The sequence below is a fragment of the Diceros bicornis genome, chromosome 24 (genome assembly GCF_020826845.1).
Source record: "Diceros bicornis minor isolate mBicDic1 chromosome 24, mDicBic1.mat.cur, whole genome shotgun sequence".
Lineage (NCBI taxonomy): Eukaryota > Metazoa > Chordata > Mammalia > Perissodactyla > Rhinocerotidae > Diceros > Diceros bicornis.
The window spans coordinates 23435349-23507117 of record NC_080763.1 but is presented as its reverse complement, the minus strand read 5'-3'; the positions used below and the strand labels follow the sequence as shown (position 1 = coordinate 23507117).

General features: G+C 47.0%; 2 protein-coding genes across 2 annotated transcripts; one reads left to right on the top strand and one right to left on the bottom strand.

Moving 5' to 3' along the window:
* Positions 1–1308: 1308 nt before the first annotated feature.
* LOC131420957 (ergosterol biosynthetic protein 28 homolog) lies at positions 1309–10722 on the top strand. Its single transcript, XM_058567415.1, is given in 6 exon segments — positions 1309–1358; positions 3722–3885; positions 6585–6655; positions 6657–6676; positions 9742–9860; positions 9990–10722. Coding segments are annotated over 6 exon segments (465 nt in total). The 5' UTR covers positions 1309–1347; the 3' UTR covers positions 10070–10722.
* A 3651-nt stretch (positions 10723–14373) lies between these two features.
* Positions 14374–64263, bottom strand: LOC131420953 (heme transporter FLVCR2-like). The gene is made up of 9 exons (XM_058567413.1): positions 63285–64263; positions 30339–30480; positions 27781–27915; positions 21489–21556; positions 20137–20240; positions 17014–17124; positions 15732–15837; positions 15473–15584; positions 14374–14874 (listed from the first exon to the last, which is right to left on the bottom strand). The coding sequence occupies exons 1-9, from the start codon at positions 63879–63881 to the stop codon at positions 14519–14521; spliced, it is 1731 nt and encodes a 576-aa protein (XP_058423396.1). The 5' UTR covers positions 63882–64263; the 3' UTR covers positions 14374–14518.
* Between the last annotated feature and the right edge of the window lie 7506 nt (positions 64264–71769).

The following is a 71769-nucleotide window of genomic DNA, read 5'->3' as shown; positions in this document are numbered from 1 at the left end:
TAGAGTTTGTTACAGTCACTGAGAAACTCAGTCCCCAAAACAACCAACTCAATTTAGACAAAGATTAATGCACAATACAGTTCTATACATAATACAGACCAGAATACCAGCTAGTTTGCCAAGAGTAGCTCAGAACCAGACTGCCAGGAGCTACTCAGAATCAGGGCCAGGAGCTGCTCAAAACCAGGAGTAGCTTGGAACCACTGCTAGGAGCTACTCAGGAGCCACTTCACGAGTGAGGCTTTTATCCTGCCTCTAATTCCCTTGGTTGGTTCAGGTCCAAGGTTTGGGACTCAGCCCACCAGGATTCTCCAGAATACAAGCCAAATTAATATTCTCAGGGAATCAAACCAGAGAGGCAACGTAAAGGACAGGTGCTTTCTTAAAGTTACTCACCCAGAGCCCAGAGACATCTTGATTAAGAAGCTGTTTCTTCTCCCAAATGAAAATAAATGACTTGAGGCCTGGAGCGCCACAGCAGGAAATGGGAATACCATCAGCTGAGCCTCTAACAGAAGTGTCTAGGTGGCCACTTAGGGTGACAAAAAGACCCCACACCATGCTGGGGGTTCCAGAGCCTCAGGTGGGCAGTCACAGGACCTTGTCCCTTCGTGGTCACCAAAATGTTTTACTGCACAAAATTGGGGTTCTCTGGCCCAATGTGCATTTAAAAAACCCAATTATTATAGAATCAGCTTTTGGGAAAAGAAAACATCTTTATTGCCACATTGCTATCTGCTATTCGCAAGAAGACAGGGGCACATGAGCTCAGATCTGTCTCCCTGATCCAGGGCTTGGTGCAAAATTTATGGGATGAAAGGAAGGGCGGTCTCAAGTGTGGAGATAGAGAATTGGAGGTAAAGAGAAGTCAGGTAATTGATGATCTGCGCAAGTGTAGTCAAACTTCACGGCTCTTCCTAGGACGCATGTTCACAAAATGGACACGGTTACCATGATCTGAGGGCAGAGTTTTTAGCTCTTTGACGTCAAAAAGGTCACTGATTGACCTTTGCACAGGCCCAGTTGATGGGCTGGTGGTCCCAACTGGCCCAAATTGGACAAGGGTGTCTCAGTTCCTGAAAAACCACTCTTAATTACTCTGTTGATAAGATGGGGTCAGTTGAACTGGTCCTAGAGGGCCCCTGGTTACACTGCTGAGTTGGGGGTTCTGGTCACCAGGTAAGGACAATGTGGGGGAGAAGAGGGATGTAGGGGTGTGTGTGGCATCTGATTGAGAAGTTCCGGAGAGTATGGGAAAATGGAGGTGGGATGGAAGGAAGATACCTGGAAGGCAACCTTTTGAGGGAAAAGGGGTTTGAGAGACCATGAGAAGGGAGAGCTAGGAAGATGAAGGCTTGGTAGGTTCGGGGAATGAGTGAATGGATGAACGAATGAGCAGCCATTGTGAGCATAGCACGGTGCAAGGAACCTTCACTTTTCTCATGTAATTATTTTTCATCTCCATTTTGCAGGTGAGGAAACCTAGGGTGTAAAGTGTAACTTACTTGCCCAGGGTCACACAGCTACTAAATGGTAGGATCAGGAGAGGAATCTCTCTCTCCTGACTCTAGTCTTAACACCACACCTTTGCTGGGCTGGGCCAGGGCAAAATTTGAGAATAGATGTCGGATATTCTAGGAGGCCCTCAAGCTTTAGGGAAATGGTGTTGAGGGATTGGAAGAGCAGTTCAGAAGAGTGCTCAGGTTCTGCCTTCATCAGCTATGTGTTGGGATTTCTAAGACCTTCTCTGAAATGGACATAAGTTCTGTCAAAGAGGGGGCCATCCATGGAGCTTTTCTGACCCTGGGAGGAAAGAGCCTGAGTCTCCTATTGAGGGAGGGCGAGAAATTAAGGAGGATGGAGGGATCCTGGCCCATGCTGCACCTGCCAGTAGAGCCCTGTTCTCTGTGGATTTAGACAAAGTCCACTTTTGTGATCTACCGTCCCTGAGGGTGTCATCTATTCACCCATCCTCCTCTAGAGCTCATTTTTGTTTGCTTTTTGATGCTTCTCACTGTCTAGAGCCATTGCTGACTTTAATATCTGTTTCAGCTGGTAGTGTAGGACCCTCCTGAGACTCTTGCCGCCACAGTGACAAAGGAGGCCTGATGGTTTATCACCACTTCAGGCCCAAGAAGTTAACCCAAAACAGATAAACTGTGGGCCAAAAGGACATAATGAAGTTGGGAAGAAGTAATTCCATTATTAGATTCTTTATCTGCATCGGTTTTATTGAAATCAAGCTGATTGAAATCAATGCTCACCAAGGCTTGATCTAAGCTTGTATTTTTTTAAAACAAAAAGTACATAATATAGTTGTATCTTCTACACAACTTGAAGACAGAAGTGGATATGGTCTGCTTGTCTTCATCAAAAATGGAAACTTCATCAAAGTATTCTCAGTGAGGGCCGGCCCCGTGGCTTAGCGGTTGGGTGCACGCGCTCTGCTGCTGGCGGCCCGGGTTCAGATCCCGGGTGCGCACCGACACACCGCTTCTCCGGCCATGCTGAGGCCGCGTCCCACGTACAGCAGCTAGAGGGATGTGCATCTATGACATGCGACTATCTACTGGGGCTTTGGGGGAAAAATAAATTAAAAAAAAAAAAGTATTCTCAGTGAGGCAGTATTGCAATACAGAGTCCAACAGACCATGTATCTCAGCTGTGGCATATATTAGCTGTGTAACCTCAAACAAATCAGTTAACCTCTCTGTGCGAACCCTCATCTGTAAAAAGTAAATATTAATAGTGCCTACCTACCTTGTTTAAGGATTAAATGAGATAATATGTTAGGTGATTGCACTGCATGGCACACACGAGTGCCCAATAACTGTAAGCTATTATCATTTCTCTTGCAACCCAACACCAACATTGCAGTTTCCTTCTCCATGTAATTTTCTTACTAGTTCTCAAGTCACAGCAGTTTATTTATTTTTAACTTTTAGATTGTTCTTCTAGTTTATGGAGCATGGTGTACCTGAGAACCAGAGTAGAGAAGAGCCGAGGATGTAAATATGGGCCTCACACCATAGGTTCCACTCAAATGCATAAGGCTTCTCTGTGCTTGGAAGGATCTGTCGTCAGTAGCCAGGAAGGTATCTGTTAGCAGATTTGAGCCACTTGCATTACAAAGGAATGGCGTGACAAACCAGGCTACAAATAAAGATAGAAGAGGACTGACTCCAGCCAAGAGAAAAAGTTCTGATTTAGGCTAGTATTTTGGAGAAATTGCTTAGACAAAAATAAGTCCTGTGCCACTTGTTACAGAGTATACTGTTGGTTCACTACTATTAGTGTGACTAAATATTAAGACCAGTTTCTGTAAGTCTTGCACGGAAGTCCATGTGTTATTTTATAGTAATATTTGTACAACTCCTTTGCTTCTGTTCCCTTTCTTCTCTCCATTTTTTCCACTGCTGCTGTCATTTCCACCCACTGCATTATTTAGCCTTTTCACCCTGGGTAAACTTCAGCACATTTTGGTTTAAGGTAAATATTCACATATTCAGTGTGCTAACCTTGTGAGGTAAGGGAAGTGTGTCAAGATCACTGGGGGTGGAAGATCCTAGGGGACTTGGAGAGGAATTTATGAAGTGATTGATCAAGTAAGGTCAGTACAGCCCTCATGAGTGGGGCACAGGTTAACTACGGAGGTGAGAGAGCTTATGGTTGCAGTAGACTAACCATCTGTTGTCTCATGTCCTCTGCCTTTGTTTCCAAGGCAAAAAGCCCTGTCTGGTGTGAGGGGAGCCATGAGCCGTTTCCTGAATGTGTTGCGAAGCTGGCTGGTTATGGTCTCCATCATAGCCATGGGGAACACGTTACAGAGCTTCCGAGACCACACCTTTCTCTATGAAAAGCTCTACACCGGCAAGCCAGACCTCGGTAAGAAACTGAAGAAATGCATCCTTTGTGCAAGTGGCCTAAATTGTGGTTCCCAGACCCAGCTGTACATCAGAATAACCTAGAAGACTTACCAACAAACAAAGCACAGATGCCCATTTCCCTCTCCCAACCTATCTATTGAAACTTTGACCCCCTGGGTGGGGCCCTGGGTGCTGTTTTTTAAAAACCTCCCATGTGATTCTGATGCTGCCTACTCTAGCCTTTGGCAGCCACTGGAATAAAGACTGTGGAGAGCACTTGGCCCCTTTCCCCCTGGCTTCTCTGAGTACCCTCCCTTTCATACATTTCACACTGCCCTAGGCAATTAGTCTCTACAGAAACCATTACACACACAAGTGAGGAAATAGAGGTCCTTGGTGACTCTGTGAGGCCCCGCTGGAAAGCCATGAGGAAGCTCTGCATGTTATCTAGCCCTCTTCAGAAATCAGGTCACGGCCCACGTGGTTATATTCCATGTTGCAGATGGAGAGTTCCTAACCCAAGGTCTTCCCAAACCGTGACCTGGGCCCTGAGAAGGTACCCAAATCCCTCCAAGTTGGTCTCCCAGAGTGAAGCTCCCGAAGGCCCACGGTGGCCTTTCCCAGCTTCCTGAGCCTCTGCTGAGGGCATCTTCACGTTTCAGCTCACACTCCCTTGCGTTGCTGCGGGGGGTCGTTTGAGCTGCAGCACCACCTCACAGCGCTGACGAGTCCATGTCACATTTACAGCTAACCCAGATTCAGGCTCTGACCTAGCTCATTTTCCGCAACATCTGTGTATAAAATGAAACTAAGTAGGCTACGGCTCATTTTGAACAAAGCTCAAATACAACAGGAGTCAAGAACCTGGAAAGCTGGGCAGGACAATTCCACTTTTTCACCCTCAAACGCTGCCCTCGGGTGGTGCAGGAACCCTGTATAGATTCACGGGATTTTAGGTTATCCGCTCTGGCCCTTTGAACTCAAGCTCAGACAGAAAAGCCCAGGGGTCATGTGACTAGCTGAAGGGCATGTAGCTGAGCAAAACAACTGTGTGTGTGTGTGTGTGTGTGTGTGTGTGTGTGTGTGTGTCTGTCTGTCTGTCTGTCTGTCTCCAGCCCAGAGTAGAGACTGCCTCCTCCCTCGTGATCTGGGGGCTGTCAGGGTTCTCTGCTGGTCATAGCTGTGCTCAGGAGCATCCCGTAGAATTTCACCTGATGCCTAATCTCCTTAGGGTTGGTGAAATAGTCTTTCATATCTCACTAAGTAGAGAAATTTCTTCAGTCTTTTCATCAGAAAAGCTATCAAATTGGTTTATAAAGAATGTAGCTCTCCAGGGCTAACTGCTAGATATTTGGTTGGCAGGTAGAATTTTTTCTCACCTTACTACCATCTAAAGGTCTTCAGGGTTGTGAAATTGGTATCTCTGTCTAGTTTTCCAAAAGCTGGAAAATCCTTAAAGCCCAAGTGAACATTAATAGACGTTTCCATTTTCAGTCTTGTCCCTTGAAATTTCTTTCCTTTGCTTGATAGACTAGCACAGGAAGTGTCTTTGCTTTCACTATTTTGACATTCCTGACCACTGGATGGCTTAGATCAACGGCTGTACATTACAATCACACAGGGAGAGAGTTTTAGAAAATACTTATGCCCAGGGCCCACCTCCAGAGTATGATTTAATTAGTCTGGTACACAGGTCTTGGTAATTTTATAAAAATTCTTCAGTCGATTCTAATAAATGCCCAGGCTCAAAAACCACTGTTAACAGTGGAATATGATCCATACTTTCAGAACAAGATATTTAATACAGCAGTGTCAGAACGAAGCCACCAAGAGCAGGGTGGCCTCAGAAAACACCAATGAAATGGTGCTTTGTTCCACTACCACGTGCACAGGAAATCAGTCTGGATTGGGCTCTGTTCAAATAATATAGATCCGGATTCAGGAGAAGACCCGGGGACTTAGGTCTCTTAACGACCAGATGTGGGCATCTAGATAGTTCCCAATATTTCTGAGATCGCCCCTCATCAGTTTTGGAAGTCTACTAATCTCCTAGGCATCTTGTATTGACAGACCACTCTGCAACATTCCTCCAAACCTGTCCTGATCCAGACTTGCTGGGCTTTCTCAACACCCGAGTGGCTTCCAGGGCAGAAGCTTAAACTACTACATCCAGGAGTTATTGCCTAAGTGGGCTCTTTGTTGGGTTTCTATTCTGGGGACTCCCCCAGCCAACTGTAGACATCTGAAGAGGAGCTGAGCAGTTCTCATTCTGGAATTCCTTCCATTCCTTCTAGTTTCCATGTGCAGCACCAGCACCTCTTTCCACTCTGCCCAGCCAGAGGGAGTTCAGGCTCAGCTCCCTGCCTCCCATGACCCACCAGTGATGTGGGAGGAGTTTGGAAAGAGCCCTACTCCTCCCCTTCTCAACAGTCTTACTTTTTTTTTTTTTTTTGTGAGGAGATCAGCCCTGTGCTAACATCTGCCAATCCTCCTCTTTTTTTTTTTTTTGCTGAGGAAGACTGGCCCTGGGCTAACATCTGTGCCCATCTTCCTCCACTTTATATGGGACACCACCACAGCATGGCTTGCCAAGCAGTGCGTCGGTGCGCGCCCGGGATCCGAAACTGTGAACCCTGGGCCACCGCAGCGGAGCGCGCACTTAACCGCTTGTGCCACAGGGCTGGCCCCTCAACAGTCTTACTTTTATCTGCTACATAGTGAATGGCCTCCAAGCTCGGACCTTTGGGATCTGGACGCTGCTCTTATCAGTGATTCGCTGCATCTGTGCACATCGACATCCACAACAAGACGTATGTAAGGGAAGGAAGAGCTTTAGCAACTTTCTGTTGGAAATCAGGTGCTAAGCATACTCACTGTGGTCCTCCCCTTGGAGACCTGTTAATTTTGACACATTAGCCTAGAATGTGGTTAATAAAAGGTTAATAGGTTCCATTCCTTCCAGGCCTAAAAACATAGTAGACCTAATGGTTCTTTAAAGTTTGACAATTCTTCGGAACTGACATAGCAAAGTAGTAGTGTGGTGATCCAGTGGCCTGCATCATATCCCTCTACTTCGTTACTGAGGAATCAGCCTTTCTTCTACTGAAGGAGTAGAGTGGCGTGCTCTTTTTAGAGCAGCCACCCACACATACCTTATTCTCACATTCCTCCTCAATAAGCAGGAATGACCAGAAATCACGATCCTGAAAAAACCAGCCCAGAAGTAACATGTTTTACGCTTAAGCAGACTCAGTCAGTGAAGGTGACAGAGAACCAGGGACCCCTGTATTCTGCCTCTCTAGGTACTCAAGGAGACCAGTGTGGAGCAACCGCAGGCAGTCTAGCTTCCTCTAGGGAATGCTGTAACTGGTGGGGCCACTGGAGGGGGCTCGAGCTCTCTTCCCAGCAACAGTCATCACCACAGTGAAGTGGAATGTTCTCTCAGGTCACTGAATGAGGCCACCAATGCCAACTTCACACTAAAACATATTTTTCTGTCTTACCCAAACTCTCAGCATCTGGGGAAGAGAGGAGGTAACGGTACTGACCCCTCTGATTATGCCGGATGCTTTCATCCACAGGACCTTGATTAAGTCTCCTCCTAGGAGTCCTGGGAGGTAGTGATTTTCCTTCCAGGTTTGCAGATCTACGTATTAGAGACCCAATTAATTAATTTATTTTTGTGAGGATGTTAGCCCTCAGCTAACATCCATGCTAATCCTCCTCTTTTTTGCTGAGGAAGACTGGCTCTGAGCTAACATCTATTGCCAATCCTCCTCCTTTTTTTCTCCCCAAAGCCCCAGTAGATAGTTGTATGTCATAGTTGCACATCCTTCTAGTTGCTGTATGTGGGACGCGGCCTCAGCATGGCCGGAGAAGCGGTGCGTGGGTGTGCGCCCGGGATCCGAACCCGGGCCGCCAGCAGCAGAGCACGCGCACTTAACCGCTAAGCCACGGGGCCGGCCGCAGAGACCCAATTAATTTAAACCGAGGAAGACTGACTCCAGTGGGATTTGAAGCAGTGCTATTAGCCCTGCGATCTCTCCAACTTTATTTTTAAAATACTTTTCTCTTTTGAACTTGAAAACTGTGGTTTATTTGTTCTAGACTGGCACGTATTTTAGGAAGCAGTGTGGTTTAGTGGAAACAGCCTGGAGCCTGAAAATGAAAACTAGAAAATGGGCTCTGGTCTCAGTTCTGTTGGTAACGAGCTTTGTAGCAACAAGTTCATTATAGACCTTCTCTGCATATCGGTCTCTGCATGTATGAAGTGAGACTAGTGTATCTGTCCTCCTCTCAGAGTGACAGGGAGGGAGTGAGGATTGACTACTCATTTGAAAGACTTTTACCATGATGAAGAAGGGCTGATAGGGATCAGCGGTACATCTTTGTGTGTGTGTGTGTGAGAAAGATTAGCCCTGAGCTAACATCCATGCTAATCCTCCTCTTTTTGCTGAGGAAGACCGGCTCTGAGCTAACATCTATTGCCAATACTCCTCCTTTTTTCCCCCCAAAGCCCCAGTAGATAGTTGTATGTCATAGTTGCACATCCTTCTAGTTGCTAAATGTGGGATGCAGCCTCAGCATGGCCGGAGAAGAGGTGCGTGGGTGCGCACCTGGGATCCGAACCCGGGCCGCCAGTAGCGGAGCGTGCACACTTAACTGCTAAGCCACGGGGCTGGCCCGGGGTATATCTTTTGTTTACTGTGCTTTTGCAGTGAGCAAAGACAGCTCAGACTTACTTTTACCCCTATTACCCATTCATTTTCCTTTCTCCCAACACAGGACAGCTGCAGAGGCTGACTTCTGTTTCTAGCTTTATTTAGCCTGGGCCTTTGGTTCATGCACTTCTGCTGTGCACACTCATTCGATTCTCTCCCTAACTGGAAACTCAAAATCAACTCCCATACATACATATTTACTAAATGTGTAAAAACATGCACAGCAAGGACAAAAATCAAATTTGACACACTGGTTCCTTCTAGAGTATAGAAGAAGAATGGGATCAAGATGGGATAAAGACACATAGGATGCTTTACCTAATACCTGTAATATTTTAGTTTTTAGAAAAAAGTATCTGAAGCAAAAACGTCAAAACACTCAGATTTGGTGGAGCAGGTATAGGTTGCATAGGGGTTAATTACAATATTCTCTTATCTATAATTTTTGTATGTTTCAAGTATTTCATAATTCGTAAAATTTCATAATTAAAAGAAAGATATCATCAGTCCAGGCGGTTGATCACCCTGTAACCTGTCTCTTCCCCACCTCTTTATCAAAGCCGAGGAACAAGTTCTCCTCCTGTGAGGTTGTCACTGTGTCCTCCACCTCACCATTGTCCTAGGCTGAGACACAGATTAACCAGCCCACATTGCGAGAGCATCTGAAAGGCCCAGAGAGGTCCTTGCTGCTCATCCCCCGTTCAGGCCCTGCATTCTGTGGCATCCATGACAGGAGCACTGACCAGCCCCTGGTCAAACATCTGCCGGGTGGGCTTCGACTACAGAGGCAAGCCAGTTTGAGTAAGAATATGTAAGCGTGACTGATCCCAAATCATCTACACTGCCTGGGACTGCCATCGTCCAGACTCAGCTTTGCTGTAGCTGGCTTCACCACCTTGCTAAGACTTGGAGATCATTCTGGAAGCCGGGACCATTCTCCTCTCAGTTTAGCCATTGAAACCTTCAGTTCTGCCCCAGTAGAGAATAAACTGATGTGATCAAGCGGCCAGGTCTTTCTCAGGACCAAGTCTCTTTTCCTTCCACCATAGTCGCTGCCTGGGTTTTTCTCTGTGTGTATCCAGTCTGACGGCTCCTTTTCCGAAGCACTGAGCACGCAGGCCCTTCAGTTCCCATTTCTGTCTGCTCCCTTGCAGGCTCTACCACCTCACGCTCTGGACCTTCCTCCTCGCCCTGGGGCACTTCCTCTCCGAGGTGTTTGTATATGGGACCGCGGCTCCCACAATTGGCATCCTGGCACCCCTGATGGTGGCAAGTAAGCCTCCAACCACCCTAGACCCCCCACAGGAACTGGCCCAGCCCTAGAGCCGGGGCCGGAGAGCAGACCCACAAGGGTTTAAGAAAGCGCTGTGTTCACGTCTGTTCTCTGTTCTCTGTATTCAAGGTTTCTCAATCCTGGGAATGCTAGTTGGGCTCCGGTACCTGGAAGTAGAACCAGTATCCAGACAGAAGAAGAGAAACTGAGGCCAGCCCTACCACCTCCAAGACTTCGTCTTCCACCTTCGCTGTCCTGTGCCTTCATCCTCTCTGCTCTTTAATTTCTTCTCTGCTCTATCATCAACTGCCTTACCCATGTCTAGCCTTTTACTTTTGGAGTTTCTTTACATTAAAAATTTTTTAACATATAACATGTATGTACAATGTAAAGAATCATTTTAAAGTGAATACGCTGTACCTCCATCCAGATCAAGAAATTGCCAGCACCTCCAAAGCCCACTGTGTGCCCTTCCCCCACCTCCACCTCTTCCAGGATCACTTTTCCAGCCTTCTGCCTTTTTCCTTTTATTTTCAATCCTTGATGTGACTTGTGTGGTGGGAACACGTGAACTGTGAAACTTAAAGCTGCTGTCTCACACAGAGCAGATGACTCCAAGGTCTGCTTTCAGAGGTCGTCCACCCACGTTGGGCTCTTCTCTGCTGCTGCACCCAAGACTCTGAACCATCCGAGGGACAGGCAATTCTTCTGAGAGGGGCTCCTCTGTGAGTGAGCGTGGCTCACATCCTTGTATCTACATGTGGATCAGGGTTGGAAGAGTCGGAGCTGTTTTAGACCTTCTGTTCAGCTGTGTTTGTGTAACAAATTTTGTGATAAATAGAAAAACTCTCTGTTCTGATCAGTCCTTGTACTTTGACCTCCCCTAAGCCAAGAGCACTCGTGCCCTCCTCTGAGCTCAAGTGTAGGAGAAGCACAGCTTTCCGCGGATCAAAGACACCAGAGTGAGTAGGACAGCTCAGGACCCAGGCGGACCTGGCTGCCTCCAGCCCCTTTTGTCACTTGCTCATTTCTCTTAAAGTCAACTCTTCCTCCTCTCCTTTCTCACCTTCAAGATTCTGACTTCACAACTGCATGGTCAGGACCCTTTCTTGTTTTGTTCCTAAGGAAGAAACAGATTCTTGAGAAAGCAGAGGTAGAAAAGAGAACAAGGAAGCACAGAAGACACAGCTGCCTGACCCTGAAAAGGAGAACACTGACCTCCCAGGACAATGCGCTGGAGAGGACAGGTGCCCTCCAGACACAACCCTGAGAGGCTACCACTGGCTGGGGCCTCCCACACAGCGTGTAGACTTGAGAGCCCATTTATGGTTTTAGCAAGTGTTTATCGAACACTTACTCCCTGCCAGACACATGGGAAAGAGACAGACAGCCCAGGCAATGTACCTGCTCCCATGGCCCTTACCTTGTCATCAGGGAAACCTGATCAACAAGTCAACAGGTGAGAGAACAACTTCAGACAGTGATACGGACTCTAGAAAACAAGGAGTTGTGATCAAGAAACGGAGGAGGGCATAAGTTAGATCATCAGGAAAGGCCTCCCTGAGGAGGTGAATTTTAAGATTAGACCAGAATGCCCAGACAGCAGATGTCCAGATATGAGGCAGGCGTTTAGGGCAGAGGGAGCAGCATCTGGAAGGTAGGAACAGTCTTGTTCAAGGAGTAAGATCAGTGTAACTATGGTATGGTGAAGTTAGGAAGTAGAAGGTAGGAGATAGGTCAGAAAGAGGCAGGAGACTTGTAAGGGATCATAGGAAGCTTGAAGTTGATACTTGAGTGCACCGGGAATTCTCTATCAGTTAAGGCTCTTTAGGTGAAAGGAACAAAATCTGCCTTAAAGTGGCTTAAACAATAAAAATAACATTCGCTCACAAAATTGAAAAGTTAAGAGGATATAGGCTTCAGTAATGGTTTGATCAGGACTCAGCTCCATTTCTCCACAGTTCTTTCAGCTCTGCCTTCCTGCATTGGCTTCATCCTCAGGCTGGCTTCCTTTATGGTGCCAAAAGTGGATGCAGCAATTCCAGCCCTCACATCCCCACAATAGCACATCTAGAAAACTAGCTCAGTGATAAGAACTATCTTTCCTTTACTCACCAGCTATTGTAAGGAGTAAGTAAGAAAAAGAGGCAGTAAGAAAAGCAATGATCTTACAGAGAGTGAACATTTGAGTGGAGATCCCCATGGAGCCCACCTAAGAACGAATGAATGAAGCATAAGATGATTTGAATCCTTGAGGCATGCATCGTGGAAATGTGATTCCAGAAAAATAAAGACAAGACCCCAAAGGATCTAAAAAGAGAACATACAGTATTTAGCAGACACTATGAATATTAGATTTCTTTAACAGCCCAGGCTTGGCTCCTTTCCCAGATGATTTAGAGGAGAATCATAATGTTGTCTCTCTCCAGCTAAGAATTACTAACAGATATGGTGCCAGAAGGCCACAGGCACAGTGCAACTCTCTAGGGAAGAAACCTACAGAAAACTGACGGCAGCGGCATATCCAAGTACCAGCCATAAGGTGAATGCGATTGGGAGGGAGAGTGGCAGTAAGTAGGACACTTCAGGAGAAAAATGGTAACAGAACTGCAGGAGCCGAGACTGCGGACTCCTGCCAGAGCAGGCTGGTACGAGCCTGGGGTGATTGTAGAACAAATACCTCTGCCACCCTGTGAAGCAGAGCCAGAAACGACCGTGAGCTCCATCAGCAGCCACACTTGGTGAACCGTCTTCATGTGTACACAGCACGGGAAGCGGTCAGGGTCGTGTGTTGGGCGTTGAGGTGCAGTCCCCCACGCAGGCTGACAGTAATCTTTCCCCCCTTGGCCTTAAAAAATAACCCAGGTGACCAGGATGGTAAATCACTTCTATGGAGGCCAAGGAGCTGCACCTCCAGCCCAGACCTGCCCCACCCCCAGGCCTTTCCCACACCTTAGTCCTCAGAAACGTGCGAGTCTCGTGGGGACTACTAAAAGCCATCTCTGCCCCACCAAATGACAAGGCAGACCACTTGAAGAATCTTTTATTGCCTTAAAACATCTGCTATTACAAATAGAAAATACAAATTGTTTTTAAAATAAAGCAATGGATTCAGTAAACATTTGGTTAACACATTTTAAGGAGCTGAAGAGTAAACACCTTTCTCCACATCAAAAAGTCAGGTACACTTTCTCTGCACCTCTCTTCCACCCCTACCTCACTCCCCCCACCAGAAGTGTCTGTACACACACAGCCCTGGCTCCCCTCGGGCAGTGGCCCTGGCACCCCAGCACCGCGGCCAGCACAGGCTGCCCCGACGTGCTGAGGCCAGGACAGTGGCCACAGGGGAACAGCACAGTGGTCATGACTGTAGCTCAATGCACAGGAGGAAATACCAACATGTCTTATTTTCAGAAGACACTACCAAGCCCATGAGTAGAGTCAGACAGCAGGCTAGGCAGAGGAGGAGTTCAGCTTGAGATGGTTTAAAGGGAATCCCTTTAAATTTAGAACATCTGATGAAGATTGTTGCTAGAAGGTGGTCGGTATGCAAATCCTGTCCCCACCAAAGGTGGGGTACACTTAATTCAGCCGACTCCATTCCCATTTCAAGGGCCTCATCCGTCTGCCCTTTCCTCTCATCGCTCAGAAGCAGCTTTGGGTTTCTCAGGCTGGAATGAATCAAGATTGCTTTTCAGTAAGGTTACAGGAAGTTGGCTGGGACTTCCCTCCCTTTGGAGCAAACAAGTACTTAGGCCACTGACAGCGTTTCTCAAGGCAGTGTCCAGATGAAGGCATCAGAGGTGACTGTGACACGCACACAAGTCCCTGGGAAAGGACTTCTTTTGTAGACAAGAACCTTCCCGTTCCCAAATCAAGTCTGTTAAATAAATGGTTTATCCATGTGCAGTCATTACAACATGGTACAGCCATGAAAAGTATGTTGTACAAGACTAATGACCTGATACAGTGTTCACAATAACTAAAAAAGCAGATAGAAGATCATTTTTGTTTTAAAAAATACGTATATATTTTTTACACATATTTTTAAAAATACATATATAGATATATATGTATTCATATATATGGATATATGTTATATGTGGATATAGACATGTAAATTAAAAAAAACAGCTTCTCACCTCTAGATGATGATATTACAGGGTGATTTTTAAATTTTGTACACTTCTCTGTCTTTTTCAGTATTTCTACAAAGAATATCTATTACCTCTGTAACAGGTTTTAGGTGTTTTGTTTATTTTTTAAGAAATATTCCACTTTTACTCCTTCTGAGATTTGAAATTTCTTTCATCCAGGCTCAGATTTGATACCTAACATTTTGGTTAAAATAGTTCCCACCTGGTTGGAGCGGATGGGAAACACTTTTCTGTTCTAGATCATACTCCTGGTTCTGTCTCCTTCTACCACCATCAGCTCCTACTTCCTGAACTGTCCTTTTAAAGCCCTACTGGCTCCAATGGCTCCAGTCCTCCATCTCCATCCTACTGCCTAAGGTGTTGTCACATGCCAGGAGAGCCACTGCCTTGGGGCCATCACCACCAGGACAGAATGGTCGAGCCTGGCTCCCACCCTTCCTCTCTAGCCACTGACCGCAGGCTGAAAGCAGCGGAGCCAGGGCCTCAGGACTTGTGTCAGGATCAGGGGTGGACACTACTCAGCAGACTATGACAACAGTGATGTGCTCTGGGGACCAGAGCAGGGAGGCCAGGAGAAGGGCAGGAAGTGGGAAAAGAGACCGGGAAAGAGCAGCAGAAAAGCAGTGCTGACACATCCACTGAGGAAACTCTCTGGGCACCATGTTTGTGAGTTGAGTTGGTTTCACAGCCACCACAAAACCAGTCCACTCTGGGAGCTCCCCCCACCCCCACCCCTGCTGCCACATCCTCAGCCAATGCCCAGAACCCAGAACTCTGCCCAGCAAGCTCCCCCATACTCACATTCTCAGGGGTTTCCTTATTTGCTTTCTGCCTCCGGAGATCTGCCTTAATGAATGCTGAGGTCGAGGGATCAAGAAGGAAAAGCAACAGAGACACAGAGTTATGAAGCCGACCAATGGTCAAGTTCATCCAAGAGAGGGAGGCCTCATTTTCCTTATGGTCACAGGTATCCCAGACCTACTTCAGATATCCCAGGGAGCTGGGGGTACCATCAGCCAACTTGATAAAGCCTGGGGATCACTGCTATCCCTGACAGGCAGAAGCCAATGATGACACTGGCCTTCATTTATAGATCACTTATATTTGCCACGGAGTTTGGACACATCGCTCTAATCCTCACAACAGTTCCCATTTTACAGATGAGGAAAGTGAGGCTCCCAGAAGTTGGTTCACTTGGCCAAGATCAAACAGCTATGGAGGTCAGTGTCACAGTCTGGGATTCAAACGAGAGTCTTTTGGCACCAAAGCCCATGCTCACTCCATCAAAACATGCTACTGCCTCCCGAACAGTTTTCATAATAAGCCGTCCCCCCAGCCCCATTGCATGTGTGCCCCCAATCTGTATGATCAGTCAAGACCCTGGGGTCCCTAACTGCCAAACGCCTAAGCCCATGGGCAGCCTGAGCGCCATCTTGTCCCGAGGCTCCAACTCACCAGTGAGGACTACTCCAAGGGTGAGGAACACACACAGAAAGATGTTCCCGGGCATGGGTCCATAGTTCTCGATAATCTGGCCCTGGGAGATGGTGAAGATGATCCCAAATACCTGGAAAGGCACAAAGAAGAGTGGAAATAAGCACTCAGCCAACTAGCCCAAGGGGGAGCTGAGCTGTCACAATGCAATGCCTGTGCCAGCCAGGCCGGGCAGGGAAGCAAGAGCCACTGCTTTGGGGCCACTAAATGAGAGCCTTACCTGGGGAGACACGTTGAGGAAGCCCGATGACATGGCTTCTGGTTCTGGGTATGTGAGCTCCACAGCAAACTCAAATCCCAGCGGGATATAGCCAGTCATAAAGAAGCTAAAGGCCAGATCACAGAAACGAGGTGATGGAGAACTTCCAGAACAAGAAGGATGGGGAGCCCACCTCCTCCCTTAGAACTTTCCTGTTTGTTTCTCCCCATCAAGACATGCCAGGCCCTTGAATGGATCGGGGCATCGCCTCAGTGGCCATACCAAGGAAAGACAGACCCCTACAGGCCAGGAAGAGGTTCATAGGGAGGCTTTCTGTCCAGGAGGCCCTTGGGGGCCCCTGCTTCCTCTCCGTCCAGCCACCAATTACACACAGAGTGAGCATTTACAGAGGGTGTGCGGTTTCCTGGAGTGTTCAGACCTCAGCTAAGAAATTCTGTGTCCTGAGTACACAGGCCCTGTGCTGGGAGGGGGAAGTTCCCGGATATTGAACAGCATCTCCATGGCTCTTGGGGACCTGAAAGGAAGAGCTCTGAGTCCTCCTTATTTCCCTCCCTCCAGAGAGTCGCCAGCTGAGAAGGACTGAGTGTCTGTCTGTCTGTCTCTGTCTCTGTCTCTGAATCTCTCTCTCTCTCACACACACAAGCGTGCGCGTGCGCGCACACACACACACTCATGTAGTGCCTACAGGAAAATAATTGGGAGGTGTGGCTGAGCAGAGATTCCCATGGGAAGGGTACTGTTTCCTATGCTTTCTCAAACAACAGGTCTAGAAAATTACAATTCTAATTTCTTACATCTGCACCACACTTCTTGCTGCTTTCACATCTCTCTCTCTCAATCCTTCTAACAACTCGACGAGGCAGGCCACTCATCTTCATTTACAGATAAGAAAACTGACGCTCAGAGCAGTTAAGTGATGGGCCTGTGGTCTAACAGATAGTCAGCAGCAGGGCTGAGACCAGGACCCAGACTTTCTGACTCTCGGCCCTGTGTACTTTCTGTGACCCTGTGTTGTCCCAGGCAGAGCTAAACAACATTTCCTAGCCTCCCAGAGGTGTGTGAAGGACATCCTCCATCCCAACAGTATGGATGGGCCAGGGAGCCCCAGGTGGCCTTTTCAAGTGCTGCAAGGAAACAAGAGCTCTGGGCACTATGTCCACATGCATCTCCAGAGCTCAGTGAGAAGGCAGCAGAGGGATCAATATGGCTTCCTAGGATGGCGGCAGCTCTAGAAGCCATGGGATGGTGTTTCCCAGTTAAACAGGTTAGAGGTGAAACTTACCCCATTATGCCAGCGGTGATGAACACTACCCACAGGTGTCCCAGGTTCAAGGTGAATGTGTACACCACCATGCCCACCAGGGTCATGATATAGACCACCAGTGTTGTCTCCCTACAAGCAGAGGCAGAGAAGTTGAGTCACACACTTCTGACTTTAACAGGATTATCCATCCATCCATTCATTCATTCATTCAATCACTCTACAAGTATCTGTGGGGCACTTGCTATGTGTCAAACCCTCTGCTGTGTGCTAGGACATCTGATCTCTTGGAACTTTCTGTCCATGAGGTTGATGGACACTGAACCAATGATCACACAAATAACTACTGAATTACACTGCGGTCACTGCTACAAAGGGTAAGACCAGGAAGTACAAGCCGTCTTGCTGCACGTGCATTCTCCTCCTGCAGAAGCCTCTCAAAAACATCGAGCTGCACCTTGAGTCGTCACGTTCTACCCACAAGCAATAAGGTCCAGCCCTTTCCTTTCCTCATCCTGCACCAAAAAACCAAACAAGACAACATCAGCTCTGGTCAGGCGGCAGTGGCATGCAGAACTCCCCCAGAAGCCATCCAATTCTGCTTGTCTGCTTTGCCCCAAGCCCCACGACAACGCTGGGCAGTGTGCCTTTTCGGTTCTCTCTGTCATCTCTAAGTTCTTCCTGTTGCCACATGCACAGGTCCAGCCCAGCTTTTCCTGCAGAATCTGAGCCACTCTGCTCCAGACAGTGGAACTAAGAGAACATTCTCCCGCCCTGAACTAAGTGCTTAACTCCAAAGCCAAAGTGAGAACCCTCCGCCCTCTCCCTGTGACACTTCCCTTTGTCTGTCCCCTCAGAAGGACCATCAGCAACGTGCTGGTTTCTGTTTCGGGCTCACCCTGCTTGTCCCCTCCACACACGTCTCCTCCCGTGCGGCCCAGGCAGGACTCTGCTGCAACCCCGACTCCTGCAGCTGGACCTGCATTCCTCTCCCTGCCCTACTCACTGCAGGGCCCGGGCTCCACACAGCCCTCCGCCCTCCTGCCCAAACATCAGGACTCAGAGGATGAAAGCTTACAGGCTTCACTCCTCTCCTGAGGCCAGAAACACGGTGGGGGCGCCAGGAGACGTAGACTACGGTTATGTCCAACTGATACTGCACTTATTGGGTGCCAGGCATTCTGTCAAGCATTTTACAGGCATTTATGATTTCCCTCAACCCTCACAAAAGCCCTGCAAGAAATGCATGGCTATCCCTAATTTTACAAATGAGGAAACTGAGGCTCAGACCAGTTATTTGTCCAAAGTCACCCGCTTAGTAAATGCAGAGTTGGGATTTGAACCCAGAGCTGGGATTTGAATCCAGCACTCTTTCTACCACCGCACACAGGAATACTAATATACCGTGTGGTTGCATCTTTGGAAAAGCTTAAGGCCAGAGCCTCTGAAGGAGGCCCCTCCCACCTGGTGCTCAGAGCAGCTCCTGAGGGTACATGAGCTTCCTCCTCCCCATCCTGCTCCCCTTCCAAGTCCCTCCCCCGCAGAATGCAGCTACATGGACACCAGGCTCTCTCTGACCCACAAGCTCATATTTTGCCATATTTGTTTAACCATAGCTTCATCTCAAACCACTGACCCATCTAGAAAAACTGTCTGTAGTCCCAGCCTCAGATCAAGGGAACTCACCACCCAATTTCCAGCCTCCAAACCAAAGGGCTGGGAGCCTTTGGCGGCGGGAACTGCCACCGAAATGACCAGATCACAGAGCCCTCTCCTCCTTTCTCTGCCTGGGTAGCAGTGCATACAGAAGAATGTCTCCTGTTGACTGCAGGACTGAGACATCAAGTGACACAAGGAACTGGTGACGACAGGTTCTGAAGTGTCCTCCCCAGCCCTTTCCTTCTATTTTCTAGTTCATCTGAGTCATCTGGCTGCCCACGTCTCAGCCCAGCCGACATTCCAATCCCTCCCTTCTCCTGCCACAGGGCAAGCCCTGGAAAAAGGGACACTGCTGTCCACTGGTGTGGGGGTGGCCAGTCCTCACTGCTCTCGTGTCTGGCTGAAGCAAGCAATTGACAGGTGGCAGAGACGAGACGGCAGCCAAGCTCCACCAGCAGTAATTAAGCCGAGCCAGGCTCCTCGTCGTGCTCAGCCAGGCGGCCACAGCCCCAGGGATGGCCTCAATGGCCTTGGACTAGGGCGGCCAGAGTGAGACCTGGTCTGCCCAGAGCCTCACAGAAGCGGGTTTGTGTGGAGAGAACAGCTCTGCTACTGTCTGTCGCCTCCAGACCCTGGGAACTTTGGAGGCCTTGACAGTGTGGCCCAGAGTACCCGCCATGCCCCAGCGCAGGACAACCCTGGCAGCTGCCCTGTGGGCCAGCATTAATTGAGCATGCACTGCATGCAGAGCACTGGAAAGATGCAATAAAAAGGGAAGGACGCTGGGCCTCTGTTCCCCAGAGCCTTTTCTCCAAGGCTCACTACAGAATTGAGCCATCTGGGTTGCTTTTTACAAATGCAGATTCTCCTACTGAACTGGCATCCTGAGGGTGGGGCCCAGGAATCTGTGTTTATAACAAGCATCCTGGATTAGCCTGGCGTACGCCAAAATCTTAGTGCCTCTTAGAAACTCACTGGATAGTCAGGCCCAAAGCACATCCCAATATTTACCAATGAGGTGTAAGCAATTGCAAGACAATACTGCAGCCCAGAGGAAGCACAGAGCACCTTGTTAACCCACAGGGTCCAAGAGGGAGTCATGGGAACGGGGCAGTGGAATCACCTCTTCATGTCCGCTCTTTGGACCTTCCACAAACTTCCCAACTGCTGACATTCTTCCACGTTCATTTTCATTTCTCCCTCATCCGAACCTTCCACTGCTACTTGGGGGTGAGATTGGGGAAGGTGCTGCACTAGGCATCATGTCCTCCATCTCTAGTCCTCCGAAGATCCCCACGGGGCGGGTATTGCTTACCTCATTTTATAAATGGGGAAACTGAGGCTCAGAGAAGATAAATTTCAACTGCCTAGTTGACCACTCAGACCCCCAGCTGCCGCACCCAAACCTTTAGAGCCGTATTGCTAATGAATGTGTCATTTCAAAACACTGGTCCCCAATTCTCAGTCCAGGAGGAAGTCACTTACTTGTAGGCTTTGGTCTTATCGAGCCAGAGGACTGGGACCACAGCCCCGAGCATTCCTGCAATGATGATGGTCAAGCCAATTCCTCCAGCATTCACTTCTTCCCCCTGGGAAACCACAGCCCTGATGGTCACTCAGCAAGGGGACAAGACACCAGGCAGGGCACAGTCACCACAAGGCAAAGGGGCAAAGGCAAGTAATTCAGGCTCCATTAGAGCCAATTCTCAGAAAGTACCAGGGAAGATGGCCTGTAGGAAGCTACCAGTGTGGAGAGAATCCTAGAACAGTTGCTCCTCCCAACATAATATAACCCTGGAGTGTGAGCATGACACTGGATGCTGGGGGGAACCAAATTCTGTCCTACGAACCATTTTTAGGTAAATTTTTTTAAAAAATTCAGTCCTTACAATAACCCCTTTATTTTTCATTTTTCTCATTTCACAGAGGGGGAAACTGAAATAAGTATATCCAAACATTCCATACTTAGGTTTTTTGAGCTATCAGTGCCAAAGGAATAGGGAGATAATAGTTACATATTTTTCAGTGATTATTATGAGCCAGATACTATGCCAAGAACTTTACATCATCATCTCATTTAATTCTCATAATTCCCCACCATAAGGTTAGGAATCAATATTCCCCATTTTACAGATGAAGAAACTGAGGAACAGTGAGATTAACCTACCTACCCAAGGTCATGACGCATTTATTAAGTGCAGAGCTAGGATGTGAACTTAGACCTGTCAAAACTCCAGAACTGGAACACTCAGCCACAGTGACCCACCACCTCTCAAAGGACCCTCGTCCTTTCAAAAGAGGGCTGGACATGGGATTCCTGACTCCAGGACACTCAGAATCCCACTCCCAGTATCCAGCCCTCACTGATTCTGGAAACATTTAAAAAATGCTTCAGTTGAGCAACTAAGATTCAAAATTACACCTTGCGCATATTTTGCAAATTAAATATTTCATATGTGATTCTATACGTATATATGCTTACCTACTGTGTTGCCAGGCACCACGTCCTGCGCTTTACATACATATAATAGATATGAATGTACATATACACACACGATGTTATTTACTTTCTAATCCTACAAATAATCTTTCAGTAGGTAATGATGCTCCTTTTGCAGAAAAGAGAATGAGAGCTCAGAGAAGCTAACTAGCTTCTCATACAGGTTAGTACCACCAGAGCTGGGGTTGAGACCCAGGGTCATCTCCCTCCAAATCCCATAAGCATATCACCATACTACACTGCCAAGACCTAGGGGAAACCAAGAAGTAACTGCCACCCTAGCTCCCGCCGAGACTCAGAAATCTCAATCTCTCTCATGCTTGGGGAACTCCCTTACCGGGTAGTGCAAGATCACCATGCGATTCAGCAGAGTGGACAAGGCATAAAAAGCACCAGCATTCAGACCTGAAGGAGGGAGGGAGAAACACAGCATTAGAGTCAGCCTTCCGCTGGGGCCAGAGCTAAGTTCTCCCCTCGTAGTTAGGGAGGTTAGAAATCCTCATCCTCGTTGCCATAGGGAGTGGTGTCCTCAGAGAAGAAAAATCCAGGGCATAGGAGGCTACTCTGCAGTATTTCTCGAAGAAATACTCCAAAACAACCAAAAGTAACCATTTGAACCTTTTCTTGGCCACATACCATTGCCCTCTGATCCCTTTAACCCTTAAGCCTGTGGAAACACAGGCTCTAGAAAGTATTACTCCTAGGTCAGAACCATCCACATTCCTCTTAAGTGTTGGCTAGACCTACGGGGTCAGTAGAATCACTGGACACCATTTGAAACCAGAAAGGACCCTAAAGAGCATTTAGTTGACTCACCTAATTCATCGACTCATTCAACAAATAAATGTGTCACCCAGAGAAGTCCCTAAAACTTTCCATGTCCACTGCTTTGTTTTTAAGTTGTGCTTGCTTATAACAACCAAGGCAGAACAATGCCAGGTGGCGAAATTGCAGAACTGGTCCAAATCAGAAATGTCCAAGATGGCGATGGGGTGCCGTGCGCAAAAGGAAACGTGTGCAGAAGGGGCTGTGTGCAAGAAGGGAAGATCTGCGCATGCCCCAAATGCCCCTGCCCTGAGCGATAATACAGAGACCCCTCTCCCTTCATATCCCATTAAGAACTCAGCTCACCTTCCCTTCAAGAAGGTGTTTGAGAGCACGAACTCTGCCTCCTCCATTCACTGATCAATGAAGAATGTTTCTGCTCTGCTATTCCTAACCTGGACTCCTACCGGCGCAAGCAGATCCGGGCAAAAGGACTCACCAGAGGGTCACCGGTCCCTTAGGGCTCAGTAACAAATGGAGCACCTAGAATATACTGTAAGAATCTGTGTCCTTAGAGAATGAGGCCATTTGTCTAAAGCCATACAGTGAGCTAGTAACTAAGATCAGACTGGAACTGACCCAAAGGAGACAGTGCCTCCTGCCCTCCCTTCATAATAACAGTAATGATGATGATGACGATGACGATGATGATGATGATGATGACGACGGCAGCTGCACAGACTTATGTACTAGACACTGTTCTAAGCAGCTTACAATCCTCACAACAACCCTAGACGGTAGGTAATATTATCGTCCCCATTTTGTAGATGAGAAAAATGCACACAGGGTCTAAAAACAAATACACAGGCCACTAAGTAATGCCCAGCAGGGGTCTTTTTAATTTTAACTCATTTTGAGGCTCACAACTACCACTGGCACCCTTCACATTAGAAGGGTATGAGACAGCTCGCGGGCAGGGCAGCCCCAGGAGTTGCTCTTCAATGGAAGCAGTCCATAGAACCCCAATCCATGGAGCCATCCAGAAGCTGTTCTCTTTGGCCCTCAACGTGATGGCTCAGGTGGAGGGAAAGGGAGACATGGCAACCCCGGTTTAACACCTCACAGGAGCTACTATTGTTTGTAACGACCCCATAGCCATAGCTTCCAGGGTCCCCATAAAGGACAGGCCACTGGAAAGAGTCACCGTACTCAGAGAAGCACCAAGAATGGCTTCCTACCAGATAGGAAAAGGCCTCCCAGTCCAGCTGCAGTCATCTTATCCCAAGAGGTCATTTTTATCATAAGCAACGTTGCCGAAATGCAGTTGACTTACCCCCTTATCAGGTTTCCAGAGGAACGAGATACAAAGTTCAGTGAAGGCCAGACTCTCAGAAAAATGGGAGAGGAAGTTTTGTTTGCCATTCCCACAATCCCACAGGTAGTAAGAGGCAGGGCTGGATTTGAACCCCAGACCGCATGGCTCCAGAGTCTTCGATCTTAATCACTCTACTTTACATCCTCACAAAACTGATTCTCCGGATTTCCCCAGCTCAGGGGATGACAATTTCGCGTCTCAGCTTCTTCTGGCAGGTCGCCTCAGGGATGCAACAAGGTTGGGCTCAAAGCCGCCTCCTGACTGGCACAGGGCCACAGTGGGTTGGCAAACCCAGAAGTGTCACCAAATGTCACTACAAGCTGATGGTCATGAGGACTCGGAGGCTCTCAGCAACTTCTGACCCAACAAACATACCTGACTAACCTTCATACCACACACCCAGCCACTTGGAAATTCCATTCCTGAGTCAAGAGGTCCCACAAGGAGACGTGTTCCTGAAAAGGGGGGTGGGGAGGAGCGGGGGCAGGGAGAAGGATGGAATCAGCCCTCTTCCTGCTCCTCACACCTCCCTCAGCCTCTGGGCCTCACACTACAAGGGGCAAGAGGAGGCTCCAAGTCAAGCTCAGCTTCGGGGGGATGACTGCTCTCAGCTGGGGGCCCGGCTGGGATGAACAAGGAGGGCAGAATCCTCAGGAAGCGGTGGGAGAACTGGAGCAACCCCACCCCCAACACCAGCACTTTCGTGACGCTGAAAAAGGCAGAGGGAAGCAGTCCTGAGCTGGCTGACCTGCACTACTGAGGGGAGCAGCTTCACGGGGCTCGAGGGTTTAGGGAAATCAGCCCCACATCAGCACACCCGGGAGCTTGTGAGAGATGCAGACATTCTTAACCCTGCCCCAGACCTTCTGCTGCAGAAACTCTGGCAGTGGGGCTGGCAATCCCCGCTGAGACAGGCCCTCCAGGTAATTCTGCTCGTGCTCAAGTTTCAGACCCACTGGCTCAGCTAGATTAGTGTGATTTACCAATAGCCATCCCAGGCCACCAGACATGGTTCAACAGCACAAACCACTCCACTGCCCAAATCAAGGGGTCGGTGTCCACACTGTAGAGCAGGGATGAATGCGTGCTCTGCCTGGTGTGTGAGTCCCTCTCACAGGAAGACAGGTTACTGTGTTATACTCGGGTATGACTGTCCCCAGCAAGGTAAGCCTGCCAGGTCAAGGCCGTACTCCTGTCAGAAAATGTGATCTCCCTGAAAGGCCTGGTCATCCTGGTATCAGTCACTTGGGAGATGTGCTGGTCACTGAGGAGACGGGCTTTAGGAAGGTAGAGAGGATGTGTCATCACTCTGAGTTTCTTTCCCTCATCAGGACCAGTTTTTTCAAACTGTGGTCCAGAGACCACTGGCAATTAGAAGTCCTTAGAGTTTAAAAATGCAGATTCCTGGCTCCACCATGGACCTACTAAATCTGATTCTCCTGGAAGAGGGCTGGGAATCGGCATTTTAAAAACAACAACAACAAAAAACCCTGGGCATTTCTTAAACTTGCTGGAGTTTGGGAATAAATGGCCTTGGGAATCCGGAACCAGGCCCCCAGGAGCTGGGGTTAACATGGAGGTAGCTGGGATGGGAAGGGGCTTCAAGACCATGAGAATGACCCATAACACACCTACTTTAGAAGTTCTCAACCCTGCCACCCACCAGAATCGCCTGGAATGCTTGTTAAAAGCAGATTCCCAGGCCCTAACCCAGACTTTCTGAATTTGAATTTCCAGAAGAGAGGCAGGGAAACCTATGCACACATTCAACCAAGCACCCCAGGGCATTCTGTCCTCAGGGAGCTAGGGAAACACTGATCCCAGATCCTATCTCTGGGTTCTGGCTACTCTGTGTTCATTTCCCTTCAGTCCTTCCTGAACCTGTAGTAAACCCTGAGGCCAGCCTGACCTCAGCAAAGTTCCAGGGAATCCGGAGGATTTTATACCCACTCTGAAGACAGGATCTTAGACAGGGCGCAAAGTCCCTTCCCAGGCCCATGTGGGTGGGGCAGTGGTAAAGCCCTTGAGAGCCCCCAGGAAAGGTATCCTCAGGACACACTTGAGGTTCAGACTTCAGATGCCCACACTGGCAGATTATTCAGAAGCATAGCTGGAGGCAAGGCTGGGGGATAACATGGAAAAGTATTCCCTTTGAGGACATTCTCTAGAAGAGGAGCCTTTTCAACAATTCTTTTTACACGGCAGTTGGTACACCATTGATGAAAAGACATAAAAGGAGGCCATGTGAAAGCAAGACCTAGAGACACAAGGAGAAGGTAGCCAAAGAAAGGTTCTTTCCTTCACCCCACCCCACTGCTCATACACATCACCAGCCCTGCCCTACCCAGACTCTGGTAGACCTGAGGAGAATCTGGCTCCAGCCCTGCATCTTCCTGCATTGCCAAACTTGGAGGAGGGAGGGTATTTTACTAGAGGAGGAGGCAGTTTCTTATTCCTGTGATATTTCAGCAACATCAAGCATAAACCCAACCTCTGCACCTCCTCCTTTCTATGTTGGGCTGCCAAATTTAGGAAAAAACAAAAACAAACAGCACATCCAGATAAATTTGAATTTCAGATAAATGAATAATTTTTTAGCATAAATATGTCCAGTATTGCATGGGACGTGTTTACACTAAAAAGAATTTGTTGTTTATCTGAAATTCAAATTTAGCCAGATGGCCTTTATTTTATCTCTCAAATCTACCTCTAAGGGTGCAGCCAAAACCCTATAGGGAACAGCCAGCCACAGGCAGAAGCTGGAATTCCTCCAAAGCCTTCACTGTATCACTGCACCTCACGTCTGGGCAGCTGACTCCGCAGCTTGGATAAACCACTACAGATACAATAATGGATGTCCCACCAGCTGCACGAGAGTGACTCCTTACTCGGTGAAATCTAGTTCAGACCAACGAGAGAATGTAGGAAATCAGCAAGTTTACCAATGCAACAGCAAGGTGGATGCACGCCATGTCTTTATTCGCAACTGCTTTAAAAGCGTTCATTTCCCTTCAGAGCACTCCAATGAGAAGCAAATGTTACTACTATTTTCTGAGGGGGCTAATTAGAGAGAAAAAGGATGGGCACAGGACGAGTGAAGGTGGTACACTCAGGTATTGGCAGAGCTGACACCAAAACTCAGACCTCCCATTCCTTACGTGCCAAATCTGAACTCACTGGTCCAGCAGTCAAGGCTCTTACCCCAAGATGTCCACCACGGCCAGCAAAGGTGCCCGTGAAATGCTATCATCTGCTTGATTTCCAGCTACATGCTCTTAAGTGCATATAATTCAGAGGAAAATATGAACATCAAATGTACAATATAAAAAGTATGAACCGTTTCCCTCTTCAAAGCCCAACCTGAAACTACAGGGAAGGTGGGGATGCTGGGGGATCTCTGGGGGGGCTTCAAAGCCTCTAGCTTAATTTATAGAGGGTTTTAGTTGTTGTTGTTGTTTTAATTTGGAGCAAAGACAGTGGGAGAAGAAAGAGAGATTCTGAAGTGGACTACCACGTCAACTCTGGAAATGAGATTCTCCTCCCTCCCCAGGATTTGTTGTTGTTGCTGCTGTTTGTTAGGTATTCAAATTTATCTTACCAAAAGCCAAGCAAATGAAATGAAAGAGGAATGTGGTTTTGCATTCAGGTAAAAACGGAGTCAATGTTACCAGATGAAGGAGGATTGGTTGAGGAGTGGTTCGTGTGGCAAGATTCATGTATGCATTCATTCATTCATTCATTCATTCATTCATTTCTTCACTCATTCAATACCTGTTGGAGAATCCACACCAGGCTGGCCACTGCTGAGGAACTATAAAGAGGAAAAGACATAAATCCCCACTCTTGGGGAGTTCATTCTAGTTGGAAGACAGACCTGAAAAAAGTTTTTTAAAAATGATAAGTGTTGGGGCCGCCCCTGTGGCATAGTGGTTAAGTTCGCAAGCTCTGCTTTGGCGGCCTGGGGTTCACAGGTTTGGATCCTGGGTGCAGACGTATGCATCGCCTATCAAGCCATGCTGTGGCAGGTGTCTCACATATAAAGTGGACGAAGATGGCCGTGGGTGTTAGCTAAGCGCCAATCTTCCTCAGCAAAAAGAGGAGGATTGGCAATGGATGTTAGCTCAGGGCTAATCTTCCTCACCAAAAAAAATTAATTAATTAAAAAAACATGGTAAGTATTAAGACGTACCAGAAACAGGACAATAAAAGTGGAAGGTCACCTAATACTGCTTTACAGCAGTGACACTGAGATGAGACTTGAAGGATCAGTGGGCATTTTCAGACAACATGACATGAGAAGGAATGGTTTTCGAGGTCAACTTTACAGAACATGCAAAGGCCCTGAGGCACCGCTGGCTCTTCTGGTCGACCCTAAACAATGACTTTACATACACAATTTGGATTTGGAAAGAGTAAGACCCACAGACACATCAGGCCTCTGGTCTCACAGTCCTCGTTCAAGCACTCTCCTGGGCACACCGCACCTTACCATAGGTGATGACAAGCAGCATAAAGTTGAGGTTTTTGAAGAGCCGGATGATGGAGGATGAAGCATCAGGGGATGCCATGGCATAGCGCAGGGATTGGGCCCTGCTGGGGGGATGTTTAGGCTTCTCCTTGAATACTGAAAGGAAAGAAACAGAGAAGTGACTGACAATCCCTGTGGTCCCACCCCTGCAGAGGGGACACACGCACAAGAGCTGGCTCCCTCATCTGAGGAGGAGCTAAGGCTCCAAAAGGAAATATTAATTCTTCAATTAACTCCTTTACAGCCTCCTCTCTTGAAGCTGCTTCTCATTGTCTGTGGATGAGTGAGTGTTCCTTTGATTACTTTTTCTTAATGGCTTCTGGATGGCTGCAATCACTGGGCCTCCCAGGCAACGTTCAAGGATCAAGGAGTCCCATAATACCCAGAAAATAACACACCACAGAGCACTGAAAACATGCAATAGTAACGTATGGATAGAAAGGAAGTGAGGGCTGAGGCTTTGGTATTAGTGAGCCCAGTTAATGGCTCAGCCCCAGAGCTCCTCCCGAGGGGGAAGGGACTGTGTTGCCCACGATTAGCACAGAGCCTGGCACACAGCAGACAAGAAACATTCCCTGAATAAGTGAAAGGATCTTCTTCTATTGGAAAAACCTCAAGTTCATTCCTAGTTTCTCAAAGTCTGAAGCAGACATCTGCCTCACGAAGAGATAAGAGGATCCTGCAGGAGTAGCCACTCTGATATGAAGGACTGGGGACAGACAATGGAAAACCATTCATTGTACATTCTTTTTTCAATACAACTGGTACAGTCAATTTGACTGCACAGATTGCTATTCAGTTCTCTGGGGGACAGATCACTTTAGCCAGTTGTTTGCCTAAACTGGTCCTCCAACTGGGTCCAAGCAAGCACCACGTGGCCTCCCCCACACGCCATGAGAACACTCCTGAAAGGTCAATAGGCTATCTCCAGTTAGAGGAAGCTCTGGAAATGAGGTTTACTCTCTTAAATATCAAAGGGGCCCCCACCCAGAAAACCCTCCAGCCCTGACTTCAGAGCCCGGCTTCTTCCTTCTCCGGAAGTAGTCCTGGATGACTTCGAGCCACTGGGAACCTCTTGTCCATTATCTTACCTGTCCACCTCCCCTTCAGGGGGAAAGAGCAATGCAAGAGGTTATTTATCTCTGCAACAGCAGGTGTTTGCTCAAGGACTTGGCAACCACAAACCAGAATCCAGATACGATTTCTCAGTTCTTTACTCAACGATATAGTTCTTTCCTATCTGTGCTTGATAATAAAATGCCAAAATGTAGGAACGTCGTATCTCTAGGATTTCAACTGCGAAGAATCAAGCCCTCATCTGCTACAAACATAAGAATTTCAAGCTGGAAACATTATAATTTTAAATGTTAAGTCTAGCTGATTAAGAGGGTGTCGGGCTGGATCGTTCTTTCCTGCTCTCATCCCCAGCTCCACAGCTTCTCAGCCTTCCAGGAACACCAAGTCCTCTGTCCAAGATATCCTGCCAGCTTCTGAAGCCATCAGGCGGCCCTTCCGCTGCTTGGATTCCGGGGAGGAAAGGACACAGTGAGACAGTGGAATGAGGTACAGATTATAAAACTGACTCTGGAGGTGAGGCCGGCAGGAAGGAAGGAAACCTTTACCACACGAGGTGGAAATTTCAGACATTAGGAGGAAAGCTGGTTAACTTTTAAAGATGGGTGACTAATTGACAATGAAAACCTCTAATACGCTGTTTCTGGATTTATCACAGCCCGTGTCATATTACTCAGATGATAAAGGAAGATATAAAATCAACCAAATACCTCAATGATTAAATGTACATGCACATAAAATTAATAGTAGTTATCTGAGGTTGGTGGTTGGGATTAACTGGTACAAGGCTAAATTAATGATCATTCTTTTCTTTATTCTTTTTTGTATTTTCTAGATTTTTTCCATAATGAGCATATATTACTCTTATAATTTAAATAAATAGCATTTAAAAAATGTGGCCCCAGGTATTCTCAGGTGAATCTATGAGAGTATTAGTGTTTGTAGTTCAATTCTGCTTTGTTTTGTTCCAGAAATTTCGAGTATGGAGTTAGACAAGCTTAGGCTTGAATCCAATCTCTGCCACTTACTAGCTCTCTAACCTTGAACAATTTAGTAACTTGCCTTAAGTCTCCTTTTCCTCTTTGTTAAATGGGAGTGAAAACGGTACCTTCACTCATAGAGTTGTCAAGGATTAGGTGAGATCAGGCATGCTCAGCGGTGCCTATGATACCATAAGTGCTCACTGGGCTTTCATCAAGGAATCAGCAGTCTGCACATGAATTCTGGTGAGGTCGTATTGGGGAACTGGTTAATTACAATTAAACCTTTACTGACCTGTTTTGGTGGCAACTGCTCAGGCTAAAACATTTGAAGACCATCAGAAGCCTGGCCTCCAGTTTCTATAAATGTCCATGGTATTCTAGGGCTGTGTCCACAAGGTCCCCACCCAAGTCAGCAGAACCTCCTTGCCTCCCAGCCTCCCATCAGTCTACTAGTGACCTTACCAATGATGACAAGGATGAAAAGCAGAGTGGCTACACCTCCTATTATGTAGAACATGATGCTGATGTGGTAGGCCAGCTTCTCCTGGTCATCAATGTTGGGTACCAAAACAGCAGGGACCAAGAATCCAAGCCCAATTCCAAGCTATAGAAGACAGAGACAATCAATCACAGTTACCAATGGCCAAAAGATCACAGCACAAATTTAAAGAGACTCCTAATAAGAAACATAATCCGCAACTTCCAGTCCTTTTTAAGACCCAAACAGGGCCCCCCCACCTTAAACCCCTCCTCGAGACACCAGAGAGATCTCTCTTTTGACTGACAACTCAACTCACACACCCCAACCACCCTCATTATCAATACCTATTGAAAAATATTATAGTTGAGGTTCTCAATGCAGACTGGCTCTTCTGTAGCTGCAAACTAATGAACAATGGTTCCTATACTCCCATGTCTATGGTAAAGTAAAACAATGTTGATTTTTTCCTTTTTCATGCCACTTAAATTCTTGATTTCACTGAATGCATTACCCTGGAGCTGAGAGACCAGCTGAGGGAAAAGATCTATACCCTACAACCCTAAGAACTTGCATTCAGCAAGAGATAGAAGCCTGAAGTTGTTACCACATTTACAAACATGACAGCTTAAGTTCATTGCGTAAATAACTTCGTAATTTACAAAGCATCTGTAGTATGAAGTCACACACAATTGTATAAATTTGTGCAGGACATGGGCACATGCAAACTGGCTATAAACACACACACACACACATGCACAGACACCAACAAATTAAAACATCTCATGTCTGCATGGAAGTTCAAACTCCAGTGACCTAACAGATAACCTGACTTGCATGTTTCCAAGGTCAGAAATGCCTTGCCTCAGTAGTGACTAGTTGTGATACAACCCGGAAGCCCTTCTGCCACATGTAATACCAAGGCAGAAATTGGAAAATAGCCTGAGAACTCAGGCAAGCGTCAAATCCTAAGAGTGAAGGAAGATGAGTAAATCTTTTTGTCTTAAGGTCCCACTTTTCCTTTATTGTATTTCAAAGGACCTGCAGGTGGAGAAAAAATCTGCTTTCATGGCACAGTGTAATGCGGGTTCTAGGTTCTTCTTCCATAAGCATCTTTGCCGCGAGAATTTTCGCTGCAAACATTTTTGCCACATGTCTAATTGTTTGTAAGGTTATTTTGGTATAAAAAATAACATAACTGGTTGACAGTTTGGTTTCAACCGCTTGACACTTTGGTTTCATTTCTCCATTGACACAGTTCTCCCATTTTTATCTTAAATAAACCTTAGCTCCACATTTCCAATAGAACTTTGGAACATCTATCAATGGACATGTGACAACACGCCAAGAACAAACAACAGCGTAGAAGGCTTTTCACAACGCAATTCAAAGCTCAGTTACCAATATGCATCCTAGCATTTGGAAACTGACACCTCTCAATGAAGGAAGAAATTTTAGTGAAAAAGAAGTGTGATGGATGCTAAACAAAGAGATGAATCAACAAGCAAAACAAAAAATAAAGTAATACTATGAATGAAAGACTTTGAAGACGAGTGCTTAGATACAACCGACAAAATAAAATCAATTATTTGCACAGTATTGCCGTGAATCTACACACATTTTAAATGTATTCAAATATTTTGTATTTCAAAAAAAGTCTTTCTAATTATGTCATTCATTTTTCATGTTTCATTACTGCCCTTTTTAATGTCCCTCTTTTATTTTTTGTGATTTGCATTTTTACAGCAAAACTGTCTTATGGCCAATTAGTTATGCAGTGAAAATGTTTGTGGCAAAGACGTGTACAGCAAAGATGCTTATGGGGAAAAAAGCAGACACGTATAATACCATGCATCAGCTGCCAATCTGCTGACCGTGTTGATTGGTTTTCCAGCCTGTCAATTATACACACTCAGCATGGTCACTGGTGGTTCTCAGCTCTGGAATATTCACAACACAAAAGTCATCATCGACAGGCTCAGTACAGGGTTCTTCCAGTGTACGCCAGTATATAATCAATAAATCTAACAGATCTTTAAAGCATCTACTACATGAAAAGTATTCTGCTAGATGTTTTAGGAGGTACCAAGATGTATATGGCAGGGTTCCTGCCTTCAAGGAGCTTTATAATCTAGTGGGGGCAGGGAGCATTTAAAACAAAGATAGAAACGATAACACAAATGGGGATACTTGTGGGTTGCAAATATAAAATGTTATAGTTTCAGAGTTCCTTTGTCATCCTCTACTACAACCCGATTAATTGAGGGACAAACAGAGGCTACATGAGGTTAAGATCTGGAGGTGAAGTGACTTGTTCAGGTCACGTGGAGTTCTAGCACAGTTGAGGTGAGAAAACAGATAACCTGGCTTCTCAGGCCAGTGCCTCCTCCACTGGACCTGGCCTGGTCCCTCCAGGACCAAGAGCCTTGAGAAAGGCCCAAGTGAGCATGCTTCTCCGGAAGAGAAGATACTTCATGTCCTCAGAGCTTTATCCTTTCCTCAGTGACAGTGATTTGTCAGAGTCAAGTCCGGCTTCTTAAATGCTGATCTCCAAGACCTTGAGGGTAAAAACCAGCCATAGACAGAGGGGCAAACATAACTTTCATAGCTGGGAAGATGGGCCCACTGTAGGTCATAGCTGGCCTTAGCCTAAGCACTTCAGAGTTGGAGATCTAGAAGTTGAATAGAATCCCGAGGGTCCCTTTGGCAAGAATGAGGGAAGATATGGGACATCACCCAAGGCTCTGTCATTCTTTCATTCCCAAAGGACCCTGACGTAGGATAACCTAATCCCCAGGAGTCTTCTGCCGTGAGAATAAGTCCTCCCAGCGGGTTGTACACTACATGCCCTACCCCTCAGATGCCATACTCCATTCTCCGCCTACACACTAATGCTGAGTGAGTGCCATTCCACCTCAACTCCAGCACTGAAGCCTTCTCTAGCCAGCAAGATGGAGCAGCCAGCCACAGGGACTTGTGCTAACCCTGGTCAGAGAGCGACACTGTCTCACAGTGACCTTTCACCAGGAGGAAATTCCCCTGGAGGTACTTTCATGCCCAGTGTGGAAAACCAAAACACAGAGATTAGACTGGAAACTGCTGCCTCTTTCTTTTTCCAAGACATATTTTTTCCTGCTTCTTGAGAGCTGTGTTCAGTGAGAGTGTACAGCTGTATTCCAGCTCCTGTTTCCTAAGTCTGCCCCTTAGTAGGTACTTAGTCATGTTGGCCGGCTGGACAGATGGATGGATGTACATTGGTGGAAAATCTTGTCTACACAAAGCTGGCAATATCACACAGGTCTGCCCATTAGGGTCCATGTTATGTCTACAAACCACACTGTAGAAACCACTGTGAAGTGATAAGGAAAAAAATGTGTACAGGCGAGAGTTGGGTGAGGGTAGGATGGGCAACCACTTCCTGAGCATCTACTATGCACCGAGTATCTAATATAATTTATCTTTTTCATTTAACCCAAGAAACTTTACAACAAAGACAAAACGGAGAAAAATTGATGATCAGAACCCTGCCCAAGGTTACAGAGGCAGCTAGCAGAAGAGCTGAGCCCCTAAACCAGTTCTGTCTGACTCCAGAACCTGAGCTCAACTCCTGCTTCCCATGAATATTGGTGTGATACTAGTCAACACAGAAGCCTATATTTTCACCCATTTGAGTTCTGTCAAGCACTCAATAGGACATCACTTTGGTAAAAATCAGAGATCTGCAGCCCAAGTCAGTACAAGATTAATTCCAAGAGGGTGATGTCAGCATTATGGTGGAGTGAGCTGTTACCTTAGTCTCTTCCCCCTAAGATACAACCAAACAGGCATTCATTAACCAACAAAGGATTCCCCACAAAGAACAATAGGACGTGTGAGAGATCCATGCAGCCATACATATGAAAGTGGGGGTACTAGATCCCTGGGAAGCAGTGGAAGAAGGTAAGTGGATCCAATCCCCCTCCCCAATGGAAATGATCTAGGTCACGTGTCCTCATGCAGCAGCTGGTGCACAAGGGTAAGAGAGGCAGGGGAGCAGGCAGGCCTGTGCACGAATGCTTTCTCTTTCAGAGTTGCAGTTTGGCCCGTGGGAACGCTCCACACGAAGTGGCACAGCTCAGCCACTGTGTGGGCACCCCCACCAAGAGCAGCAGCCCAGGCATACCACCTGTGAGCACAGAGTGGGCCCGCGTGCATGAAAGAACACCCTTTCCCCTCCCACCTAGTGTGCCAGCTCTGCCGATCCCTGGCCAAGGCAGCAGTTCCATACCAGAGTGCCTGTGCACACATGTGTGACCTGCCAAGTGGCTGTGGCCAGTGGGCAAACACAGATGAACCCTTCTGGCACAACTTCCAGCAGATGTGCAGAGTGTTCAGAAAACACAGCTCCTGCCCCTTCCCATAGAGGTAGTAGGTAGAATCTGCGAGCTGATACTATCACTATGCACTGGTAAAGGATCATTTCATCAAACATCATGAAGAAGTACATTAACATCCCAGAACAGAAGGAAAATGACAAGTCTCCAAAACCCATCCTGAACTCACAGTAATTTATAATCTAAAGACAGAGAATTCAAAATAATAGTCATAAAGAAACTCAGTGAGTTACAAGAAAACTCAGGAAGACAGTTCAATGAACTCAGGAATAAAATTAATGAGCACAAGGAATTCTTCACCAATGAGACTGAAACTCTAAAAAAAAAAAACCAAACAAATTCTGGAGATGAAGAACACAAAAAATGAGATAAAAACAATCTAGAAATCTTAAAAAACAGAGTTGATATTATGGAGTACAGAATTAGTAATTTAGAGTACAGAAATATAGAAATGCCTCAGGTGGAGGAGGAGAGAAAACTAAGACTTAAAAAAAAATCAAGAAATTCTTCAAGAAATATCCAACTCAATTAGGAAATGCAACATAAGGATTATAGGTATTCCAGAGGGAGAGGAGAGCGAGAAAGGAGCCGAGAGCTTGTTCAAAGAAATAATATCTGAGAACTTCCCAAACCTGGGGAAAGAACTGGACTTATGAGTATATGAAGCCAATAGAACTCTTAATTACATCAATGCAAAAAGACCTTCTCCAAAGCATATAATAGTAAAACTGGCAAAAGTCAATAACAGGGGCCCGCCCCGTGGCTTAGCAGTTAAGTGTGCACGCTCTGCTACTGGCAGTCCGGGTTCGGATCCTGGGCGCACACAGACGCACTGTTTGTCCGGCCATGCTGAGGCGGCGTCCCACATACAGCAAGTAGAAGGATCTGCAACTACGACATGCAACTATCTACTGGGGCTTTGGGGAGCAAAAGGGAAAAAAAGGAGGAAGATTGGCAATAGATGTTAGCTCAGGGCTGGTCTTCCTCAGCAAAAAGAGGAGGATTGGCATGGATGTTAGCTCAGGGCTGATTTTCCTCACAAAAAAAAAAAAAGTCAATGACAAAGACAAAATATTAAGGGCAGTAAGGCAGAAGAGAATAACCTACAAAGGAACTCCTATTAGGCTTTCAGTGGATTTCTCAGCAGAAACCTTACAGGCTAGGAGAGATTGAAATGATATATTCAAAATACTGAAAGACAAAAACTTTCAGCCAAGAATACTACATCCAGTGAAGCTATGCTTCAGATATGATGGAGAAATAAAAGCTTTCCCAGATAAACAAAAGCTGAGGGAGTTCATTGCCACTAGACCTCCCTAATAAGAAATGATCAATGATGTCCCCATACCTGAAACAAAAAGGCAAAGGTTTGCAAAGACTTGAGCAAGCAGATAAATAGACAAAAGTCAGAAAAATTGCAGCTGTCTATCAGAACAGGTTAGCAAACACTTAATTATAACGTAACAGACAAAGGGAAGGCAAGTATCAAAAATAAGTATAAGCACTTCATTTTAATCACAAAATAACAACACAAAACAGAGTAATTTCTGACAACAATAACTTAGAAGGGGAAGAGGAAAAGGATGGAACATGCTTAGGCTAATGGAGATAAGAGGCTATCAGAAAATGGACTATACATCTGTGAGATGTTTTATACAAACCTCATGGTAACCACTAAACAAAAAATCAGAGCAGAGACATAATTCATAAATAAAGAGAAAACTGAGAAAACCATCACAGAAAACCACCAAACTGAAATGGCAGTCAGAAATACATAGGAAGAGGAAAAGGGAAATACAGAACAACTGGAAAACAAGAGACAAAGTGGCAGTATTAAGCCCTCCTATATTAGCAATCAAGCTAAACGTAAATGGACTGAATTCTCCAATCAAAAGACAAAGAGTGGCTGGATGGATTAAAATACAAGACCCAACAATATGCTGCCTCCAGAAAACACATCTCAGCTCTAAAGAAAAACATAGGCTCAGAGCTCACAGTGAAGGGATGAAAGACAACACTCCAAGCAACTGGCAAGAAAAAGAAAGCAGATGATGTCATACTTACATCAGAAAAAGCAGACTTCAAGATAAAAAAGCAATGAGCGATAAAGAAGGGCAGAATATAATGATAAAAGGGACATTCCACAAAGAGGACATAACACTTATGAATATATATGCACTTAACACAGGAGCACCAAAGTATATAATGCAACTATTAACAGATCTGAAGGGAGAAACTGACAGCAACACAATAATAGTAGGGGACCTCAACACCCCACTTACATCAATGGATAGATCATCCAGACAGAAAGTCAAAAAGGCAACAGTGGCCTTAACTGAAATACTAGACTAGAAGGACTTAATAGATATATATAGAACATTCCATCCCAAAACAGCACAATACACATTCTTCTCAAGTGCACATGGAACATTCTCAAAGATAGACCTTGTTGGGAAACAAGGTAAGCCTCAATAAATTTAAGATGATTGAAATCATATCAAGCATCTTTTCTGTCCACAATGCTATAAAGATCGAAATCAACTACAAGAAAAAAGCTGAGAAAGTCACAAATATGTGGAGACTAAACAACATGCTACTGAATAACCACTGGATCAATGAAGAAATCAAAGGAGAAATCAAAAAATACCTGGAGACAAATGAAAATGAAAATAAATCATACCAACCCTTAAGGGAAGTAGCAAAAGTGGTTCTAAGAGAGAAATTCATAGCAATACAGGCCCACCTCAACAAACAAGAAAAATCTCAAATAAGTCATCTTAAACTACACATAATAGAACTAGAAAAAGAAGAACAAACAAAGCCAAAGTCAGCAGAAGGAAGGAAATAATAAAAATTAGAGCAGAAATAAATGAAATACAGACCAAAAAACAATAGAAATGATCAATGAAACTAAAAGCTGGTTCTTTGAGAAAACAAACAAAATTGACATACCCTTACCCAGACTCACTAAGAAAAAAAGAGAGAAGACTCAAATAAATGAAATTAGAAATGAAAGAGGAGAAATTACAATGGCTACCACAGAAATACAAAGGATTATAAGAGAATAATATGAAAAACATATGCCCACAAATTGGATAACCTAGAAGAAATGGATAAATTCTTAGACTCATACAACCTTCCAAAACTGAATCAAGAAGAAATAGAGAATCTGAACAGACCAATCAAAAGTAAAGACATTGAAACAGTAATCAAAAACTTCCTCAAAAATGAAAGTTCAAGACCAGATGGCTTCTGTGTAGAATTCTACCAAACATTCAAAGAAGATTTAACACCTATCCTTCTCAAACTATTCGAAAAAATTGAAGAAGATGGGACACTTCCAGGGCCGGCCCTGTGGCGTAGCAGTTAAGTGCGCGCGCTCCACTGCTGGTGGCCCAGGTTCAGATCCAGGTGCACACCAATGCACCACTTGTCAGGCCATGCTGTGGTGGCATCCCATATAAAAAAGTGGAGGAAGATGGCTATAGATGTTAGCCCAGGGCCAGTCTTCCTCAGCAAAACGAGGAGGATTGGCAAAGATGTTAGCTCAGGGCTAATATTCCTCGAAGGAGAAGGGGAAGGGGAAGGGGGAGGGGGAGGAGGAGGAGGAGGAAGAGGAATAGGAAGAGGAAGAGGAAGAGGAAGAAGAAGAAGAAGAGGAAGAAGAAGAGGAAGAAGAAGAGGAAGAAGAAGAGGAAGAAGAAGAGGAAGAAGAAGAGGAAGAAGAAGAAGAAGAAGAAGATAGGACACTTCCTAACTCATTCTATGAGGCCAACATTACCCTGATACCAAAACCAGGCAAGGACAGCAAAAGAAGGAAAATCACAAGCCAACATTGCTGATGAACAGAGGCAAAAATCCTCAACAAAATATTGGCAAACCGAATACAATAATACATGAAAAGGATCATACACCATGATCAAGTGGGATTTATACTAGAGATGCAGGGATGGTTCAACATCTGCCAATCAATCAATGTGATACACCACATGAACAAAATGAGGAACAAAACTACATGATCATCTCAACAGATGCAGAGAAAGTATTTGATAAGATCCAATATCCATTTATGATAAAAACTCTCAATCAATGGGTATAGAAGGAAATTACCTCAAGATAATAAAGGTCATATATGACAAACCCACAGCCAACATCATACTTAATGCTGAAAACTGAAAGCCATCCCTCTGAAAACAGGAACGAGACAAGGGTGCCCACTCTCACCACTCCTAATCAACATAATACTAGAGGATTTGGCCAGAGCAATTAGGAAAGAAAAAGAAATAAAAGATATCAAAATTGGAAAGGAAGAAGTGAAACTCTCACTGTTTGCAGATGACATGATTTTATACACAGAAAACCCTAAAGAATTCACCAGAAAGCTATTAGAAATAATCAACAACTACAGCAAAGTTGCAATGTATAAAATCAACTTAAAAAATCTGTTGCATTTCTATACACTAATAACGAACTAGCAGAAACAGAACTCAAGAATACAATCCCACTTATGATTGCCACAAAAAGAATAAAATATCTAGGAACAAATTTAACCAAGGAGGTGAAAGACCTATGCACTGAAAACAATAAGACATTATGGAAAGAAATCGATGACGACATAAAGAAATGGAAAGATATTCCACGCACATGGATTGGAAGAATAAATATAGTTAAAATGTCCATACAACCTATAGCCATCTACAGATTCAATGCAATCCCAATCAGAATCCCACGACACCCTGCACAGAAATAGAACAAAGAATTCTAAAAATATATGGATCAACAAAAGACTGCAAATAGCTAAAGCAACCCTGAGAAACAAGAACAAAGCTGGAGGCATCACAATCCTGACTTCAAAATATACCACAAAACTATAGTAATCAAAACAGCATGGTACTAGCACAAAAACAGACATACAGATCAATGGAACAGAATCCAAAGCCCAGAAATAAAACCACACATCTACGGACAGCTAATCTTTGACAAAGGAGCCAAGAACATACAATGGAGAAAGGAAAGTCTCTTCAATATACGGTGTTTGGAAAACCGGACAGCCACATGCAAAAGAATGAAAGTAGACCATTATCTTTTGCCATAAACAAAAATTAACTCAAAATGGACTAAAGACTTGAATGTAAGAGCTGAAACCATAAAACTCCTAGAAGAAAATATACACAGTACACTCTTTGACATCAGTCTTAGCAACATCTTTTCGAATACAATGTCTACTCAGGCAAGGGAAACAAAAGAAAAAATAAACAAATGGGATTACATCAGACTAAAAAGCTTCTGCAAGGCAAAGGAAACCATGAACAAAATGAAAAGACAACCCACCAACTGCAAGAAAATATTGGCAAATCATATATCCGACAAGTGGTTAATTTCCAAAGTATATGAAGAACTCATACAACTCAACAACAAAAAAGAAACAACCTGATCAAAAAACGGGCATAGGATAGGAACAGACATTTTTCCAAAGAAGATATACAGATGGCCAACAGGCACATGAATAGATGCTCAACATCACCAACTATTAGGGAAATGCAAATCAAAACTACAATGAGATATCACCTTACACCTGTCAGAATGGCTATAATTACCAAGACAAAAAATACCAAATGTTCGTGAGGATGTGGAGAAAAGGGAACCCTCATACACTGCTGGTGGGAATGCAAACTGGTGCAGCCACTATGGAAAACAGTATAGAGATTTCTCAAAATATTAAAAATACAAATACCCTATGATCCAGCTATCCCACTACTGGGTATTTATCCAAAGAACTTGAAATCAACAATCCAAACAGATTTATGCACCCCTATGTTCACTGTAGCATTATTCACAACAGCCAAGACGTGGAAGCAACCCAAGTGCCCATCAACTGATGAACGGATGAAGAAGATGTGGGAAATATATACAGCACTCAGCCATAAAAAAAGACAAAATCGTTCCATTTGCAACAACATGGATGGACCTTGAGGGTATTATGTCAGGCGAAATAAGCCAGACCGAGAAAGGAAACACCCCATGATTTCACTCATATGAGGAATATAAACAAATACATGGATAGAGAGAACAGATTAGAGGTTACCAGAGGGGAAGGGGGTACGTGGGTGGGCAAAAGGGGTAAAGGGGCACATATATACAGTGACGGATAAAAATTAGACTATTGGTGGTGAGCACGATGCAGTCTATACAGAAACTGGCAAATAATAATGTACACCTGAAATTACACAATGTTATAAACCGTTATGACCTCAATAAATAACTTTTAAAAAAACAAGAACAATAATTACAATAGTTATTTACATTTATATATGTGTCAACATGATAAAAGTTTCACAACCTACATGTTTATGTAAAAAAAAAGTTTAATTCCAATAGATGGGAGAATGCAGTTCTGGGAGGGTGGTGGTGGCACCTTTCCTGTGCTCACAAAAAACAGAGACCCAGGCCATGAACGTAAATGATTAAAAATCACCACTAACTGGTTTTGACTTAGCTTATGTCCCAGCATATGTTCTAGTTTTATCATCGTCAACAAAGTCAAAATATAGGCAAAATACACAATACACAGTCAAACCAAGTCAGTCTTAGCTTGTCAGGAATTTGTTGTTGTTGTTAGTGCCATTGAGTCAATTTTGACTCCTAGCAACCCCGAGGACAGCACACCGGAAGCTTGCCCGGTCTTTTTATGCCATCCTCTCACCTTCCAGGAGCTGTATCAGACAGTGCTCTGCTGCTATTCATAGGGTTTTCAGGCCAATTTTTTCAGAAGTGGGTGACTGGGGGGGTCTTTCTTTCTAGTCTGTCTTAGTCTGGAAGATGCACTGAAACCTGTCCACCATGGATGACCCTGCTGGTATTTGAAATACTGGTGACATAGCTTTCAGCATCACAGAAACATGCAGCTGCCACAGTATGACAACTGACTGACTGGTGGTCTGGTTCCTTGACCAGGAAACGAACCTGGATCACAGCAGTGACAGCACCAAATCTTAACCACTAGACCACCAGGGCTGGCCTTCAGAAACTTACTTTTTAAAAAATGCTTTTAAAGTAGAGTTAGGCTCTCTTCATTTTTACATAGCCCATAGCAGTATTTTCCAACCGTGCCTGATGACAAAGGTCACCAGCCCCAGCCCCAACCCCACCGTGATCCCTCAGGTCTGGGGCGGGTCCTGAGTACCTGCATTTTCATCTGCAGGCAACCCTTACCACGCATCCAGGGAGTGGGGGAGACACTGGCTCCCTAATGGCTTCCATGGAGCTGTACTCCCTGCCATTTTCCACTCTGCAGCCAGGGATATCGGGAAAATGTGATCGGAGTATGTCCTATGTGCTGAAATCTCTGTAGTGACCTCCCTTTGCTTTCAAATTAGGGGTAAAAATCCTAGACACACCCACAAAGTTCTGCACATGGGGTCACCTGCCCCTGGTCAACTATTTGCTCCCTGAGACCCTGCCACACTGGCCTCCCTTCTGTCTTTCAAATGTCCAAAGTGCCAGAAGACCACAGGGACTCTGCACCAGCTCCTCTGCCCAGACTCGAATGCCCTCCCTGCTCCATGTCACCCCATAAACGCAGACAACCTTCAGGCCTGAGCTCAAGGCCCACTTCCTCAGGGAAGCTTTCTCCAGTCCCTCGTCTGAGGTCAGGTCCCCTCACACAGGCAGTTTTATGTCTGTATGATTATTCAATTAACATCTGTCTCCCATCCAGACTATAAGCTCCATGAGGGCAGGGCTCATATTTACCTCTGGAGCCTAGCACAGAATAACACGAATCAGTAAAATGTATGGCGCTTTTCACAGAGTATCTCAATCCTCACAGCAACCCCAGAAAGTGAGTCCAGTCTTGTCCCAATTTCACAGATGATGAAACTGAAAGGTGAAGCGACCTCCCCAAGGTGACAAACTACAGGTGGCAGAGCGGGAGTCTGAAGACACAGCAGTTCTGCATCCAAAGCCTATGCGCCCAGTCACTACAGTTCACTTCACCCCAAAGGAAGGTGTTCAACAAAAACGTGGTGAAAGGATGGAGGCAGCCTGGGACACTCAATTTCATTTTCCATTTTATTTCTGGTCTTCCCACAAACTCCAGGGTGATATCTAAACACTGATGCAATCTAGTGGTCACGGGCACTGCCAGAGCAAATGTCTCAATTAAAAACACACCTGTGGGCCGGCCCCGTGGCTTAGCGGTTAAGTGTGTGCGCTCCGCTGCTGGCGGCCAGGGTTCGGATCCCGGGTGCGCACTGATGCACCACTTCTCCGGCCATGCTGAGGCCGTGTCCCACATACAGCAACTAGAAGGATGTGCAGCTATGACATACAACTATCTACTGGGGCTTTGGGGGAAAAAAAATAAATAAAATTATTTAAAAAAAAACAAAACAAAACACACCTGTGCAGCCTGAAGCCTGTGGGTGAGACGGAGAAGCCATACTTTGTGTAATGCATCGCTCATCATTCTGGCTCATGCATTTGGCAGAGCAAGAATAAAACCAGGAAACCATAGGGCTGCCTCTGGGATAAGACGCCCACCCCTAACCCATCACACAACACATGTTATATCGGCTCTGAGACCCACAGAACCACAGTTCTGTAGGATTTCAGGGCCCCCAGGAGCTGGCTCCCTGGCACTGAGGGTCAAAAGTGTCCACTTATTGGGTGGCAGCTTTCTCTACAGCAGAGCCCCTGGGCTTGAAGGCTGAGTCCAAACTTGGTCTCCTTGTGACCTCACTGGGGGCTCACCTTGCTTCTCGAGGAGCTCACACGCATGTTCTTCACTTTAAAATGAACCCCTCACCTTTCCTTCTTTCCAATTCAACGGTCCTCAGAGACATCATCACCTGAATACAGGGGTTAAGGGCTCAGGCTCTGGGGTCAGAGAGACCTGAGTTCAAATCCCAGCTCTACCAGTTACTAGCTGTCTGACCTTGGCAAGTTAATTTATCTCTTTGTGCCTGTTTCCAACTCCACCAAAAGAAGATAATGTCACCTAGTTACAGTATCTAGCTCACAGGGTTGTTCTGAGAACTAAATGAGCTCATGGGAATGGACCATTCAGCAGAATGCTCTACAGCTCCGAGGCTCTCACTCCCCATCTGCAAGCCTGGCTCTGCACCCTGCGCACTCGCACACAGCGATGGCGACCGGCAGGAGAGGAGGGGCTACTGGGACTCACCAGACAGGCTTGGTTTATGTATGGCAGTCATGCAACCAGCCGCCCCCGGTTCTCCTCCTCCTCCTTCCCCAGCTCCTTCTCCTTCCCTCTGCTCTTCCTCAGTTCTCTCAGTCACCCTTGACTCTGCCCTCTCACGTCCACTCTGTCCCAGACCCTCCCAAGCCCTCCTTAGAAGCCCACTTTGAATCCGCCCCCTTGCCTTCAGGTGACCGTGATCTCTCTCCACCAGCCCGCACAACGTATTCAGGTGCACGTTCCTCAGAGCTGCACTGCCCACAAAGTCCCCGCTCAAGGACCTTCGAGGAGTCAGCCCTCTCAGAGGGAGGACGGAAGTCCAAACCCCTCAGCCTGCTGTTCCCGGCTTTCTTCACCTACTTTCAAACTACCTTTCCAGTGCACCTCCACCTACTTCCGTCCATGTCGCTGGTACTCCATCCAGCCAGACCAGACGATTCACGATGCCAACCTTTTCATCGTCTAGTCTCCACCTTGATCCAAGCAGTTTCCTTGCCTGGAAAGGTCTTCCCTTTATTATTTTTGTGTGTGTGTGAGGGAAATCAGCCATGAGCTAACATCCGTGCTAATCCTCCTCTTTTTGCTGAGGAGGACCGGCTCTGAGCTAACATCTATTGCCAATCCTCCTCCTTTTTTTCTTTCCCAAAGCCTCAGTAGATAGTTGTATGTCATAGTTGCACATCCTTCTAGCTGCTGTATGTGGGATGTGGCCTCAGCGTGGCCGGAGAAGCGGTGCGTCAGTGCGCGCCCGGGATCCGAACCCGGGCCGCCAGTAGCGGATCATGCACAGTTAACTGCTAAGCCACCGGGCCAGCCCTCCCCCTTTACTCTTGCTGAGCCCATCTCAACGTCAGTTCCTTCACTGAGTCTTCCTTGGTTATTGTAGCTAGGCGTCATCTTCTTGCCCCAAACTCCTCTAATCCTTTGGTTTTCAGCCATTTTTCTGACACTAGTCTGGTGCCTGGTAAACAGAACAGGGCCTACTCAATAGACTGTCGAATGAACGGGCTGCAGTCAATTGGCATGTCAGGAAAACGTCACTTCCCTTCCAGATTAGCTGTGAGCCCAGACCTGGGGAAAGACGTGGCTGGAAATTTAAACCTAGACAAGGTTCCCAGAGAAAGTCTGCTATTTAACAAACATGATGGAGTGTCCTTTAAAGCCCACTTAAAAACTTAACACTTAAAGCCCATCAACCCTTATGAGCAATCTTAAAGCACCCAGCATGAGGCCACCCCCCACAAGGGTGCTCTTATATGGTGGATGACTAGCTACATGTGTGTATCTACACATCTCTGTGTACACTGGCAATGGTCTTACAATCTAAAGAAAAATTGGAAGCTATGGTTCACAGAGCACCACAGTTGAGGAAAACTTAAGCTACACAGACAAATCTAAGAAAATATTACTCTACTGAGCATCATTTAAGTCCATACAGAATTTATGAGCACTAAAATACACTAGTAATGCACTATGCCTAATTTCCATTCCACACAAAAGCATGCCCACACATTCCTGGGGCTGTGTGGCTTGACACTGGCATCTCAGGAGTGGACAGTATGGCCACCAGCAGGGAGGACACCTCTAAAGCTTCGTCTCCCAGGACCATGTCCACGTGAGGAATTATGTGCAACACTCGGAAGTGTCTTCAACACTCATTGCCCGACCCCCATGTGCACTGGAGTGGGCATTTCAACACCATGATGATGATGCTAGTGAAGCACGTCTGCACACTCCAATACACAATTCTGGTCCTATAAATACCTCCCTCTCTCCTTGGTGACTCACTTAGACGTTGTTTACACCTGCAAGTGAATGACTAACCTGGGCAGAATAATACACAAACAGGGGCCCCATGGTCCCAAACGTAATGGACTAGGTTAGAGTGAAGGCACTCTGCAGGAAAGCCACCTTTGGACCAGTGGAGAAGGCTCCGAGGGGGCGCCTGGGACTGAGTCTGTGGACGCTCCAGAAAGCAGCAAGGACAACAAGGTGGCTGCTAGGGCACTGATACACTGAGGCTGAACAGTTTAACCATGAGATCGAGCCCTCCCCACCTAGGAACGCCAGGCAGTTCCCAGGAAAATGCCATGGTAAGCAATAACGTGCATGCAAAACCTGCTCATTTAACTATATTTTTGAAATCCCCAAATCCAAGCCCTTGGCTTCTTTTGAAAAGGCCAACTCAGGATTAAGGAGGTAGCAGACCTTCAGGAACAAAAAACAATCCCATTGATTTGGGGGAAAATCACTCATGAAAGTGGTTTATGGATTTAAAATGCTAAGCTTAGGTCTCTAAGAACTTGCGAAGCATGGTCACTGCTGGTCAACTCTAGACTTCCTTAGAGCTCCCTCTCCACTCACAGGGTTTGTCCTCAAATCTGTGATTATGCTGTGGCTTATACTACCTCGACACTCTTGGATTTCCTCAACCTTTAGGGGAAAAGAGGTTAGGGAATTGTAGGAAGCAGCAGCTACCAAAATTAGGGTAGCCTGCAATCATGATTCCTAGGGGAGATAAGAGTAGTAATAACAGCTGATACGTTGTGTTCACCATGCGGCTGGCACCAGCCTAAGCACTATACATAAATATATACACACTCTTTTAATCCCCATTATAATTTGAGGAAAGTGGCATTTAAGTAGCTTGCCCAAGGTCCTACAATAGCGAGTGATAAGGCTGGACTTCAAGCTCAGGCCATCGGTACTAGAGTCTGCACTCTTAACCATCAGGCTGAACGCTCAGATCACGGCTACTATCCAAACTGGAAAGAAGGAAACTAACACATAATGAACACCTACTATACGTTAGACAGTGTGCAAAATGATTTTTCTCATGTTATTTCACTTAATCCCTCACAACAACCCCCTAAGTCGGTATTATTATCTCTGGTTTGGTTTTTACAGATGAGAAAACATCAGTACTTTGCCCAAGGTCACCCAGCTTCTAAAGGCAGAACTGAGATTCAAACCCATGGCTACCTGACTCCAAATCCCTTGATGAACAGGGTGAAAGCCACAGAAGCGACCGCCCTCAAAGACCTGACACTTCCTCCAGCCTCATAAGCTCGACTCTGTAATTCAAGCACCTCCCCGTCTGTCTAGCTCTTGGAGGGAGCAATGTGAGAAGTGTCTCCAGCCACAGTCTGTTTTGTTTACCACGTGGTTACACCCTACGGGATTTCTTGTTCTTATGTAATGCTGAGTTTCAGGTTTTTCCATGTAGAGCGTTGTCTCCCCAACTAGACAGTTAGCACCTTGAGGACGGGGACACTGACTAACATTTCGTGTGTGACCCCTCCCCACACCGCACCCAGCACAATGCCAAGAACAGAGACGGCGCTCGGGAAGTATCTCCTGAATTAAGAAAGGACTTTGAGAATTGTGCAGCTCAAACCTAACTCTAGTATTTCCAGTCTCTTCTATAGCAAACAAGTTGGGTACAGTAGCAGTTTGCTGTCTTCCAAGAGTTTACCACCAAAAGAAAGCAGATGCAAGGTGGAATGACACAGAGAAGACTTCAAATTTGAGGATCCCCAAGATCAGACATGGAGGCCATTGGAATGTAGGCTGATCAGCTTCCCACCCTCAAATCTGCACTCAATATTGATTGAACACCTACTGATACTAAGCACCATACTAAACGGAGGGGGAGGAGACAACAGGTGTAAGACAAAGAGCTCACATCACCAGGCTTATAAACTATCTAATATCTTGACCTACAGCCTTGGTGCTGGGTTTCCTCCTCATCTTTGGGGATGCAAGGTAGCTGAAGAGCAAGGGAACCCTAGGCTGTAAATAGAGAAGATGCTAAGTTTAGGGGAGGGGTCTGAGTTCTACAGGGAAATTTTTTTGATTAAAAAAAAAAGGATGCTGACAAAAGACTTTATTTTTTCAGCTGAGCCTCATACTTCTGCCGGCTTTCAGTCACCAACTCAGGAGGCTGTACCCCTGGGGTACACACACTCCTCAAGGGTTGGTGTTCCTCTTGAAATTGTCCCTGTGGTGACATCTGCAAAGGGTCAGTCTAGGTCTACATGAGAGCAGACGTGAAGCCTCCTCTGTCTCCCCGTTCACCAAGAGCCCGCGTCACTGCCGGCTTCACCACTCAAAGGTCCCTCTGTCTGACAGTGCTGACGGTCCATGACTACAGGCTCATAGAACTTCCCCAATGACTCAGCTGGGAAAGAGAAAAAGCGAGGGGGAATCTCTTGAACCAGCAGGCCGGCCAAGGTGGCAGAATGCAGAGCTCCCTTTCTCCAAGGTTTTCACATTTGAAGTAGGCAAGTGTAAATCTCCACTGGAATGCTTTGGAATTTCCCACCAATTCTGTCCCAGACGCCGGCATGCAGCAGCCAACAGATGGACTTTACCGTCCTGTGTGCTGTTACTGTGCTCAACTGCACCACTCCCTGCCTTTTGACAGATGGTGTACAACAGCCCAAAGCGGAATTGTCTCCTTTGTCTGCAATGTCACACAATGTCATTCCTAAAAGTTCTTCATGTCACAATAAATGTTTCTAATCCTCCCAAGTTTTCTTCTAAATCTGGTTGGGCTCTCTTGGTGACAGCCCTCTCATTCCCATTTTCAGAGTTGAAACTCAGACCCCTGGGGTTACTCACATTACCTGCTGTCAATGGAGGAGACACAGGGAGGCTGGCTGGAGGATGCAATCCAGGACAAATAGAATACAAAGAGAGGCAAACACTGGATGGCCCAGGGCCTGTGTGGGTTATCTGCAAGGGACAGAGATCTAGCCCAGGGCGGGGACACCCTAGGAAAGGTCATGGATTTCTGTGGAGTAGCATGAGAATACAGGGCTAGCCATTGCTGGGGCAGATAATACGGTACCCTCTTCCCTAAGGAGAAACAGAAGAACTCTAGAGAGAGAAAATGCAACATATTCACAAGGACTGTCTGACCCCACCAGTCCCCATTCGTTACCATTGAGCACGGCCACTTGCTAACTGTAAGGGGCCTGGGAGAAAATGTGGTAATGCCAGGACCTCCAGGCCCTTAGGTGACAACTTGTCACACCCGGGCCCTGTCTCCTGGTGGCGGGGATTAAATCTGTTCTGTGCTGTACCACCACCGCCACTTTCCTACATTGAAGAGAGGAGCCATTGTAGGCACATTCTTCCCCCACTACACCCCCATCCTACTGAGGCCATGGCTGACATGTTATTAAACAGCAATCACAGAAAATGCTCTGGAATCTTCCGTCTGAAATGAGAAGATAACACCCCAAATATAAAGTGTAAAACCAGAACACCTGTCATACATCTTTCCATCCAAATGGTCTCAATCCCTACTGTGTGTCAGGCATGGCCTCTTTCTGCCTGTGTACTATGAGCAAGGCCTTGCAGGGGCTGACTTCTGTCTAGAAGAGTCATGACGCTGGTCTCAACCTAACTTATCAGCAAAGACAGCTGACAGGTGGGTCTGCTTAAGTTCCCAACGAGTGACACATCAGGGAGGAGCATCTGTCTGCAAAAATTCTAGGGAGGGCAGCTAAGATGAAAGAAAGGAGCTGCAATCTAGAAATACCAGAAACACTGCTGCAGAACCTGAGTTTGGTGGGGAGGAAGAAGACAGATATGGATTCAGTATATTTACGGGGGGTTATCTGGATCCAGGAACTTTCACACACACACTCCCTCATTTCACTTTGGGGGCAACCCTGTTAGGCAGGCTTCCTTGTTACAGATAATGAAGCTGATGCCCAAAGAGGGCAGGTGTCCTGCTGGAGGCCCCAAACAGCTACCAGCAGAGCGGAATTGCGGTTCCATGGCTCCCAACCAGGAGTTCTCACTCTTCAGTGGGAATCAGAATCCCTGGCACACAATCAAAAACACAGATCCAGTGCCCTACTCCAGGGAGGCTAATTCCTTGGGTCTGCCTTGGTGTCCCTGAATCTGCATTTTTAACAAACACTCCAAGTTGTTCTGGAGTTCATGGACCCCAACTAAAAACAACTGATCTCAGGGCCGGCCCAGTGGTGTAGTGGTTAAGTTCGCACGCTCTGCTTTGGCGGCCCGGGAGTCACAGGTTCAAATCCCGGACGTGGACTGACACACCACTCATCAAGCCATGCTATGGTGGCATCCCACATACAAAATGGAGGAAGATGGGCACAGATGTCAACTCAGAGCCAATCTTTCTCAGCAAAAAGAGGAAGATTGGCAATAGATGTTAGCTCAGGGCCAATCTTCCTCACCAAAAGAAAAACAAAAACAACTGATCTCCACTGCCCCAAGGAAAGAAATCAAGAGATAATTCTCAGCTGCTGGCTTCCCTAGGCATCCTAGGCAGGGATGATGGATGAGACGTGCGAGCTCCTATCCGGCTCCTCGGCAGAGAAGAAATGCTCCTCTGAGTGAGCTCACTGAGGGCCCCACCAACATGTCCAGCACCAAACAGGAAGCCCAGGACGAAGGTCTGAGGAGGTGTGGATTGCTCATCTGGTAGCCACCACCCCAAACAACAGCCCATTGGAATGGGTCCTGCTTTAACATGATGACTCAGGGCTGCTCACTTCCTACAGTTCTCAGAGGAGATGGACACAGCAATAGCTTTGTGCACAGATAGCTGCCTCTAGAGCCACCAAAGGAGACCCAAACATGCTAACACAGTAATTCTGGGCAGAGATCAGGAATTTCCAGGGGAGAGGAGAAGAGCAAAAAGGAGAAAAAATAACCCCCAACTTTGCTCCAGTTTCTATGTCCCTCCTTTCTGGAGCTGTCCCCCAAAAGTGGTCTCCTGGAACTGAAAGGGGCTTGTGTTCACCTCCTCACTAGAAAGGAATCGGATGGGAGCCAAAGCAAACCCTGCTCCACCATGAGGTTCCGAGACACACTGTCTAATCCCAAGAAGCGGGTAAGCAAGTGGAAGCCAGCCCTGCCTCCCATCCCCGCCTTCTGCAAACACCGCAGGTGCCGCTGCTACCTGCCCTCATGCTGGGGCAAGGCCTCATCTTGAGCTGTGGGGGGTGAGAGGCTGAGCTAGTGTTTTTGCACAGCATAAAAATGGAAAGATGCTGTAATGAGGTCAGAAAGCAGGAGAGTCTGGGTGGGCCGCCCGAGTCTGCAGGGTGCCCTGCCACCTCTGAAGGACCCAGCAAAGAAAAAGGCCCTTAGTCCTGCAGAAACAAGACAAGGGAGATGCTCCACCAGTTAAGTTTGGGAATGGTCTTGGAGAGAAGTCAGGAGACAGAGAAGAATGAAAGAAGAGGAAACACCAGCTTTCACCGTAACCCTGTGGTTCTTTACCATCCCTGATGGGGCTCCAACCCTCATCCTGCAATCCACTCGGGGATGTTTGATGTTGAGGGCCAGAGGGAGCTGAAGTCAAGGGAAGGACATCCTGTTAACAGCATTGCTGGAAAAACATCAAGAACCAGACGGTGGAAAACAGCTGTGTCCACCTGATAAGCGGGGCGCCCCGTTTCCTTCAGCAGAGTCTTAGGTTTGTGAGACTATAGTCTGATGTGCGGGGGTGGAGGTTGGCCCAGTATCTCACAGAAACCCCAAAGTTTTCATCACAGACATCAGGTCTCATCACCACACACTGGGACATTAACACCATCTCCCAGCACCGGCACTGTTTTCAGTGTGAGGAGCTCTCAAGACGGACAAGGTCCCATCAGGATACCGCCCGGGAACTAGCTGGAATGGCCCACCCTCTTCTCTTCACCCAACTCCTGGTTGCCTCACTCATCAAGAATTGGCTATTACCATCACCTCCTCAGGGAAGCTGTCCCGCCTGCTCCCCACTGCACTCACACTGGGGTAATGTCCTCCCACATGCTGTGACCCCTTAATGCCCTGTGCACATAGACCCTTAAGCCTGCCACGTGGGGTATCATGAGCGTTGAAGTGTTGGCCTCACCTTCTAGATCAGGAGCCCCCTGAAGACAGAAGCCAACCACCTTTATTGATGATAGTACTGACAGCATCTGTTCTTCATTTTGCACTTCTTATCTGATAAACTCCGCTAGCTAGCGCCCTCCGCTTACTGTCTCATTTAATCCTCGCCTCCACCTTCTGCAGTAGCCAATACTATCTCCATCTCACAAAAGAAGAAGCCGAGACTTAGGGAAGTTACAGGACTTGTCCAAGGGTACCCAGCAGAGCGAAAGAGAACCACCCTGGGTCTGGCACAGTCCAAGGCACACAGCAAGGACTTCAGCTCTTTCCATTGAGTGAACAAGACTGAGTCACATCGGGAAGAATCAAGGCCTGATAATCCCTTCCTCCAACCACCTGAGCTCTCAGGTAACTGACTGGTCACCTTAACTCCTTTCAGGAAATGGAAACTTGTTTATTAACTTGTCCATTCATTTCTTTTTTTTTTTTTTTTGTGAGGAGATCAGCCCTGTGCTATCATCTGCCAATCCTCCTCTTTTAGCTGAGGAAGACTGGCCCTGGGCTAACATCCGTGCCCATCTTCCTCCACTTTATATGGGACGCAGCCACAGCATGGCTTGCCAAGCAGTGCGTCGGTGCGTGCCCGGGATCCGAACCAGCGAACCCCGGGCTGCCGCAGCAGAGCACGCACACTTAACCGCTTGCGCCACTGGGCCGGCCCCCATGTCCATTCATTTCTAAGCACCTGTTACTGCCCAGAGCCCTGAGCCCTGGAGAGATGTATTAGTCAAGGTTCCAGTCTTCAGACAAGTTTCCCATTTAGTCAGAAGAGGAGGTGGAGGAGGAGGGGAAGAGAACAAGAGAAAAGGAAGAAAGGGAAACACAAACCACCAGAAAACAAAGGCCAGTATCCCAGTAAACTCAGCAAGCACGGAGAAGGCAGGGAATGCGTTCCTCCAGCACAGGCTGATGACAGCAGGGCAGGAGGTGAGCAGGTACCCAGCCAGAAGAGAACTCCTCAAAAGTGATGTATCCTTTATTTGGTGGTAGTGGTAAAATATACGGAGCCTAACATTTCCCATTTTAACCACTAACCATTACCATTGTTAACAGTACAGTTCAGTGGCACTAAGGACACTGACATTATTGTGCAACCATCACCTCCATCCATCTCCAGAACATTTTTCATCTTCCTCAACTGAAACTCAGTACCCCTTGAACAACAACTCCTCATTCCCTCCTCCCCCAGCCCCTGGCAGCCACCATTCGACTTTCTGTCTCCACGAATTTGACTACTCTAGGCACCTGCGGTATAATAAAAATATATTTGGCCTTTGTCCCACTTCCTGGCCAGAGCTCTAAATACCTTTGGAATTTCCTGAGTGATAGTAGTGTCTTTTGTTATTCAAAAGGGGCTCCTTTCCAGTTTACGCTAATCAGGTGACCTAGGGTGACTAGCGCCTTAGATGGCCCCAGGATGGAGCTGGTCACCAGAAGACCTAGTGATCAGAGTTGGGGAACTTCCAATCCCACCTTGCCCCCACCTCTGAGGAGGAGAGGGGAGCTGGAAACTGAGCTCTGTAAAAACTCTTGAACAAACAAATTCAGTGAGCTTCCGGGTTGGTGAACACATCACATCAAAGGCGGGGAGGATGGCGCCCCCAGAGAGGACATGGAAGCTCTGTGCCCCTCCCCCACAACTTGGCCCAGCATCTCTTCCACCTGGCTGTTCCCGAGTTGTATCCTTTATAAGAAACCAGGAAACCTGAGTAAAATGCTTACCTGGATTCTGTGAGCCATTCTAGAAACTATAGAACCTGAGCAGGGGTTGTGGAAACCCCCAATTTATAGTCAGTGAGTCAGAAGTATGGGTGGCCCCTAGGATTTGCAAATGGTATCTTTGTGTGTGTGTGTGTGTGTGTGTGTGTGTGTGTGTGTGTGTGTGTGAGAGGAAGATTAGCCCTGAGCTAATGTCTGTCGCCAATCTTCCTCGTTTTGCGGAGGAAGACTGGCCCTGGGCTAACATCCATGCCCATCTTCCTCCACTTTATATGGGATGCTGTCACAGCATGGCTTGCGAAGCAGTGCGTCCGTCCGTGACCAAGATCCGAACCGGCGAACCCCAGGCTGCCGCAGCAGAGCGCGCGCACTTAACCACTTGCGCCACCGCCCTGTCCCCTTTTGCTCATTTTTAAATTGGGTTGTTTTTTTGTTGTTGAGCTCTAGGAACTCTTTATATATTCTGGATATTAACCCCTCATCAGATATATGATTTACAAATATTTTCTCCCATTCCGTGGATTGTATTTTCACTCTATTGATAGTGTTCTCTGATGCACAAAAGTTTTAAAATTTGATGTAATCTAATTTATCTTTTTCTTTTTTTGCCCATGCTTTTAGTATCATATTCAAGAAAGCATTGCCATCATTGCCAAATCCAATGTCATCAAGCTTCTTCCCTGTTTTCTTCTAAGAGTTATAGTTTTCCCAGCACCATTTGTTGAAAAGACTGGTGATAATGATGTGTCAATGTAGGTTCATTGATTGTAACAAATGCATCACTCTGGTGGTGGCTGTTGATAATGGGGGAGGCTTGCATTGGAGCAGGGAATATATGGAAAATCTTTGTACCTTCCATTTAACTTTGCTGTGAACCTAAACCTGCTTTAAAAAATAAAGTTTTTTTTTTTTTAAGTTGTCCTTTTCCTATTGAATGGTCTTGGCACTCTTGTTGAAAAACATTTTGACCATATAGGTGAGGGTTTATTTCTGGACTCTCCATTCCATTGGTCTACATGTTTGTCTTTATGCCAATACCATAGCATCAGGATTACTGCAGCCTTGTTAGTAGATTTGAAATCGAGAGGTATGAGACCTCCAACTTTGTTGTTCTTTTCCAGGATTGTTTTGGCTATTTAGTGTCCCTTGAACTTCCATACGAATTCTAGGATGCAATTTTCTGTTTCTGCGAAAAACATCATTGGGATTTTGATAGGGATTACACTGAATCTGCACACTGCTTTACGTAGTGTTGACATCTTAACAATATAAGTCTTCCAATCCATGAACGCAGGATGTTTTTCCATCCATTTACGACTTCTTTAATTTCTTTCAGCAACATTTTGTAGTTTTCACTGTACTAGTCTTTACCTCCTTGGTTAAATTTATTCCTAAGTATTTTCTTTTTTGACACTATCATAAATGGAAATGTTTTCTTAATTTCCTCTTTGGATTATTCACTGTTAGTGTATAGAAATACAACTGGGTTAAAATGATGCAAATTGGGTCTGCTCTACTCCCCCCCAGCTTGCAGAAGGGAACAGGGCATTGGGAGGCCCAGCACGGGGAAGGCGGAAGGCAAGATTGAGTAAGAAGGCCATAAAATTCCCTACCATTTTGAATGTGGATTTTTCCTGATTGGGCACCTGCTTGGCTGCTCTAGATCTCTGACTGATTTCCATAGCTCCTATAAAGAAGTTACTGTAGCCAGTTTCCAGTTTATTTAATGTTTCTGTGGGGAGTGAGGGTCTGGAGCTTCCTAGTCCACCATCTTGCTGATGTCACTCTCCACGGCCTAAGAACTATTCCCCAAGCAGTATCTCTTCAAGGAGATAATTAAGGAGCCAGACTGGTCAAGGCAGAGAGACGAGGCTGGGAGGGAACAAGGGACAGGCTGCATAGGAATGGGGAGGGAGTAGGGACTACCAAGCTGGAGACTCCAACTGCATGCCATGGACTTGGCGGGCACCTGCAACAATGTCCGGCAAGGCAACAAAGCCAAGACAGAAGTCAGGCCAGGCCAACCCAAGCCTCCTCCAGTGCACGGAGGTGAACGTCACAGCAACAAAGGATCAGGAGCATCCCCTCTCCCCTACCCACCCCCCACCCCAGGGCGTTGAGTATATTTTCAGAACCTTAAGTGAATCAGAATTATGAACCCCACCCCCAGTCGTGCTTCTCCCCTCAATCTGAAGAGCGAGTGGCTGAGCTCCCAACTGCTTCCACCTGGACGGAGGACCCAGCATACAGCAAACACATAATAAATCAGCTCCGACAAGAACGTGGCTCCAAGCAGGAGGATGCCTTCCCATGGGGTGCTGGTCCCGTCTCCACACGGCTTCAAAAAGCGCTGACCACTAGCCTCCCCTGGGAGCCCAGGTGAACTACAGGGGCCTGGGCCCCCTTCCCGAGAGGGTCCAGTTAAGGAAGTCCACGTGGGGGCCCAGGCATCTGTCTCTTTACCTAGCCCCATGGGAGAGGCAAATGATCACCATGGTGGGGGAGCACTGGTCTAGTCTCCTCCCCAGAGTTGCTGGCCTCTGAGCTCATTTCCACTTGCCTGCATCTTTGGTGAGGGCCTCCCGAGGAAGGAGAAAGCAGAACTGCAATTTGGTTTTGGGTTACCCTCCCCAGAAGTCTCAAACGGGCAGTTTTATCTGACCCACAGTTTCAAAACATAGAATATAATAATAACAATAATAAAACTTTTGAATTAGTTATCAACATTTAAAAAACAGATTTCATAAGCCAGACACAGAAAGACAAATATTATATGACTCCATGTATATGAGGTTTATAGAATAGGCAAATTCATAAAGACAGAAAGTAGAATAGAGGTTACTAGGGGCTGGAGGGAGGGGGAAGGAAGGAGTTATTGTTTAATAGGTACAGAGTGGCTGGGGATGTTGAAAAAGTTCGCGTATACAACTGGTAATACACAATATTGTGAACATATTTAATGCCACTGAATTGTACACTTACTAATGGTTAAAATGACAAATGTTATGTATATTTTACTACAATAAAAAAAAACAGATTTCACACAAAAATCTGGATTTCTGGTTTCTCTTTAAAGAAAAAAAATGAGACATATGACCACCCCAGGTCACACTCTGTGTGTCAGTAGCTGGCAGGAGCTGAAGGAGCTGCTGCCTTTAGGTGAGATGCCTTTGTCACTTTTGCTGTGATCCCACCACACTCCAATGTCACTTCTACTTTGCCATATGTATATGACATGGGTGGCCCCCCCCCCCCGACCATTTGAGGGTGTGGTGGCGGCCCCACCCTCTCTCATTTCGGTCCCCACTAGCTCTGTTCTGCTCTCCAGGCCCCGTCTGTTCCTCTCTTCTAATGCATAAGGGGGGGCCAGAAAGTGGGTGGCCGTGTGGGCTGGCCCTTTGTGCGCCTTGCATAACACTAACACAACCAAAGGAAGAGAACAAGAGTTTGCCTTCACCTCCCCAAACTTCTCTCTGACCTTGAAAGGCCTCTGACGTTGGAAGATCCAGAAGGAAAGCCCGGACTTTAACAGACCCAAGTGACCACGATTCTGGAACAAGACTAGGCTGACCACCACCTTATGACCCTGACTCCTGAGTCAGCCTCTGGGCGATGCCATATGATCAGCGGGTCCAGCAAACACAAGCTCCTCGAGGCTGGCCTCGGCTTCCTAGAGCCCATCTTTACCTGCTAGACTCTGATTTCCAACTGATGGAAATATAATATAGCTCAGGACACGCTACCCCAGAATACGGGACCTTGGCATCTTGAGTATTTTAAGCCGAAGGAGTTTCAGAAAATGGCAGAGGCAGATCACTCTGACCTCCTCCCCGTCCCCGCCCTTCTTCCCTGAAACAGCCCTTAAAACCCTCCTGTGAGAGGTGCCCTCCCTATACTCGGAGGAAGGGAGCATCCTCATCTCTGGAGACAAAGGGACTCCCCCAAGGAGAATCCTAACAAACTAGCCTTGTACAGTTTCCCCCAGTTACAACAACCTCATACTCCTTCACCATTCATATTCCTCCACGACTGTCCACTCCTCATCAAACCCAGCACAAAAGCACATGGGTCTACCTGTTGCTTTATTTCCTTACAAACAAATAGTAAGGTTCCCATGTCACATCACATGTTAAATAAATTTGGATGATTTTCTCCCGTCAATCTGACTTAGTCTAATTTTTGGACCCAGTCAGGGACCCTAAAGGGTCCAGGAAAACTTTTTCCTCCTCTACAAATAGCATTATTGCTCTCGACCTGCTAGAACCCGATGTTACTAAACACATCCCATCATTGCTGGGAAACGTGGCTAGTCTATAAGTGTAAAATACATGCTGAAAAGAATGTAAAATAGCTTCTTAGTAATTTTATTATATTGATTACACATTGAAATAATATACTGGATATTTTGGGTTAAAGAAAATGTAGTACTAAAAGTAATTTCACCTGTTGTTTTCACATTTTTTTAATTTATATTTTACCTTTTTTTTTGGTTTTTGTGAGGAAGATCAGCCCTGAGCTAACATCCATGCCAATCCTCTTCTTTTTGCTGAGGAAGACCGGCCCTGAGCTAACATCTATTGCCAATGGTCCTCCTCTTTTTCCCTTTTTCTCCCCAAGGCCCCAGGAGATAGCTGTATCTCACAGTTGCACATCCTTCTAGTTGCTGTATGTGGGACGCCGCCTCAGCATGGCCGGACAAGCGGTGCGTCAGTGCGCGCCCGGACCCGAACCTGGGCCGCCAGTAGCGGAGCACGCGCACTTAACCGCTAAGCCACGGGGCCCGCCCCCTATATTTTACATATTTTTAATGTGGCTACTAGAAAATTTAGTTATGTATGTGGCCTGCATTAGTGGCTTGCGTTATATTTTTACTGGACAGCGCTATTTTTGACAGCCCAGCCAGCCATGGCTTCTACAGAACTTGTTCTGTAAAGTTACTGTATTTTCTTTACCTCAAAAAGCAGACTGATTCTCTCCTACTCTGTTTCTCAGAGGAGCTGGGCTATGAGCCGCTCAAGCGTCCTTGAGGAAGTGTCGGTGCTGTAGGCTCCTCACTGGAGCCGGAGCTGACTTGAAGATCTCTTCCAGCTCCCACAGCTCTCGTCCTGATCACCAAGCGATCACCAGACTCCCACACAAGCTTGCTTCCAGCCCTTGTGCATTAACAACGTGTCCACGTCACTCAAAACGCCACACAGATCATTTTCCCTTGAAACAATGGAGCAAGTGCTGCTAAAAACTGCCAAGCTGTTACCCACTGTGCAACTGGTCCGAGTGTACCACGGGAAGGGAAAGGGAAGAGCTGGGGCTGCAGTCTAAGACTAGCCTTCCCTCCCTCACCCCAGCTCAGGCCTCACTGGTTCTCCTTCCCAGAGACTGGAGCCCACCTTCCTGTGTGCTCCACCTAGGCTCAGAGAGGCAGAAGGGGCCCTTGAGCAGTTTACAGCACAGCGGGTGGGGAGGCAATGCTGATGCTGGCAACTCCAAAACAGAAGACAGGTGCCAGGCCCTCAAATTCTGGAGAAAACTGCTGGACGCTTTATCACCACCAACAACCCTCAAGACACAAGGGGCAAAATTCAAACCTCAGAATCCTGCCTTTTTTTTTTTAATTTAAATATATGATTTATCCACGTGAAAACTCAATACTGGCTATTGACATGGGTGTTGGAGGTGGAGTTGGGTTCAGATCTCCCTTCTACCACTCAGCAGCTGTAGGACCCTGGATAACGTAGCTCCACTTATCTGGTGCTCAGTTTCCCCATCTCTAACAATGGGGACAATTCCACCTACCTCACAGAGCTGAAACATTCAACAATGGATGAAAAGGTGCCTTGCACATAATAAGTGTTTGATAGATATGAGCTTCCTTCCCCTTCAATTTTCCCACAGCAATTAGGCAAAGCAGTGGAAACAAAGTAAATCCTCTATACTCTGATCTGCTTTTTATGTGTTTTTTGTTTTTTCTGATTCTTGGTGCCTGGTAGAATTTAAAACCCTGGTACAGGAACTCTGCGAAGGCAGGGATTATCTTTGCAGCCCTAGCATAGCATCTGGCACAAGGCAGGTGCCAGGAAAATGCTTGTGGAATGAATGAGGGAATGTGGGATTTAATGCGAGCAGGGGCTGGCGCAGATGTGGAGCATATAAGCACTAGGAGAGAGGTCAGAGTTGGCAGGGTACGGGGTTGTGCTGATCAGTGTGACGTTTGCAGGCCACAAAGAATTATTCTGCAGAATGACATCTGAAATCTTGGTGGAGCCTTTTTGCTGAGCAGCAAAGCTCAAGGTGCTCTGTTAATATTTCTCCTCCACTCAGCCATGCTTTACTCAGAAAGGAAGGTTAGAACACACGCCGAGAAGCAAACCTGGTCATCTCTACGTGAGGAAGCATAAACAATTCCGTTTTTCATGTGTTTTTTTTTTTAACTTACCACAGTTGGTTAAGCCTGAAAGATCAAACTTAGATGGCTCGTGATACAAACATATGCCATCAGAGTGTTTTCAAATGTAAAATTCTTAGCATTTTCTGACTCTGGTGGGGGTTGGGGGTGGAGAATGAATAACTGTTCTTTTAAAATTTCAAAGATGTATCTGGTGTTAAGTTCCCTCACAGGTGTGTGAGGAGGGCTCAGAAAACCTATTAGTTTACACTTTATGGTTAACAAAAAGTGTTGCATTCTCTGATCTCGCCAGACCACTGAGGACTTCTCCCCGTTAGCTCTCCTGCCCTCCCCACACAGCGGGTTTGGGATTGCAGTGACCTTGTCTGAATCTTGTTCTGCTGCTCACAGGAGCTTTAACCCTCTGGAAGCCTGCAAGTCCCGCCCTTCACCTCCCAAGTTTACCCTCCTATAAAGGAAAAATCCAAAAATGTCAAACGCATCAGCAGGGCTGCAAAGGGGATGTTAAAATCCACAGTCACATCACCTTAGAGGGTAGGGGGTTGGTAAATGTCACCCTCGATACCTACTTTTCAATTGCCCTGAACAAAAGATCCATCTTGTTTCATCCCCAGACCTCAACTCAATTCAATCTTCAGAACATTCAAACCTGCAGTGCAAGAAAACTGAGGAAAGGACTTTATGGCGCCTGTTTGCGTGCTACAGAAACCGTCTCTGTGCTTTCACTAATTGCTTCCACGATCACCCCAGTGGCAGGACTTACTGGCATAGGGAAATCTAGCTCAGCTTACCTCCCTGGTGCTAAAGATGAACAGAATGGAAATTTGCCTTGAGAGAAGATTTGGAAATTTCTGATCCAAAAGAGAAATTTCTAGGGGCCGGCCCCGTGGCTTAGCGGTTAAGTGCGCACGCTTCGCTACTGGCGGCCTGGGTTCGGATCCCGGGCGCGCACCGACGCCCCGCTTCTCCGGCCATGCTGAGGCCACGTCCCACATACAGCAACTAGAAGGATGTGCAACTATGACGTACAACTGTCTGCTGGGGCTTTGGGGAGAAAAACGGAAAAAAAAAAAAGGAGCAGGATTGGCAATAGATGTTAACTCAGAGCCGGTCTTCCTCAGCAAAAAGAGGAGGATTAGCACGGATGTTAGCTCAGGGCTGATCTTCCTCAAAAAAAAAAAAAAAAAAAAGAGAAATTTCTAGATGAAAGGTTAAATTTTCTAAATGCAATGAACAGGTAAGAGAAAATAGGCCTACAAGAACTAAGGGTCACTGGTCATTCCTTAAACGCGTAGCCACGACTGCACGTCCTTGGGAAGAAGTGAGACTGGAGGCAGCGGTCCAGATAAAGGAGTCCATAACTATTCGCTTCAAAGAATTTGAAAAGGCAATTATATTCATAATACACCCAACTTTCTGGATCATAACCACATTGAGATGCCAAGAATTTGCGATTCTCCTATAAAGAAGGAAAGACAAAGGATTAAGATACGAGATTTCCAGGCTTTTCCAAGATTTCTAGGCGTTGGAAATTCTGAGCAAGATTTCTACTCCATCCTGCTGGACTTGGCTCTAAACCCCAGGGGAGGAGTTTGGCACAAAGTATTGTTCCCACTGTCCTGACTTCAGCTGTGTATGAAAGAAGGCCTATAAGAACTAAGGGTTACGGGTGTCAGGGATAAGAACTGGCCACCCCAAAATGTGTCTCTTTAGCTTTTTTTTTTTTTTTGGTGAGGAAGACCAGCCCCGAGCTAACATCTGATGCCAATCCTCCTCTTTTTGTTGAGAAAGACTGGCCCTGGGCTAACATCCGTGCCCATCTTCCTCTACCTTATCGGGGACACCGCCACAGCATGGCTTAACAAGTGGTGCGTCAGTGCGCGCCCCGGATCCCAACCTGCGAGGGGCCGAGGCAGCGGAGCGCGGGCACATAACCACTTGCGCCACCGGCCCGCCCCTGGCTTGATTATTTTTAAGGACAAAAGACTGAAAGAAACTTTGACCTTCCCCCTAACTGTGTGAAAGAAGACAGACCATCACCATAGATAACTCAGGGTGTGGTAGACTGGGAGGATCCTTGCTAAGCCCATTCTTATCCAAGTTCTCTCACGTTGTCTACAGATGGCCCAGCAAACGTTTGTTTATCAAACATTTGCTTTTCCGTCTCCACGTAAATTGCCTTCCTCCCCTTTGAAGTCCCAAACCACTACTCCAACAGCCTCCTTAGTCCTTAGCTAAAAATAGTATTTATGGTGGCAGCTTCTGCCAAAATGGTAAGTTACTCAGTTTTCCTGGGTTTATCACACATATACACTATTAAACTTTGTTTGATTTTTTCCTGTTATTCTGTCTCATGTCAATTTAATTCTTAGACCAGCCAGAAAGACCCAGTGGGTAGAGAAATACTTCTTCCTCTCTTACACTGGTCATTTGTTAAGCGCGTAGCCGCACCTCCATGTGCTTGGGAAGAAGTGAGACTGGAGGCAGTGGTCCAGATAAAGGAGGAGTCCATAAATGTTTGCTTCAAAACTGGAAAAGGCAATTAGATTCATAATACACCCAACTTTCTGGGTCATAACAACATTGAGATGCAAAGAATTTGAGATTCCCCTTCCAAAAGGCAGGAAAGAGAAGGGATTAAAATATGCACTTTCCAGGCCTTTCCAAAGTTTCTAGGCCTTGGATATTCGCAATGTGATTTCTACCCCATCCTGCTGGACTTGGCTCTAAACCCCAGGGAAGGAGTTTGGCACAAAGCATTGTTCCCACTGTCCTGGCTTCAGCTGTGTATGAAAGAAGGTAAGAACAGTGCCAACCACGGCCAGGACACTGCTCCGCAATTCTACCGAGTATGAGATACTGTACTCTAGGAAAGCTGGTTGGTCAGGCTAAAAACACGTCCCAACTTCTGATGACACAAGAACAGTCTGACACTCAAGGGCTGCTCCCTGAGGAAGAACAGCTTTCCTAAAGTCACAAGTCTAAGCTAGTGGACGGACAGGCTCAGTAATGAGACCACGGAAACAGCATATGTTCCAGAAGGATGCTTTCTGCTGGGGGAGGAGAAAATGTGAAAGAAGAGGTACCCTCCTTTTGTTTCCCGGCACCTCTCATACACAGTCACCCAGTCACCATCACTCACACCGTCAGTCACACCCAGCCACAGTCACCCAGAGTCACAAACACTGTTGAAAGTCTGACTCAAGTCAGAAAATTGCAGGCTCCCCCACAGTTAGGTACAATCTACCCCACTCAGTCTCACAGTGACATGACGCTCATTCCCCTGAACATCCACAACTCCTCTACTCACCTGATTGCCAAGGGCAGCGATGGTAGAAGCTCTTAAAATTTCATCAGTTTTGAACCACATGGAAGCGATGTGGGAGGGCATGCCCAGGATAAAGACCTGGGCCACAGAGCAGATGACCTGGCCCAGCACCGTCACTGGGAAGAGATGTGGCTTCAGGCTGCCCAACTTCACCCAGGCCCCCAGGCAGTTGAGAGCAGAGCCGGTGAGCGCGATGGTGCGCAGGCCGAATTTCTCCAGCAGCCAGGCCACAGGCAGGCCGAGAGGGATGTAGGTTAGCATGTAGCACATGGACAGCCAGTCGATGGCAACTGTACTGACCTCGTAGAAGTTCATGAAGATGTTATTGATGGAGCCGTACTGGATCCACTGGAAAGCGTTGCACATGGAGTAGCAGCTAAACACCAGGATCACCGCCCACCGGCGCCTGCTCACCTTGATCACGCTAAGGTCCTCGGGGCCTGAGCTACTGGGGCAGGCCAAGCCGCCGGGGTGGGCCGAACTGCTGGGGTCCGCAGAGACGCTGGGGTCCGCCCGGACTGCGGACTCCTGAGCAGGGGTGCCATCGCACTCCTGTTGGTTGCGATCTTCATTCACCATGCCCACAGGTGCTGGGGACTCCGGCGGTCTTAAGGGACAGTGGCCTCAGCTGGTCCCCTAGAGCTGACGAGGCATTGGCCCCGGACAGCCCCAGAATAAACGGAGACCCGAGCCTGCGTAAAAGCCACGCGTGGGGCTCCCTGCGCTCACCCCCGAGATCCTACACCCACTTTTCCTTGACGTCCTCAGTCGCCGACCGCTGTCCCCCAAGCCACCGCAGACTCCTCAGCCCGGTCCCGGCCGCCGGCGCCTTGAGTCTTCCCAGGGCGTTCTCGCCTTGTTCAGCCTCTCTGCCCTGGAAAAACTTCGCTCCTTGCGCAGCCACTTTCCCGGATTCCGTTCGCTCCCGGGCCGGCTAGGGGCCTCGCCCCCTCGGGCGCACGTGACCGCCCCGCCCCCGTCCAGCCCGGCGTCCCCACCCCCCTACCCGCCTCCACTCCCTCCCGCCTTCTTGAGCCGGGCTGGCCCGACAGCACCGTTGTTCCGCCACAACTTGCGGGTGCATTCCTCTTACACGCCCCGGGCGCCATGGAAACCGCCGGTTAACCCCCACCCCCTGCACTGCCCGTCAAATTCATTTGCCGCCTCCCAGGGGACCCCGCAAGAAAAGCCCCTCCGTCCTTCCGAGGTAATCCTCCAAGCAGAGCCTCCCCGGTGCCGGTCCGCATTCCCTGCGCGCGGGCACCGATGCCCGGGGCCGCCTAGTGCTCTGGGGAATCCGAGAGGGATTCCCGACTTCTTCCCACTTGACTAGGCTCCCTGACTCTTGCTGAACTTTCGGTATAAGGAGTGATTTGTAGGTTTCCCGGTCTGGTTGCGCTCCTGGGGTAAAGGGGAGTTGCGCAAAACTCGCTTTGCTCTTTGCTTTCCCTGCGGACGTGGTCTGTCTCGGGGAACTCAAGCTTGAACCTGTCACGTAGGCTGTTCCTTCCTGATGGGTGGCCCGGCCGCCTCCTAGGCGAGGACCTGAGCGGGGAGGGGAGAGGGGAGTTCGGAGACGTTTAAGAACTAGCGGTGGGTTTGTGGGGAAATGCCCAGCACAGTGCTGCCCCTGGGCGTGGTCTTTGCAGCCGCGTACCTAGGCTGCCCCCTGCTGGTCCCAGCCCATGCCAGAGGGAAAGCCCTCAAGTCAGCTCCTCCAGAAAGTCAGGCGTGCAGGGCAGAAGTGCCTGTTCACACTGATCCATGCAGCCCTGGGGAGGGAAAAGAGCCCAGATTCTCCCTGGGTTCAGACACCGGCTTAGCTCCTCCTAGGTGAGTAGTGCAAATTAAGGTACTCCACCTCTGCGTGCCTCAGTTTCTTCAACTGTAAAATAAGGATGATGAAATAATAGTACCCACCTCATAGTGTTGTTTTGAGGCTTGAACAGTTAAGACATGAAAGCACTTTGAAAATTCCTGGCAGGTAGTAAGCATTCCATGAGTGTTGACTGTCCTAACAATTGAAAAGCGAACAATTGTTACCTTGTGCTAAACACGTTCACTGCATTATCTCATTTAAGCCTCACAAGAATTCTGTGATGTAGTTACCATTACTTGCCTGCATTTTACAGAAAAGAAAACAGCTCATAGAAGTGAAGTAACTTCTTAAGGTCCCATCTGGCCTGACCAGCAAGTCTGTGTTCATTCAAGCTACAGCCCAGCTACTCGAGCGTAGTCTGGGGACAGCAGTGTGGGCATCCTCTGGCGGCTTGTTACAAGGGCAGAAGCCCAGACCCACCCCAGACCGACTGAATTAGAGGCTGCCTTTTAGAAGATCTCCAGGTGATTCGTTTGTTTGCACATTAAAGTTTGAGAGCCACTGGGTGCCACTGCTTTCCTTTGGTTTTCTGTTTTCATCTTCAGACCAAAAGTGAAGAATTTAAAACTCTGTGGGAGTGGCCCCAACTTGGGCTGCACATTACAATCACATGGTGAACTCCTAACATTCTCAGTACCTCGGCCACACCCCAAATCAGGGTCTCTGAGAGTGGACCTGGCATCTGCGTGTTTAAAGCTCCCCAGGGGACCTCACCATGCAGCCAAGTCTGAGCACCCCTGGTGGAGTTAGAACCACAGGTTCCCAGGAGAGGCAACACTGCTTGGAGGCACCCACTTTTTGGTAGAAATTATGAGGTCTTGGATTAGAATGGGATCTTTGAAGAGGAAACTCATACGAGTCTAAGAATTTCTACACTAATTTAACATTCCCTCCAAATTCCAATGGTGATTCCCATCATTCTCCAGGGAGCACAGAACCTACCTTCTCTTGGAATGCATTCTGAGACCTCTCACTGTTGATCTCCTTAGGTCATCAGAGTCCTCTCCAAAAATTCTTCAGAATATGTTCTTAACTTCATTTTACAGATGTGGATACTGAGGCCCAGAGAGTCAGAGTGTGTTATCAGAGTCCCACAGCTAATTAGAATGAGAACAAAACAGTAAGACAGGTTTCTTTTTTGTGTGTGTAGGGAAGATCAGTCCTGAGCTAACATCCATGCCAATCCTCCTGTTTTTGCTGAGGGAGACTGGCCCTGGGCTAACATCTGTGCCCATCTTCCTCCACTTTATATGGGACGCCACCACAGCATGGCCTGACAAGCGGTGTGTGTGTGCGTGCCCGGGATCCGAACCCGGGCCACCAGCAGCAGAGCTCGCACACTTAACAGCTATGCCACGGGGCCGGCCCTAAGACAGGTTTCTCGGGTTCGCTTCCACACACCTTCTCCGACCTTCTCCCCTGGGGCAATGCTTCAGTTTGTTGACTAATCCCAAGGGATTTAACTTGGCATTCATGTGATATTTGGGGTCGCCTTTTGTGGTGGAGCCCGTGGGATCTGTTGTGAGCTCTGGATTCAGTCTACTCAAGATTTGAAGCTCTGTTCTGCCATTATTAGCTTTGGGATCTTAGGCAAGTTACTTAACCTCTCTCCTCCAGTTTCTGAATCTGTAAAATGAGGATTAAAAATACCTGCCTCATAAGGTTATTGTGAGAATTAAACAAGATAATGTGTGTCAGTTGTTTTCAATAATAGTATTCTGGCCGCGCCCAGGGTAGTGCTGTCTCTTGGCTGATTCCCATCGGGGGAGGACAGCTGTTGGGCAGATATTACGTGGAGAGAAACATTCTGTATTCAACCATTGAGAAAACATTTATTGAGCAGCTTATTATGTGTTATATCTGTTTAGTGATATGTTCTATCTATAGGTACCTATAGATACACCTTGAAAGGGAAGGACAAATGCATTTTAGGGATTGCTTCCTGAAAAGGGGCCCTGGTTCCTGCTTCTATCCCAACTGACTCCCCAAGGAGCTTGAGGGACCCTGTGGCGTTGGATTCAAGCTGTGCTGGCTCTCTGCAGAATGGTAGCCGAGTCTGCCCCCTAGAGGCTTAGAGCAACTCCAGCAGTAAGAGCAGAACTGGGAAGTCAAAACATCACACCCTTATTGATAGCTTACCACCCCTCAACAGAGGCTGGAGTGTGGGAGGCATGAAGTTCGCTGAGTGCATGGGAAGGCTAAATTGCTAATGTGATGAATCAGATTGAGACCCTGGATTAGTCTCTCTTAAAAAATACTGACACATGGAATTTGTAAAAATGTTGCCCTTACAAATCTTATATGTGTAATTTATGTGTATAATACTGCTTAGTCACCAATATCCTGTTTGCCTTATCTCCCACACTTCCCACATATTTCCAGCCCCTAAGGACCTGTGTGTATCTTTGTATACACTGGAGCGTCTAGTGAGAGAAGCTATACAGCACATCTCTCAACACCTGTCAGAATTGAGTTGAATTACACCTCCGTGAAATTTCAGAAATCTGAAACAAAGAAGACATCCACAGGCCTTCAAACATAAAAACAGGTTTCATTAAATGTTTTCCAAAAAAAACAGGAACAGAACATCGTCAGAGTTATCATCAAGTCTGAAAACTGGAAGTCAGAGGAAAAATGCTTTCTGAAGGAATATCATTTCCTGCCTAGAATTCTATTCCCAAACTACCAAAGAAAACGTATGAGAAGAGAAGCAAATATTATCACATATGACATGCAAACTTTCAAGAAAAGATACTACCTTATCCTTGCTCCCAGAGAGCTCTTAAAGGTGTGTGCCACCAAGACAAGCGGCAGGTGAAGGAAATCACCAAGATCACAGCAAAGGAAATTCTCGGGTGCACAGCTGTGTGCCGGGCATAGGAAGCAGCCTGTTCAGATGGAAGCTGCTCAAAAGACTCCAGGAAAGATTTACCCAAGAAGACGACACCGGTAGAACTGTGTTTGGACACATTGAGAGGGGGTTTAAATAATGGGGGAGAATTAGAGGTTGGACCCGTGATAAGTACCACAAAGTGTAACTAAATAAGTGGGGGGTGGGGAGAGGACGTGATTATCAACTCCTGTGGAGTGTAGAAAGCTGTGACGGAAAGGGAAAAATCATGGTCCTTGAGTGACTCGGTTGTGAAGAGCATGAACACAATCATAACCATGTGAATGCAGAAAGCTGATATAACCCCATATAACTCTATTGGGAGGATGGGGGAATGGGAAGTGGGCACATGCGTGTGGTGGAGATCAGGGTGGGTTAACAGAGCTAAACCTTTGTCTGCCATATTGGAAAGTCAGTAGATGATTCCTGACATGGACAAAACCAGGAAGTATCAATATCTCTATCTTATTTAGAGCTATGGAGGTAAACAGCAGAAGAATCATCCAATAAGACCTGAAAGCAATTGCCTCAAGGGAGCAGGAAAGGGGTAACAAACTGATATTTTTGATACATGACTATTTAATTCTTTAAGCTATAAATCTTTGTATACACTGGAGTATAAATTTGGTTTTTGGAAAAATCTCTAAAATTAAAAAATAGAATCAAAGTGAGTGGAGATGGACTTGCTTCACTGAGGAGGTGCACAGGTGATGCCTAGGGGTGTGGTCAATTCCATCGTGGATTTTATAATGTTGATGCTAAAATGGGCACCCAAGTCTCCAACCCTGGAACCTCAGGGATGCTGTATCCTCCAAAGTTGTGCTACGGTGTCACATCAGAAAATTGGGGGTGTGGTCAGAGGCCCTATTACCCACACCCTGCTCTTTTTTTTTTTAATTAATTAATTAATTAATTTTTTTCCCCCAAAGCCCCAGTAGATAGTTGTATGTCATAGCTGCACATCCTTCCAGTTGCTGTACTGGGAGGCCGCCTCAGCATGGCCAGGGAAGCGGTGCGTCGGTGTGCGCCTGGGATCCAAACCCGGGCCGCCAGCATCGGAGCGCGCGCACTTAACCGCTAAGCCACGGGGCCGGCCCCCCACACCCTGCTCTTGCTTGACCCTTCTCTGACCCTCTTTCTGTTTCTAGTGACTTTCACTCTTGTAGATTCTCTGGCGATCTTATCTCTTCTACTTAGGGCTCACCTTCTGTCCCAACATCCAAAGACCATGCCAAGGTCTCCTCTGGAATCCTCTCTGTCGATGGTAGCACTGCCAGCTTCCAGTCAGCCAAACCCAAACATCAGGAAGTACCCAGAACCCTCCGTTCCCTCACTCTCAGTTTCCGCTGGATGCCTATCTCCTACCATCTTCCCTCCTCTCCTTTCCCTGGGACACCACCTCAGTTCAGACTCTCATGGCTTCTCACCTTGATCCTGCGACCCCCTGCTCATTGCTTTCACGCCTCCAGTTCACCACCACGCCGCTTCACAGGGCTGTCCAGTTCTCTTCAGGCCTCTCCCCTGCCTTCAGTCCTCCAGTGGCCACCCCGAGCTTGCAGAAGGTTCACACTCCTCAGCTTAGCACACAAGGCCTTTGTGATGTCTCTCTGGCCACCTCTCCCACTGCTGCCCATTCCCACCTTTCACTCCGGGCAGCTGGAAGCACCTGCAGCTCCCCACAACGTAATGAACACATCAGGCCTTGCAGGTGCCATCCTTCACAATGCAGGACAAGCATCACCTCCTCCAGGAAGCCTTCCTCAACGCCCTGAGGGTGATTCAGAGGCTTCATTCACACTTTGCACATACACCTTTATAGTAGCTTCTGTCACACTACATCACAAACGTTTATTTACTTCTTTAAGCCATCCACTTACTGTGAGTTCCTCGAGGTTGTGAATCATGTCCTATTCATATTCAAACCCCAGCCCCTAGCTCGAGGTCTGGCCCACAGAAGGGACATGAGGGAATGATTGCATGGACTTCTGGGATGCAGTTCTAGATGAGTCCCACCTGCAGAGGGCCTCAACAGGAATGAAAACACGTCCAGCTTGTTCCGAATGCTTGTGTCTCCTTTGTCTCTTGGGTCTGCCTTTGTCTTCTCTGAGGTGCCTCCCCTGTGGGGTTTGGACCACACTGCCACATCTCACGGAGGCCATGGGGCAGGACGGTGGGGAGGGCATTCCTGTGCTGAGTGGGGTTCTGGATTCCTTCCCCACCAGGGTCCTCTCAGTTCAGAGAGTCTTGGAGTCTGTCTTGAAGGCAAGGTGGTCCGGGTCTGCTATGGGAGGAGCCTCGCTCTCCTTGGGAGAGAACGGAGGAGAGCCCCCTGCCTGGACACGGAGACGCAGGCTCTGTCTTGGACGCAGTGCTGGAAATTGATTCTCAGTTCCCTGGCAGTACGCGGCTGTATCCAGCGAGGCCTCAGATGGTGTTAGTTCTGCTCTGAAGAAACGGCCACCTACTTGGGTCACATTTTACGTCCCCAGCTCTCCGTACTTGGGTGTGTTCATGGGGTCCACTAGGTTGCTCTTCATACCTTTTTATATGTTTTAATTACTTCTTAATAATTAGAAACCAAAGACGTTGCTCCATAGACATGAGAAAGACCTAACTAAAAACATGAGTCAAAGAGGAAGGAGGTATTAAAATGGCCTCTTTTTGCATAATCTATAGAAAGCCCAGAGGTGTGAGGCTCTCTTTGCATAGTGAACTAGAGGAACTGTGGTGCCAGGAGGTTTGCTGATTGCCAGCGCAACAGTTTAGGCACACGGGTGACACAGCAGAGAGGCGCTGATGGGCAGGGCTCTGTGATGCTGGATCCGGAGTGTGAGAGAGGGGACAGACAGTCCTGTGATTCAGCCCCTCGGCTTACGGGGGATAACACCCGGGCTGGGGAGCTGTCTTAACGTCGTTCATCTATTCACACAGTCATCCCCTGTAGGCCAAGCACTGTGCTGGGTGTCGGGGAAATGGACACAACAAAGCCAGTGGTTCTCGCTCTCCAGGAATCCACACACTAGGGATGAGACACATATGTGACAAATCGTTGCTGAGTGGCACAATAAACGCGTGGTGGAGGTCCATTCTGGTTCAGGACTGACTAAGCAGGGGACCTGAGAGGGCTTCTCAGAGATGCTTGAACAGGACCTGGAGGGGGAGGTAAGACTCAGCCAGGCCCCGTGGATGCTGTTGGGAGTCCAGTGGTGAGCGAAACAGACATGGTGCCTCCTGCCCTCACGGAGCTTGCAGTCTAGTTGGGAGGACAACCGTCAAACACTCACACAGGTGTCAGTTGAAGTGTGACAAGTGCTATGAGGGTTATTTGTAAGATCTTGTAAAGAAGGAAGGATGAGCTAGATGTTAAGAAAGAGTGGGAACTAACTGGGTGAAGGAGAGGGGAAGGGCATTCTGGGCAGAGAGAGCAGTTGGTGCAAAGGCCCTGAGCCAGGAGGGAGCACAGCCCTTTAGGGAGTTGAGCAAAGTCAGTGTGGCAGGAGCAGGGGGAGGGGGAGGTGGGGGAGAGAGGCAGCAGCCTGAGGTGCAGGCATAATTGAGGGTTTTGTACTTCATCCTAAGAGCAAAGGGGAGCCACTGAGGGGTTTTAAGCAGATGAGGGACATTGTCAGGTTTGTCACTTGGAGAGGTTACTCTGGCTGCTTCGTGGAGAACTCGGTTGGGGTTAGGGGCGAGCATGG

Coding starts and splice junctions, on each gene's coding strand:
- LOC131420953 (XM_058567413.1), bottom strand. CDS start 63,881: ATGGTGAATGAAGATCGCAACCAACAGGAGTGCGATGGCACCCCTGCT. Junction 21,557..27,780: donor GCTGCTTGTCATCACCTATG/GTAAGGTGCGGT, acceptor TCCCTCCTTCAG/GTCTGAATGCTGGTGCTTTT. Junction 15,838..17,013: donor ATCACCGCTGGCATAATGGG/GTAAGTTTCACC, acceptor TCTGGCCTTTAG/CTTCTTTATGACTGGCTATA.